The sequence below is a fragment of the Gigantopelta aegis genome, chromosome 14 (assembly GCF_016097555.1).
Source record: "Gigantopelta aegis isolate Gae_Host chromosome 14, Gae_host_genome, whole genome shotgun sequence".
Classification (NCBI taxonomy): domain Eukaryota; kingdom Metazoa; phylum Mollusca; class Gastropoda; order Neomphalida; family Peltospiridae; genus Gigantopelta; species Gigantopelta aegis.
In genome coordinates this window covers 36,144,874-36,216,962 of record NC_054712.1, presented here as the reverse complement: position 1 = coordinate 36,216,962, position 72,089 = coordinate 36,144,874, and the positions used below count along the sequence as shown (strand labels likewise).

Sequence of the window (72,089 nt, the reverse complement as noted above, 5' to 3'; positions counted from 1 at the left end):
TTACAGAACGGTATATGAGGAACATGATGCATAAGGTGTAGTGTAGGTGCTATAACTATAGTGAAACTCCTCTAAACCGGACACCCTTAGGACCAAGTAAAAAGTCCGGTTGTAAGAGGTATCCACTTTAGAGAGGTTCTCTTCTGCACTGATATTTAAAAAGGGACCATGAAAAACGTCCGGTATTAATGGAATTCCGGTTATTAGAGGGTCCGGTTTTGAGATCTATGTAGATCTATGTTCATATGTACGTAAAGAAAACCGACAATGACTAGGTATTCAAGGTAAAATGACTGATGTATAGGGTTTATCTCGGTTAACATGACAATAGATAGATATGCCATATTCCCACAGACTGTATAATTAAATAATATAAATCGAAAGTTGATCGGTCAGTGCATAACGGATTATATTCGATGATCGATGTTGAAATTCCAACCGATTTCCAACACTAGCCATGGGTGATACATGTTTACAACTTATGCTTATCCATACTCAAATAATAAAACGAGTATCACACTCAGGGCCGTAGCTAGTGTGTGTGTGTGGGGGGGGGGGGGGGTGGAATCCGGCGGAAATTTTTGAAACTTAAAGAAAATTCTCTTCTTAACGGCATATTGTCACAGACCACTGACCTATTTAATGGTCTAACAAAGTATTACCTGAACAAAAATAATCTGATTTGTCCCTAAATGTACTTTATTCAACCATCTTCATAACCACCATACTCCATTTATTAATGACATTTTGTAAACATAATTGAATTATGGCAATGGTCCATAATTCAAAAACTAAAATTGCCGAGAGGGATGACATGGATTTCACTCCATCATGGTTTAATTAAGGTCATGCGATAGCTAGATTTGGTTTCCAACAATTAATGTAATTTTTATTTATTATCCAATTTTAGAGAAATAAGGTCCTTAAATCCGTGACAATATGCCTTTAACCGCTTAAAGAGTTTTAGACTATTAGCTACTCGGTTGCCCCCCCCCCCCCCCCCCCCAAAAAAAAAAATCCTAGCTACGGCCCTGACACTGGTGTGTTTGCAGTACGAGCTTTGATGTTATACTTATTCACATTTTCGCCAGCCAAGGTAATAGTCCGTATGTAATAATGTATTTCGTAATGCAGTATACTATACGGAATTGTACATTGACATGCGAAGATGACTTGTGCACAGAATGGCATTATTCTTTGTGTTTTCGCTGGGGAGAATAACAGAAAATAATTTGTATCATAGCAATCATTAAAATAGACGGTATATCTTTGACAGATGTCTAATCAATTTCAACAGAGCTTCGACTTGTATTCGTAATCGTGTATCATTTCTTTCTCGGCACTTTTTGCTGTTCTGTATTTTAAGAATACCTCAGTTTATAATTTTTAATCTTTAATATATACTGAACTTGTTACGCATCTACAATTTCTTTTGATATGCTCAATTTACATTCTTTCCACATTTTCAGGTTCTTGCCTATTAGAAGGGCGGGGTAATGAGGGCAGTTGACTCACAAAAAGCCCCCCAAAAACCCTGCCCTTTTTGTCTAGCTGTAGAATACATAACTACTAACCACTAACCCACTGTCCTGGACAGACAGCCCAGATAGCTGAGATGTGTGTGCCCAGGACAGCGTGCTTGAACCTTTAATTGGATATAAGTACGAACATATGTTGAAATGAAATGTAGAATACTAGTATACTATTCTTTGTCCGCCATAGGCGTCGAACGGGGATGGGGCGGGGTCACTCCCCCCTAAACTCTTTAGATAATGTATTGTCCCCAGTTGGACGGGGCGGTACGTACCCCAGTGTTAAATCGCTCGCTTGATGCACGATCGGTCTAGGATCGATCCTCGTTGGTATGTCCATTGGGCTGTTTCTCGTTCCAGCCAATACACCACGACTGGTATATCAAAGGCTGTGGTATGTGTCATCCTGTCTGTGGGATGATAAAAGACCCCAAATGTACCAATGCAAAAATGTAACGGGTTTCTTCTCTCTAAGACTATAAGCCAAAATTACCAAATGTTTGACATCCAATAGCCGATGATTAATAAATCAATGTGCTCTAGTTGGTGTCATTAAACAAAACAATAAACGAAATTGTTCGCCATAGGCGTCGGAAGGGTTGTGGCTGGGTCACCTCCCCAGTCGCTGTCATCTTCCGATGTCAACGCCTATATGTGAATGCTAATTTATTTCTACTTCCCCTTCCCACCCCCGTTATATTATACTAGGTACGGCCCTGATTTTCATATTCTGCTCAAATCTGCAGCCTGTAAGCAATTATATGTTTCATTTGTCCAGTATTGGCCATCATATAGGGGACGTATCACGGCCAGTACTGAACTAACAACTCTTATGCATGCACAGTAACGGTGTCAACGTTTTACTGTTAACGTCTTACTTTTACAATGAATGGCTATTATGTTCCAGGGGCCCTATTTTCGAAGCCATCTTAGCGCTACGAAATCGTAAAACCGTCGTAGGTTGTGACGTCACTACAGCGCACGCCATAGTGACGTCATAGCTTACGATGAGTTCACGATTTCGTAGGCTAAGATAGCTTCGAAAATATGGGCCCAGGGGTTAAAAGGGAATTAGCAGCCATTACAATATTATATGTTGTTTATTTATGTGTTGTTCTCAGAATACGGCTAGAGGACACTGTGACTATAGATAGTACTAAACCAAATAACTTCCGGCTGGGTCAAAGTTGGAGGTGCACCGGCGTTTTGATAGAGAAGTTAACACCACAAGTCCTGTGATTGGTGATAAATGTGAGTGTGTTGGGTGTAAAAAAAAAAAGGTTTCATCTTGGCAAAAAAATGTATGCAATTTTATTTCATCTAGTACAATTGTGTCAATTAGCCTTGTGCTTGAAACGTGTGAGGGGTACCTGTAAAAAAAAAAGTACCCAAATTTTGTGCGGAACTAGGGTAGTCATAGACGCTACACGTTATCTATGAAATGAGCAGCTTCTATCCCAATTGTTTCTGATACATTTTAAGAGTGAGGGGTGGTAGTATTTATATCTGTTGTGTTTATGTCAATTAATATGCTTTGGGTAGGAGTTTTAGCCACATATGTTACTATTGTTGTCAGGGGGATTAGATTTAGTAGTATACACCCTAAAGACAGGGACATAGAGTTTGAAGCTGAGGGGACAGAATATGCATTTACCCTCCCTAAACCACCCTGTTAAAGGTCTAGTTAGAATTTTAGTAGAGTAAACGAGCAAGACCCAGTGGTATTTTGTTGGTAAAATGTAGTTTGCAGCCAAAACGAGGGGCCGGTGCCGTATCACCTTCTCCTAAAGCTGCATCATGGTGCAAGCAAAGCATATGCGGAACAGGTGACATACACCCCTGCCAAGCGCTTGAATCGTTGATAACTTCGCTATTATTTCACTGCTGACTATTAAAGGTGTGGGAACCTCGCATCCATACACCTGCTTTGAAGGTCCTGCACTTTGTACATTTTTCTCTCTTATTGTCTTTTTTATTGGTGATTATGGGGACACAAGAAAAGAAACCTGGCATCTTGAATCATGAGAAGTCCAAGTACTTAAGCACAGGCTCATGGACATGTATATTTTATTTTGCATGCTTAATCATATTGCAAACTGTCAAATATGTTTTTAGCGTGTACATTTATGATTATGATACTATTTAAACTTAGTTTGCTTAATATGAGTTTAAATAATACTATGTATAAAAATTAATAAAGAATCAACGCATAGCCCCTGTTGTTGCTGTTGTTGTTGTTGTTGTTGTTGTTGTTGTTGGAGTAACTGCACTGACGGATCCAAATGAGGCTATTGCCTATTTGCATTTACCTAAAACAAATCAGTACATTTAAATAATTTTTAAATATTGTTTAATATATTTTCATGTGATTAAAATACGCAATATAATGTTACATTTTTATGAAAAGTGGCCTTAACGTTTGCCTTAAACTTGAGCAAAGACGATAATAGATGTCCTATATACCAACACCGGCAACACCGGACCATAATTCCCACCTTCACCCATACCATTTTCAAGACGATACTAAAGTTAAAATAATTCGAGGCGGGGTGTAGTTCATTGGGTTCCTATTTTTGTAGGGGAGGGTGGTGGGGGCATGCTGGCTTATTTATATACATGTAGTTAGCATTATTACAAAACAGCTGTATAGCGTTGCAAACGAATCACTAAGCATTTTTACATTGATTACAATTAATTTTGAGGGTAAAATGGTGGAAACACATGTACATGGTAAAAAGGTCTCAGGTTAGCACATTTTGTCCGAATATCTCATCGTTTTTGTCCGAATTTGATTATTTACCACACACACACACACCACCCCGCTCTCTCTCTCTCTCTCTCTCTCTCTCTCTCTCTCTCTCTCTCTCTCTCTCTCTCTCTCTCTCTCTCTCTCTCTCTGTCTCTCTCTCTCTCTCTCTCTGAGGTGTCCTTAAACAAATTTTCCTTTTTTTAAACAACTGCAAAAGCAAATTTTCTCCTATCTCAATATATTTTCCAGGGGATGTATGACTCTCCCTCATATAACTTTTTTTCAGTCTAGATCCCCCCTTTCCCCACCCCCCGCTAACATTCCGGAATACGCGCCTGAGAACCGGTGAAATTGTTATTTACTCCCGTGTTAAAATGTAGGGGCCTATACACACTGACTACATGAATAAAATCGAATTAATATCAAGCCGTAAAAAAAACGATGATAACCTTGCTATGGTACAGGTTGTGATAAATATAGCTTATTCGATTGCTAATTATAATCTAAAAACAGGTGTGAAACATAGATTGAATATTGTAATCGTTGTATAATCTTATATATACATGTACGTGTATAACTGCGTGAAACGTTGACCTCCCAGCTAAAAGGGGAATTTATAGGTGTTTTCGGGAATTGTGGGAAAAGTACTTGCTCTTCAGACTAAATGCTTCTGTTAATTTGTAGCTTTTATTTTCTGCCTTATACTTGGTGGAAATTGTCTAGAAGCATGGACAAGAAAGAAAAGGAGATACCAGAAGCTGTTAAACAATCAAATATGTACGGAACTGCAGGCGAGTACTAGTTATTGTCGCTGTTTGTAATTAACATGTCCTGGTGCAATAGTGGCCAGTGTGTAACCAACAGGGCCTATTCTCAATATTTCTGTTGATGATAATTTGACAACTTAGTTCAAGATCGGCACCAGGAATATTTGAAAGGGGTTAGTTTGTTTTTTTGTATAATAAACGTAGCACGTGTACGTACATTGTAGCTGGGATAATAATTCTGCACCCTCTGACCCTCCTTTCCACAAGATGACGCGCCTGGAGTTTATATAATACTAAGCTACCCTCATGTGATGTTTTAGGGGCACTTGTAGACTTTTTCTTTTAGGGACGAAGTCCGGTTAAAAACGGTGGAGCGTAAGCGTATGAAAAAGGGGATCACGGAATCAACGGTCCGACCCCCTCCCCCCACCCTCCTTCTGTTGGATCAAATCTTCGCGTTTGAGCAAAAACGAGGGAGACGTTCTTCGCTGAAAATTATCTTGTCTAAGACCTTTTCACCATGTATCACTGTACTCACAATATTAGTTGTAATCCAAGTAAAAATGCATAGTGATTCGTTTTGTAGTAATGCAAATGTGAATAGAGGTTGTTAGTCAGATTCGGGTGGGGGTTTTTTATTATTGAATTCAGGAAAAAAAGTAGCCACCCCCACCCATAGACCTATGGAGAGGGGGGTCTACAATATTCCAAACTACACAAGCATGTATCGCATGTGGGCTCACTTCCTCAGAAACACTCAACCAAGTTATCTTATTTCCACCATTATATGCATGGGTCGAAATACTGCCGTCCCGGTCGGTCTTTTGCCAGTCAACATCATCACGGGCCGGGAGATAAGTTTACATGCAATTATTTTGCGTATATATATAAAGTTATTAATGAACAATCGCCTTTTCACATTATTGGGGAAAAAATTCCCATACTGAATAGCCCATTGAGACGTAAAGAGGAAATCTAAAAATTGTTGGGGGGGGGGGGGGGGGGGGGGGGGGGGGGGGAGGGGGAATTCCGAAGAAGTAAAAAAGTGTATTTCATACCGTATTTCATACCACTTTAAAAGTAACATCAACGTGAAATTTTGATCATCGTTCAACAGTGTAACAAACTGCATGGTTGTATGCAAATTGTCAATGTTCTTGGTTACACACCACCATTAATTATTACTCCATGCAGTTCAGTACAATCTGTCAGTATATAGTCTGTGAAAAATACAACACTATTGAGAGGGTCATGAGACTACTAATTTTAGGGAGTGCTCTCAACTTACAAGTACCGTGTAAAACAAGTAAGTTCAAACCAATTAGTTATTGCAATACTACAGAGGTCAACCTACGTGAAATCATCAAAGAAAGATTTCAAAAAGCATATAAGAATGTTTTAGGGTTTTGTTGGGGGGTTTTGTTGGGGTTTTATTTATTTTTATTTTTTTATATGAGAACTATTTCCTAAACCGGACACGACAAATGATGGTGTGTTGCCTTCTATATTGCATACTTTTTTTGCTTTTCAACTTCAAAAAGTGGGATTTTTTCTTTCTTTCTTTCTTTCTTTTTTTGTTTTTGTTTTTGTTTTCTTCTTTTTTTTCTTTTTTCTTTTTGTTTTTGTTTTGGTTTGGGTGTTGTTGTTTTTTAGGGGGACGGGATTGGGGGGGGGGGCACGAACCACGTGATATAAGGTGGAGAGAGAAAAATATCTGAATGGGGACTCATTCCCCTCCCCCCCCCCCCCCCTTGATTACGCCAATTGTATTTTTCAGAATGCGTAGCAAATAAAGAAAAGATATGTTTAATTACCCTAGTATGGACAACTGGTTCAAAATCGCCGATGTGTATTTTTGTGCTGGGGTGTTGTTAAGCATTCATTCATTCTGGTTCAAAGAGGTGCGTCAGGAAGGAAACGGTTGGAGGGGAGGGGGTGTCGCAAATATATTTCGCAATGAGGTGTGCAATATAAAATAGATAAACAAAAATAAATATCAGAACATTTTACCAAAGATTATTATTGTTGTTTTTATTGGTAAACTTTTTCTTTCTTTTTTTAAAATGCTCTCGGTACAACTAGAGCGTATGCATAAAATGGAATTTCTGAGACTCCACAATAAATCTATGATATATCATTAGAACTACTAGTATACAAACAACATATTCAGCCATTCCTGGATTTACATTTTTAGCACCCCTTGTCAAAATAATTCTGAATCTGTTATGTTCTACATTAATTATTTATAAATATATATGTCACTTGCTATATAGGTTTAAATAATAGTTAATAACGTATATAACTTATGGCTTATATGTAGGATACTTACCTTTTATGTAACCGCACACGGTATATCCAGAAACAAGACTGTTAATAGCATTCAAGTAATTCCTAATAAACCAATTACGTTATATCACGTGCAAGTGTTTATGACGTCATAATGGTGGAGAAGTCCAACTTCATAATATTTATGGGGCGGGAGGTCGCCCAGTGGTAAGGCGCTCGCTTGATGAGCGGTCGGTTTAGGATCGATCCTCGTCGGTGAGCTCATTGGGCTATTTCTCTTTCCAGCCAGTGGTACCACGACTAGCATATCAAAGGCCGTGGTATGTACTACCCTGTCTGTGGGATAGTGCATATAAAAGATCCCTTGCTGCAAATCGAAAAGAGTAGTCCATGAAGTGGCGACAGCGGGTTTCCTTTCTCAATATCTGTGTGATCCATAACCATATGTCTATCGCCATATAAACGTAAATAAAATGTTTTGAGTGCGTCGTTAAATAAATTTGTCGGTATGGCGCTATGGAATTCAATGCAACTACAGTCAACAGTGGATATGGGAGAGGGGGGCCTTCCCTAGAAAGAAAATGGGTTACGGTTTGGGTTACGAAAATCATTACAGTAATGATAAGAATAATTAATTTTTCCAAACGCTTAACCCGGGATAAAAATGGGAGTCTGCACGCCAGTGAGAACGATTATATCTGTACGTCCGAGTGTCCGTGTAGTTCACCAACGGCAGGGTACTCGGACTAGCTGTGGATCAACCCACACGGGAAGAACATAGCCTAATACACTGTCGGGGGAAGCTGGGGATAAGGGGGCATTTGCTCCTCCCACCACCACACGCACACTTTTCTTTATCCAGTAGTACTAGTAGCAGCGATTGTTTATAATACACATGTGTGTATATATATATATGTATATGTGTGTGTGTGTGTGTGTGTGTGTGTGTGGGAGTGTGTGTGTGTGTGTGTCCCCAACCCCCACCCCAACTTTTTGGCACCTTCCTACGCCACTGTAATATAGGCCTATAAAACGTGTGGTACTTGTACACTAAGTAAAACTGTGCTTATTATTACAAGGTATTGGGAAGAGATAATTAACAGTATTTGTTAAAGTAAGCAATAAGCAATATGCCACATCATATATTGTTGACAAATATAGCTCCTGCTTTTGTTTTCGTATTTAAATATTTTGACATTCGCCTTTAACTTTTGACACTAACGTGAGGCGTGAATACAGGGGTTTGTGAAGGGGATGGGGAAGGGGCATGGTAAGACTAATAAAAGCTAGGCGTTTTAACAGGTTTTTGATGTCGACGAAAAAAAAGAGGACGCGCGCCATTCGGTGCCTTTCCTTGGATTCGCGCCTGGATGTCTTTGGTTACCAGTCATATCATTCCCGGGTTGTAACATCCCCGCTTTACAAGGCCTAGAAGCCTTCGGGTAATAATGTGTTAGGCCTACATGAATAACTGGTTTTAATAGTGTTGTTAAACACGCTGTTTGCTAATCTTTTGGGTTGTTAAGCGTGCAACCACGCGTTGCTTTTTCATACTTATGAATGTGTTAATTAATGTTATTAAACACAAAATAGTTATTTTCCTAGTGTTATCTTGGCGAGGACGTTTTAACCCAATATCGTTATAACCCGGGGACGTTTTGACTGGATGCGCTTTCTTTTGGTACAAAGTCACCTGCAAATCCCATGTTCAGGGGAGACGAACGATCGACATCGTCGGAAATAGTCGATGGTACTTATTGGTAGCACTAAACCAATTAATTTCCGGCTGTGTCGAAGTTGGAGGTGCACCGGCGTTTTGATAGAGAAGTTAACACCACAAGTCCTGCGATTCGTAATAAATGTGTTGGGTGTAAAAAAAAAAAAGTTTCATCTGGGCAAAAAATGTATGCAATTTTATTTCATCTAGTATCACTGTGTCAATTAGTCTTTTGCTTGAAACATGTTACAGGTACCTGTAAAAAAAAGTACTCAAATTTTGTGCGGAACTAGGGTAGTCATAGACGCTACCGTTACCTCTGAAATGAGCAGCTTCTCTCCCAATTTTTTCTGATACATTTTAAGAGTGAGGGGTGGTAGTATATCTGTTGTGTTTATGTCGATTGGTATGCTTTGGGTAGGAGTTTTAGCCACATATTTTACTATTGTCGTCAGGGGGATTAGATTTAGTAGTATACACCCTAAAGACAGGGACATTTAGAGTTTGAAGCTCAGGGGATAGAATATGCATTTACCCAATCCGCACCCACCTCCCTAAACCACCCTGTTAAAGGTCTAGTTAGAATTTTAGTAGAGTAAACGAGCGAGACCCAGTGGTATTTTGTTGGTAAAATGTAGTTTGCAGCCAAAACGAGGGGCCGGTGCCGTATCACCTTTTCCTAAAGCTGCATCATGGTGCAAGCAAAGCATATGCGAAACAGGTGACATACACCCCTGTTAAGCGCTTGAATCGTTGATAATTTCGTTATTATTTCACTGCTGACTATTAAAGGTGTGGGAACCCCGCATCCATCACCCGCTTTGAAGGTCCTGCACTTTGTACATTTTTCTCTCTTATTGTCTTTTTTATTGGTGATTATGGGGACACTAGAAAAGAAACCTGGCATCTTGAATCATGAGAAGTCCAAGTACTTAAGCACAGGCTCATGGACATGTATATTTTATTTTGCATGCTTAATCATATTTCAAACTGTCAAATATGTTTTTAGCGTGTACATTTATGATAATGATACTATTTAAACTTAGTTTGCTTAATATGAGTTTAAATAATATTATGTATAAAAATTAATAAAGAATCAACGCATAGCCCCTGTTGTTGTTGTTGTTGTTGTTGTTGTTGGAGTAACTGCACTGACGGATCCAAATGAGGCTATTGCCTATTTGCATTTACCTAAAACAAATCAATACATTTAAATAATTTTTAAATATTGTTTAATATATTTTCATGTGATTAAAATACGCAATATAATGTTACATTTTTATGAAAAGTGGTCTTAACGTCTGCCTTAAACTTGAGCAAAGACGATAATAGATGTCCTATATACCAACACCGGCAACACCGGACCATAATTCCCACCTTCACCCATACCATTTTCAAGACGATACTAAAGTTAAAATAATTCGAGGCGGGGTGTAGTTCATTGGGCTCCTATTTTTGTAGGGGGAATGGGGTGGGGGCATGCTGGCTTATTTATATGCATGTAGTTAGCATTATTACAAAACAGCTATATAGCGTTGCAAACGAATCACTAAGCATTTCTACATTGATTACAACTAATTTTGAGGGTAAAATGGTGGAAACACATGTACATGGTAAAAAGGTTTCAGGTTAGCACATTTTGCCCGAATATCTCATCGTTTTTGCCCGAATTTGATTATTTACCCCCCCCCCCCCTCTCTCTCTCTCTCTCTCTCTCTCTCTCTCTCTCTCTCTCTCTCTCTCTCTCTCTCTCTCTCTCTCTCTCTCTCTCTCTCCAACCTTCAAGTATTGAAATAGATACCAAATATCTATAGTTTAAAATAGATGAGGTGTCCTTAAACAAATTTTCCTTTCCAATCCTTGGAGAAAAAGAAAACTGCAAAAGCAAATTTTCTCTTTTCTCAATATATTTTCCAGGGGATATATGACTCTCCCTCATATAACTTTCGCCAGTCTAGATCCCCTTCCTCCTCCCCCCCCCCCCCCCCCCTCCCCCGCTAACATTCCGGAATACGCGCCTGAGAACCGGTGAAACTGTTATTTACTCCCGTGTTAAAATGTATACACACTGACTACAAGAATAAAATCGAATTAATATCAAGCTGTAAAAAACGATGATAACCTTGCTATGGTATAGGTTGTGATAAATATAGCTTATTCGATTGCTAATTATAAATCTAAAAACAGGCGTGAAACAGATTAAATATTGTAATCGTTGTATAATCTTATATATACATGTACGTGTATAACTGCGTGAAACGTTCACCTCCCAGCTAAAAGGGGAATTTATAGGTGTTTTCGGGAATTGTGGGAAAAGTACTTGCTCTTCAGACTAAATGCTTCTGTTAATTTGGAGAATTTATTTTCTGCTTTATACTTGGTGGAAATTGTCTAGAAGCATGGACAAGAAAGAAATGGAAATACCAGAAGCTGTTAAACAATCAAATATGTACGGAACTGCAGGCGAGTACTAGTTATTGTGGCTGTTTGTAATTAACATGTCCTGGTGCAATGGTGGCCAGTGTGTAACCAACAGGACCTATTCTCAATATTTCTGTTGATGATCATTTGACAACTTAGTTCAAGATCGGCACCAGGAATATTTGAAAGGGGTTAGTTTTTTTTGTATAATAAACGTAGCACGTGTACGTACATTGTAACCGGGATAATAATTCCGCACCCTCTGACCCTCCTTTATACAAGCTGACGCGCCTGGAGTTTATTCAATATACTACTAGACTACCCTTGTATGATGTTTTAGGGGCACATGTAGACTGGTTTTTTAGGGACGAAGTCCAGTTAAAAACGGTGGAGCGTAAGCGTATGAAACAGGGGGTCACGGAATCAACGGTCCGACCCCCCTCCCCCACCCTCCTCCTGGTGCTGGATCAAATCTTTGCTTTTGAGCAAACACGAGGGAGACGTTCTTCGGTGAAAATGATCTTGTCTAAGACCTTTTCACCATGTATTACTGTACTCACAATATTAGTTGTAATTCAAGTAAAAATGCATAGTGATTCGTTTGGTAGTAATGCAAATGTGAATAGATGGTTGTTAGTCAGATTCGGGTTTTTTTATTTATTGAATTCAGGAAAAAAATGTCGCCACTCCCACCCATAGACCTATGGGGAGGGGGGTCTACAATATTCCAAACTACACAAGCATGTATCGTATGTGGGCTCACTTCCTCAGAAACACTCGCTCAACCAAAGTTATCTTATTTCCCCCATTATATGCATGGGTCGAAATACTGCCGTCCCGGTCGGTCTTTTGCCAGTCAACATCATCACGGGCCGGGAGATATGTTTACATGCAATTATTTTGCGTATATATATAAAGTTATTAATGAACAATCGCCTGTTCACATTATTGAGGTAAAAATTCCCATACTGAATAGCCCATTGGGACCTAAAGAGGAAATCTAAACATTGTTTGGGGGGGGGGGGGGGGGGGGGGGGCGGAGGCGGAATTCCGAAGAAGTAAAAAAGTGTATTTCATACCGTATTTCATACCACTTTAAAAGTAACATCGACGTGAAATTTTTATCATCGTTCAACAGCGTAACAAACTGCATGGTTGTATGCAAATTTGTCAATGTTCATGGTTACACACCACCATTAATTATTACTCCATGCAGTTCAGTACAATCTGTCAGTATATAGTCTGTGAAAAATACAACACTATTGAGAGGGTCATGAGACTACTAATTTTAGGGAGTGCACTCAACTTACAAGTACCGTGTAAAACAAGTTACTTCAAACCAATGAGTTATTTCAATACTACAGAGGTCAACCTACGTTAAATCATCAAAGAAAGATTTCAAAAAGCATATACGAATTTTGTAGGGTTTTGTTGGGGGGTTTTGTTGGGTTTTGTTGGGTTTTTCGTTTTTTCGTGGGTTTTTTATATGAGAACCATTTCCTAAACCGGACATGACAAATGATGGAATGAATGAATGAATGTTTAACGACACCCCAGCACGAAAAATACATCGGCTATTGGATGTCAAACTATGGTAATGGAAACAAACAAGGTGATGATCAACATCAACAGAAAAATTCAAGATATAAATAAAAACAGTGTAAAGAACTGTGCAAAAATACAAATAAAATATCACAGATAAGATACTGACTTTTACTCTAAACTTCAATTTGTGCTGTATTGGCCATTCTCATAGAGAATGTTACACCCCTGCACCACGGTGAGGTTACAGCACGCGCAGGGGCGACAAATGATGGTGTCTTGCCTTCTATATTGCATACTTTTTTCGATTTTCAACTTCAAAATGTGGGATTCTTTCTTTCTTTCTTTCTTTTTGTTTTTTTCTTCTTTTTTTGTTTTATTGTTGTTGTTTTGGTTTGGGGGTGGGGTTTTTGTTTGGGGGGGGACGGGGTTGGGGGGTCACGAACCACGTGATATAAGGTGGAGAGAGAAAAATATCTGAATGGGGACTCATTCCCCTCCCCCCTTTGATTACGCCAATTGTATTTTTCAGAAGGCGTAGCAAATAAAGAAAAGATATTTTTAATTACCCTAGTATGGACAACTGGTTCAAAATCGCCGATGTGTATTTTTGTGCTAGGGTGTTGTTAAGCATTCATTCATTCTGGTTCAAAGAGGTGCGTCAGGAAGGAAACGGTTGGAGGGGAGGGGGTGTCGCAAATATATTTCGCAATGAGGTGTGCAATACAAAATAGATATTTAGATTTTTATTGGTAAACCTTTTTTTCTTTTTTTTTTAAATGCTCTCGGTACAATTAAAGCGTAGGCCTATGCATAAAATGGAATTTCTGAGTCTCCACAATAAATCTATGATATATCATTCGAACTACTAGTATACAAACAACATATTCAGCCATTTCTCGATTTACATTTTTAGCACCCCTTGTCAAATAATTCTGAATCTGTTATGTTCTACATTAATTATTTATAAATATATATGTCACTTGCTATATAGGTTTAAATAATAGTTAATAACGTATATAACTTATGGCTTATATGTAGGATACTTACCTTTTATGTAACCGCATACGGTATATCCAGAAACAAGACTGTTAATAGCATTCAAGTAATTCCTAATAAACCAATTACGTTATATCACGTGCAAGTGTTTATGACGTCATAATGGTGGAGAAGTCCAACTTCATAATATTTATGGGGCGGGAGGTCGCCCAGTGGTAAGGCGCTCGCTTGATGAGCGGTCGGTCTAGGATCGATCCTCGTCGGTGAGCTCATTGGGCTATTTCTCTTTCCAGCCAGTGGTACCACGACTGGTATATCAAAGGCCGTGGTATGTACTACCCTGTCTGTGGGATAGTGCATATAAAAGGTCCCTTGCTGCGAATCGAAAAGAGTAGTCCATGAAGTGGCGACAGCGGGTTTCCTTTCTCAATATCTGTGTGATCCATAACCATATGTCTGACACCATATAATCGTAAATAAAATGTTTTTAGTCCGTCGTTAAATACATTTTTCGGTATTGCGCTATGGAATTGAATACAACTACAGTCAACAGTGGATATGGGAGAGGGGGTCCTTCCCTAGAAAGAAAATGGGTTAAGGTCTCACTACACACATGTCATCTGCCATTGAAATCCATGTTAAACTGCCCAACTTCAAGCGAAGATTGCCCATAGCACGGGTTCTCGTTGGCACTAACAACATACACCATTGCGAACATACATTATATAAGCATTTATATTCATTCCAAAATTGTGAATATTTCCGTCTCAGTTTTTTGCTATATGACCGCATCTGGCTGTAGTACCGGTCCGAACAGGTGGTTCATTAACCGATTCACTCCGGCTGTCACTTGCACTATATACCCATGTCCCAAAAGGTCGATGCACAATATTACAAAATAATATGGGCAAAATACAGCCAGAAGGCTTACCATTAAACATACATATTGTTTTAATTCTTCACCATTTCCTAGAAGTGAATATGTGAACCATAACATGTGCCACAATTAGGAACTATAGTGGTGATGAATGATGAATGAACTCTCACCCGGAAGTGATCTGTGTAGTGAGACCTAAGGTTTGGGTTACGAAAATCATTACAGTAATGATAAGAATAATTAATTTTTCCAAACGCTTAACCCGGGATAAAAATGGGAGTCCGCACGCCAGTAAGAACGATTATATCTGTACGTCCGAGTGTCCGTGTAGTTCACCAACGGCAGGGTACTCGGACTAGCTGTGGACCAACCCACACGGGAAGAACATAGCCCAATACACTGGCGGGGGAAGCGGGGGATAAGGTGGCAATTGCCTCCCACCACCACCACACGCACACTTTTCTTTATCCAGTAGTACTAGCAGCAGCGATTGTTTATAATACACATGTATATATATGTGTGTGTGTGTGTGTGTGTGTGTGTCCGAACCTCCACCCCAACTTTTTGGCACCTTCCTACGCCACTGTAATATAGGCCTATAAAACGTGTGGTACTTGTACACTAAGTAAAACTGTGCTTATTATTACAAGGTATTGGGAAGAGATAATTAACAGTATTTGTTAAAGTAAGCAATAAGCAATATGCCACATCATATATTGTTGACAAATATAGCTCCTGCTTTTTTTTTTCGTATTTAAATATTTTGACATTCGCCTCTAACTTTTGACACTAACGTGAGGCGCGAATCCAGTGGTTTGTGAAGGGGATAGGGAAGGGGCATGGTAAGACTAATAAAAGCTAGGCGTTTTAACAGGTTTTTGATGTCGACGAAAAAAACAGAGGACGCGCGCCATTCGGTGCCTTTCCTTGGATTCGCGCCTGGATGACTTTGGTTACCAGTCATATCATCCCCGGTTTATAACATCCCCGCTTTACAAGGCCCAGAAGCCTTCGGGTAATAATGTGTTAGGCCTACATGAATAAATGGTTTTAATGGTGTTGTTAAACACGCTGTTTGCTAATCTTTGGGGTTTTTAGGCGTGCAACCACGCGTTGTTTTTCACACTTATGAATGTGTTAATTAATGTTATTAAACACAAAATAGTTATTTTCCTAGTGTTATCTTGGCGAGGACGTTTCAACCCAATATCGTTATAACCCGGGGACATTTTGACTGGATGCGCTTTCTTTTGGTACAAAGTCACCTGCAAATCCCATGTTCAGGGGAGACGAACGATCGACATCGTCGGAAATAGTCCATCATCCATGGTACTTATTTTCGGCTCGGATGTAGAGTTGTTTCCCTTGGACAATTTGGGGAAATGTGCGAGGAAGTAGATGTGGGGGTTTTTGGTTATAAATATTGATTATTCCCCCCTTTTGTAATGACAGGCTAGTTACTTAAAGCAATAGTTAAGAGCAAGTGATACCATCCTGTAAGAGTAAGTGCTTCATGTTTTAAATATCTGTAAAAGTGCTACATATTAACGGGTTTAAAACAAAAGGCTCGGTGCTGTTGAGTGTTCAAACATTTTACTAGTTTCGGTTTCAGTTGCTTTTGAAAAAAAAAAGTTTGTTTATTCGACCTAATAAAGTAATGAATCAGGTTGAAAAACCATAAACAATCCATTGGTGATGTGGGTGATTATAGCTGTATATCCCCCCCCCCCCCCCTCTCTCTCTCTCTCTCTCTCTCTCTCTCTCTCTCTCTCTCTCTCTCTCTCTCTCTCTCTCTCTCTCTCTCTCTCTCTCTCTCTCTCTCTCTCTCTCTCTCTCTCTCTATCTCTCACACACACACACAAACACACACACACACACACACACACACACATTCAGACACAAACACAGGCATCCATATCTGTTACTCTATTTGGTTGCAGGTCATTTTGTACCCATTTGGATAAATTTGAGTATAATATCCGCCCGGTCCCCTCCATTATTATTTTTAGTTAGGGTTGAGGGTTAGGGTTAGGGTTATGGCTGGGGTTAGGACTAGGGTTGGGGTTAGGGTTGGGGTTAGGGTTAGGGGAAGGGGGGACCGGGTGGATATTTTTCCTAAATTTGTACGATCAGGTGAACTGCTTTTGTTCCATGGCATTGTGAGATGTCATTTTGTATTTTTATTTATATACTTCATTATAAGATAAATGACAAAAATAAAATAAAAAAAGGAATGTAGATAGAAGTTGCTTGTGAAATCAATCAATCGTGGATCTCAGTCCCAAGGTCCCAGATCCCTAACATACTGATCATGGATGCAGGGGTGCAGAAAGTACCCGCCTGCTCACCAAATGTGGGTAACAATTCTGACGGACGAGTTAAAAAATCCAACTACCAACAGGCGATCCATCTTTTTTATTTTGTTTACCACGTGATGTTGATCACTTACCAGGTGTTTTGTCAATATATCTATATTATATCATTTGAAGTGAAGACACTGTATATTATAATATATTATATTATTCTAGACTGGCAGACTAGTAGAAATTATTGTGGGTTAGTAAATTTCATTTGGTTCTGGTCCAGTGGGCTTGTGAAATATGTTCCATTTCTGCACCTTTGTGGATGGGACATACCATACAATGTTCGAAATAAGCATGTATTCATTTGTTCTGACAAGTGATAATCTGCTGGAACATAAGCAAAATGTACCTCAGTGATTTGGTGGTTATCCAGTGGACAAGTGTAAAAATGTATAATACTGTTTCATTTTGAGCAATCAAAAACATTGTCCTTGCTCTTGAATAAAACTAACAACTTAGTTGGACAAGTAAAAATATTGATGGACAAGTAGATTTGTAGATGTACTTGTCCAATGGACTAGTGAAAAATTCTGCTTATTTCTATCACTGGCCATATATTCCATTCACATACATCCGTGTTTTCAACAAAACAAATTTATAATTTTAAAACAAAATTACTTCTTAATTGACTGTACCCAGTATATTGAATCGGCAGCATTCCTACCTTTCAAGTTTCATGCCAGGGCTAATTGGCATTGCTAAACCATTAACAAAAAGAATATATCAAAATATTAATTAGTCAAATAAATGCAATGTTACCGTTTGTATTTCAGGAAATGAAATCCCCTTACTAACACATTTACACATAATTTGATGTTTCTACAGGTGGTGTTAGTCATTTGTTATGCGAGACAAATGGAGATCATTGTTTTACTGAAGCCAGTGAGAAATTCTTTTATAGTTGATTGACATAATCACTATTAAAGTCTGCTTTGTGATTCCTTTCCACTGGTATTATCAAAGGTACAAACTAAACACAGTAACATATACCAGTGGCTAATACTACATAGACTAGTAGACATACATGTATGTACATGTGTATTCTGAATTTGCTGTCAGTTAACTGGTTTTCTACTTTATGCTGACAACTTGTGTCAGCAATGCATGAATGAAACCAAGAAATGTTTTATTTAACAACGCACTCAACACATTTTATTTACAGTTATATGGCGTCAGACATATGGTTAGGACCACACAGATTTTGAGAGGAAACCCGCTGTCACCACTACTGTGACTACATGGGCTACTCTTTCCGATTAGCAGCAAGGGATCTTTTATTTTCACTTCCCACAGGCAGGATTGCACAAACCATGGCCTTTGTTGAACCAGTTATGGATCACTGGTCGGTGCAAGTGGTTTACACCTACCCATTGAGCCTTGCGGATCACTCACTCAACTGGGATCCGAACACAGTACCTACCAGCCTGTAGACCGATGGCCTAACCACTACACCACCGATGCCGGTACATGAATGAAACAATCGTTTTCACAATTTTCAGAGGTTTGGTATATGTACAAGTGTATGTGGAATCTGAAATTTAATAAAACATTACTCTAAATTAGTCCACTACCAGTCCATTCAGAGGGGACTATTAAGTTTCATCTCTGTCCGTCTGTCTGTCAGTCTTCAGGTCTGTCCGTCGAAAACTCAGAACATACAGTCTATTTAAATCAGAATTTAAATTAGAAAACCACCTGCTCTGCACACCAAACTTCGAACAACATAGATAATTTACCAAAATGAGAATCAGTGCGCATAATCTTCATATTGAACTTGGAAGATTCTGTAAACCTAAAAAACTAAAAGAACAGAGGACTTGTTTTGTTTGTAATTCTCAAGCTGTGGAAGATGAAAAACATTTTATTTTAGACTGCCCTATTTATTATGTTGAAAGGCAACAAGTATTTGATAAGTTAAACTCCTTTTCCGACTTCTCTACTCTAAATAGCAATTTACAATTTACATTTATCATGTCATACAATAATGGTAACATTGAAATTGTTAACCATATATTAACATTTATTGACGGCTGTATTTCTAAACGTAAAGTTCTTGTTCCAGCTATCAGTGGGGCAGTAATTTAATTTAATTAATTCCAAGTACTTTAACCATTTATTTTTATAATATAGTTTATTCCTACAAATATAATACAAACTTTGTTTCTCCATCTGGCATACATGTCCATTAATATTGTTATTATTATTAATCGTTGTTGTTGGTATAGATGATGTATGTATGTTTGTTTGGTTTTTTATCTGTTTGCTGACACCAGCTTGATTGAATTGAAATCGAATTGTCCATTCATCTCCACATATAGTTTTTCGAATGGGTTTTTTTCCAGAATGCCTTGAGATATTGAACTGAACTTTTGTATTTAGCTTTACAATGTGCTGTTACCAATCAGGTTCAACTTTCATGGTGATTTATTTACTTTTGGCAGAGTTATGGCCCTTGACCTTAGGAGATATGAAATATTTCCAGATTTTGGGGGGTTTTTGCAGTGCTTTTAAGATACTGAGCTGAACTTTGTGTATAACTTTATCATGTTCTGTTACAGATCACGTTGGACCTTTGTGGAAATTTACCCATTTTTGACAGAGTTATGGCCCTTGAATTTAGAAGATCTACAAAAAATTGCTGGGTCCTGTAGGGGACATGTATTGCTTTAGTAGTACTTTTAGAATACTTGTTTATCACTGTTATTGCAAAACATTGTCCAAAATTTTTCTTCCTTCTTCTTCAGCGTTTGATTGGTTGTATTATATCCTTTGTCCTGTGATCGAGAGTCGTAAAAAGGGCTGTCAAGTGTAGATCTTGGTCTATGATACATTGTCAAATTAAAAATGCCACATTTTAGCTGAAAACTGTCACGTTAATCTGGTGATGACATTGTTGTTTTTTTTTGTTTGTTTTTTTTGTAGGTGTACAGTTTATACTACATAAAACATCATGGCAACACGTATTGATCTTGATGTAAGTACATTGTATAATACATGCATATGTATTTATTTTATGAAATATATATAATTTGCCAAATTTACAAAGGTTGTTTTTGTCTTGCATGCTTGCGACTGCCAGACCTGTCAACCTTTAGTCAAGTGAAACCAGGAATCGTGTGTTGAAAAAGCGGGAGATTTTTTAAATGCACAAACACAAAATCACAAGTTTAAAAAAAAATATTACATTAAGTTATATAAACACTACATAATGTCATGTATAATAATAATAATAGGCCTAATAATAATTTATTCATTTTTGTTTAAAGTTTAAATATTATCCGTTGTTATGATTCAATACATACATTTATTTTTAAAAATATCTCTTCTATCAAAACATTTTAAGAACATGAACAAGAAGTTTAAACAATAATTAGTACATTTACGGTATTACACATTGGCCTACAGGTCATTTTAAATCAACATTATTTCAAAATTTACTGTATATATACATGTAAATCTTATAAATTAATATCTAGTTTTTACTATAATGATAGGCAGTGTTGTGGTACATATTCAAAATCTTCATAATGATGCAATAAACATTGTATTTCCACTAATCATTATAGTAAAAACTAATTGCTGACATTGTGTGGAATATACTACGTACCAGATATATTCCCATTTACATGAGTAACTTAATGTCAAACACATAATTTATTACTAGCACAAAAATAATCCCTTGACAGTGTTTCTGCCAGAAAGAAATGCTTGAGTATGGCGCTTTGGAATTGAATATTTACAATGTGTGTGCTGAATGCAACCACAGTCGACAGAAAGAAAATGAGTTAATTTTAGAGTTAGGGTTAACTTAAAAAATAAATAAAATCTGCAAACAAATTTGGGTATGGCACCATACCCGTTTTACCCTCTGGCAGAAACCCTGAACTTGAAAAGTGTTCTTGTTACCAACATTTTACTGCATAAACACGAAACTATCTGGTGCAATTATTCTTTATATATTAGTTAATTGGTCTTTTCATTGACTTTCCTTGATATGTGATCACCGTTTTGACGTGTGTCTACCGCTGTCCGAGACACGGTCTTCAGTCACTGAAGATCTAAAGAATACAATGCCACATGATACTTGCATTACACTGGTGTATGAAGCAGGGGGCAGGGGGGCATGTGCCCCCCCCCCCCCCACTTTGTAACAGCAGCGATGGTTTTTTTAAATTTATATATATATATATATATATATATATGTGCCCCCACCCCTTTTTGGCACCTTCCTACGCCTGTGCATTATGTAGTCTAGAGTGGAGACGTTTTACAAGTCAGGTTTTATTCCTAAACTGAATGTAAAAGGCCATGGTAGCTTAAAAAAAAATATTTTAAAAAATATTTTAAAAACCCTGAAGAAACATCCTCCTGGGCAGGGGATCGGGAGACTTGAACAAATGCCGGGAGTCTCCCGTGGAATCCGGGAAGATTGACAGGTCTGGTTACAACTGTAAAATATTTTATTTTCGTGTGAAATTTATTTTCGCGGGTGAACAAAATTCATGAAAATAAATTCCACCCAAAAATAAAGGCTGTAGAAAATTGGAGGAAAAAGAAGATGTAGTCTCGTTCAACCAGACAATGTTGGGTTACTGGTGCATGAGGCTAGTAGCCTACTAACAATGCGACAATTAAACATTTAAATCAAGAAAGCAATAACTAAAAAGTTATGCATGGTTTTCTTTCATAAGTCCCAGTGATAAGTTCATCAAATAAAAGCAACATAAGTGTCAAACGATGTAAGTAAGCATGCATTAAGACAGTATGTTAAAAAGTGGAAGTTAAAAAAATACAGCCACGACTGATTAATGTTAATAGACTCGTAGACTCGTACTCAGTACATCTTCACACGAAATATTTTGCCTGTTGGCCATTCACAAACTGTATTGATCAAGTATTTTGGCAGCAATAATTATTGTTTAAAATCAAACTTGAGCTACCTAATGATGTTGTATCTTCAAATTTTATTTTGTTTTCAGGTTCTGTATTTATACCAATTTAGAACATTACCAAAAAAAAGTATGCATTTAGCACATTGTGTAAAGCAAGCTTACGGTATTAAATTGTAAACAGTAATCATCTTCAAGCAAAGCCTTATCCCTGGACGAAATTTCCACCACCTTGGGTGTATTTTTTGTATCTTACATGACCATCTATTATAATATTTCATGGGAGCGGGATGTAGCTCAAGTGGTAGCGTGTCAGCCTGTGAAGCGGTCGGTCATCGGATCGATCCTTCTTAATTTGGGCTATTTTCCGTTTCAACCAGTGGTCTACAACTGGTGCATCAAAGGTCGTGGTATGTGCTGTCCTGTCTGTGGGAAAGTGCATATAAAAGACCCCTTGCTGCTTATCAGAAAGAGTAGCCTATGTGGCGGCAGCTGGTATCCTCTGAAAAAATATGTCAGAATGACCATGTTTAACGTCCAATAAACGATGATAAGATAAAAATTAATGTGCTCTAGAGGCGTCGTTAAATAAAACAATCTTTTTACTTTTATAATCTTTCATATGCCCCCCTATTTTTGGTGAAACAATATATATTACAGAATACACACAAATTCAAAGTTATCCTGTCCTCCTGTCAAGGATATTTAAATTCTATTTTCAAAAACAACGACAGGTTTTGGGCCCACTCTATTAAATAAGTCCTGGATCCGCTTCTGTGCTATGACATCATTTGCATTTGAGGCGGGGTGTAGCCCATTGGTAAAGTGCTCACTTGATGCACGGTCGGTTTGGGATCGATCCCCATCTATGGGCCCATTTGGCTATTTCTCATTCAAGCCAGTGCACCACGACTGGTATATCAAAGGCTGTGGTATGTGCTATCCTATATGTGGGATGGTGCATATGGAAAAATGGGTTTCCTCTCTGTGACTATGTCAGAATTACCAAATGTCTGACATCCAATAGCCGATGATTAATAACTCAATGTGCTCTAGTGGTGTTGTTAAACAAAATAAACCTTTTTCATTTGCATGAGGGTTTAAAACTTTTCTCTTTTTTTTTTGCCAAGTTCAATTGATTCATATTAGGAATACTGGAGAATGACCAATTACCAGGTAACCATATTATCCAAGTGATTGCATGGTAGAGAGTTTTCATTTATTCAAGATATAATATTCTTTTAGTGTTCATGTTACATTCCTTTCTTGTGTAGCTTTTTGAAAGTATGTTTTTCAACACTGATACCTACAATAATCCAATTTTTCAGGATCTAGTAGAGGATGCCATCCCAGAAGAAGGAAACAAACTTGTTATCAACTATGGTCAATCTGGTAAGCCTACGGGTATGTGTTATCTGGTTTCATTATGAGTGTGGCGCGGTCTGTGTGGGATCAGTCCCCGTCGGTCGGTGGGCCCATTGGTCTATTTCTCATTCCAGCCAGTGCACCACGACTGGTATATCAAAGGCCTTGGTATGTGCTACCCTGTCTGTTGGATGGTGCATATAAAAGATCCCTTGCTGTGTATCGAAAAGAGTAGCCCATGAAGTGGTGGCAGAGGGTTTCCTCTCTCAATATCTGTGTGGTCCTTAACCATACGTCTGACGCCATAGAACCGTACATAAAATGTGTTGAGTGCGTTGTTAAATAAAACATTTCCTTCCTTCCTTCATTATGAGTCACCTTGACACTGAATTGATTGAGGTTATAGTCCTTCCTAGGGCTGCAACAATAAACCGGTATACCGGTATATCACGATGTTTCATCAGCTCAATATGAACCGCGGTACAATTTTGCGTATCGCGATATTCACACGTTATTGGTTCCTTGTATCTTATTTGACGGGAAATCGTCAAACAAAAAACTCAGCATTTTATTAATCATGGCACTAAATGGCAGAAACGAGGTTTTTTGTGCTAGAAGATCTTATCGAAAATCTTATTTGATGGGAAATCGTCAAACAAAAAACTCAGCATTTTATTAATTATGGCACTAAATGGCAGAAACGATGCTTTTTGTGCTAAAAGATCTTATTGAAGTCGATATAGGTGGCCATCTAGTATGGGGAATCTTTGTCATTGTAATTGTGTTTTCATGATTTCTTTCTGGACAAAACGGGGGTGGGGGGGGGGGGGGGGGGGGGGGGGATTTTTCGGTAATTAAAGGTAGGAGAGTAATTGTTAACAATGTGGTTCAGGGTTTAGAGCCAGGAGAGGTCAAATTCATCCAACCAGTGACTAATATTGTGTATATATTATGTAAAGTGTCTGTCTGTTTGAGAACGTTATTAATCGTTTAGTCTAAACACGTACTAGCTTAATCTGTCGAGCTGCTCCCCCCCCCCCCCCCCCATCCTTGGTACCATCTAACAGGTATGGCAGAAATGAATTTTACTTCGGAACATCTAGTTTTAAAAATGTTATGGGGGAACCCCCATGCAAACTTTGCTTTGTGCCCTCGATCTCAGTCAGTCCCCACCCCCCACCCCCCACGTCTCCCATGTCTGCATGTTTCCGCCGTGCCTGTCTAACTGTATATTCAGTACAGCTGGTGACATTGTAACAGCACTGATGGCGGCACTGGATCCTGAAGTAGTAGATATTCTGATGAAAAACTAAAACTAATGAAGTTCATTAAAAAGTTTATCCCTTCTGTTGTCATTGAAAGAAACCCCATAAATACTAAATTTAAATAATATCAGCTATATTGCAGTACGGTTTGTTGTATCGCAGTATATCACAATACGGTTTTCATCGTATCGATGCACCCCTAGTCCTTCCTATCCTCAATGAAGGTTGGATTTTAAAAATAATTTCAGTTTGGTTTAATACGAGAAAAAATTTGGAAGTAACAAAAACAGATTAATATTGTATGCAATTGAAAACAAATTGGTTCAGAACTAACTAAAACTGTTATATAGAGATTGTTATATGAGCTTGTGTGTCGTACTGATTTTACGAAACGAGTGTCAGGATTTTTATATTGCCCTAGCGAGAGTGAGAGTAGTACATTCATCCTGACATGAGTTTCATAAAATCAGTATGACACACACGCAAGTAATAATTTCTTTATTATCCATATTATTATTGTTGTTGTTTTCTTTATGAATAACAAGACCCAAGTCGAAGTCGAAGATGCACGAGCGACAGTTGAAATGTCCACAAGTGACCAGTGTTGGGGATCCAATAAAATTGTACTTGTTAATAGTCTCGATTTTCATTTTCATGTTGCCTTGAATTTAAAATCATCAGTTCCCCGTCCTTTTGCAGCTCGCTTATGGATTTCTTATGGATTTTTGTCCACAGTCTTACAGGTGTTGATCAGTAAAGGTTGGCATCTATGAGAACGATTCATAAACACTTCACCTTCAAACTGTTTTAATCATACGCGGAAAAATATACTCCACAGCATAAAAACGTAACAACTTAACAGTAATAAACAACAACTTAACGGTAATAAACGTAACAACTTAACGGTAATAAACATAAATACAGCCCTTAACGCCGATAATAAACGTAACAGCCACTTCAACGGTAACTAAAACATTTCATACTATCTATACAGTGAGGGATTCAACTAAGCACCCAGCATAATGGTACTAAACATAACGCCACCTTAACTGAGGTTAATTCTCTTTAACAGACTTTAACGTACTTAAAATTCCTCCAAGACACTTGGGACAGTAATACACGTAACAACTGTCACTGGGGTAGGAACCCAGGACAGTAATGGTCTGCCAGTACAGTCCCTCTGAATTGCCGACCGGTGAAAGACAGTTCACTGAGAGACTGAGAGAGCCACTTTTTCATTCTGGCAAGAGAGAAAGACGTTTAAAACATTTCATATACATTGTCTATATGTTATCTCATATAAAAATACAAGTACTTGTGGTTTTTGTCTGGCTCCTACATGCACTGCCAAATATTTAAATACAAGTAAGGGATCTGGGGCTGAAAATATACACAAGTTGAAAATGTTAATTTTTTAAAATATTTAAAAACTTAAAATGGCAACTTGTGGAATAAGTAATCCAACAGAATTCTGGAAAACATAACTGATGACATCAGTCATTGTAAAACATGAATTATGACGTTTGTCATCGTAAAAAGAATTAGTTATAACATCGGTCATCGTAAAGCATGAGTTATGACGTCAGAAATCATCTAGCCCTAGGGTCACATAGATTTATCTAACACAATAGGCTACAACGGCCAGTGTGTGAAAAACATGTATCTAGGTTGCCTGTCGATGGTACATTGGCATAGCCAGGATTTTATATTGGGCATCAGCAATGTCTTTTACAGTGTTGTGGTGCAACAGGTAAATGTAAAAGGTGGTGGGGTAAAAAAAAAAAAGGTTAAATTTTACTTTAAAAGTGTAGTCATGCCTTGAACTTAACTTTTTTTTTTATTGGGAGCCCACTGGGCTAGCAGGTTATAAAATCTGATAGCCCTCAGTAAAAATTGGTACCCTCTTAATTTTTTAAAAAAAAAGCAAAATTGTTTATTTTTATTTATAACACTACACAAACAATAGGGGGCCTACAATATGCTTTATTTCCATATACATATAATTACACGTATAAACACAGTCCAGGAATAATAAAGCTGAACGTAATGTACAAAATTGACATGCTGCAAGGGTTAAATTTTATAATGACCACTGTCCTGGACACAAAGCTCAGATAGCTGAGGTGTGTGCCCAGGATAGCATGCTTGAACCCTAATTGGATATAAGCATGATAATAAGTTGAAATGAAATGGTAATGATTAAGGCCATTTTAATTGGCCTTGGGAATTTTATTTTTTGTATAAACTGTTGAGTAATATTCTTTCTGGCCACTCAATTACTTCAAATTATTTGTGTTAGTCCACTGTGTTAAAAATCCTACCACTGACAAATTTACTCTTTTATTTCACTAAATTATATTGTGCAGTTGCCACCTGTGTGTCAGACTGGAGGAAAAATTAACACTATTACAGCGACTCCAGAAACATGAAACATAGAATTTCAAACACAGATGAATTAAGTGTCTTGTGGATTGTGGAGAAACTGGTGGTGCAAAAAAAACAAAAAAGCTGTTAGTCCGGCAGACTACCGGGTTTAGACATCTGGTAGCCAAATAAAAAATTGGCTAAAACAACCTGCGCTACCGCTAAGGTCAAGCCCTGGTAGTTGTGTTTGTATTTTAAAGTGGTAAATGGTGTATATATGGTCAAGTATTGTAAAATCGAGAGTATTGTATGTTTGAGACTGGGAATTTTCGAGAAATTCACGAGCACGCTCGCATTTCAACTATTGTTTTTGCTAATAAAAACATCAGAAGAGACACAAAGAGGTTACGAACAAGTTTCACAGAACTATGCGATACAAACAGGCACAACCAGAACAAAATGTTTGTTTATATTGTTTTTAACGAAACTCAGCATTATGGAAATGTGGAAGTAGACCAAAATGGTTTAGGTTGGATGTAAAAAATGACAGCTTTCAGTCACGTGACACATTGCAAGGGACTCTGTAAGGCCACGATACAAAGTAATTAATGGATACTAACAGAGTTGATGTTCTTGTCAAATAAATAACAAATAAAACACTTGACAGATTACTTGAGAGTGTGTTATAATGCCAGAAATTCTGCTTTTAATGTACTGCACCATAGAAAGAGTGATCAGGAGAGGTGATCAATTCATTTGCCCTGACTGTAGGTCCAACAGTCAAAACAATGAACAGTAAATTGCATGTTCCATACTGATTTTCAGCTTTTCCACAGTTGTCAACATTTAAAATTTTATGATGTTTCATTATTCATTGTTATATGAATTTTTCTGTCCTTTTCATCAAGTTGGTTAAAAAAAAAGGAGGTTTGTTTTTTAATATAAAAGAAATTTAATAAAATGTTCCACAAACAAAATATTTCTTTTATGTGACCCTAATTGAATGTGACGTCATAGAAAGTAATACTGTGTTTACTCTCGACTTTACAATACTTTACCGTAACTGGACACTATTTGTGTTAGGGAGAGTGTGTTTGGAATGGTGTTTATTATATCAGCGATGTTCCATTGGATTTTAGTTTCATTTGACATTACTATAAACATATTTATGTACAGGTAAGTGACATTTGTATTGTGGTCAGTTTCAAAGTATTGTCCTTCCGATCAAGTCAAATCTTATGGTCTCAAAATTGCAATACTTAACTATACACATGTATATAATAACATGGTGAGGTGACATTTTTTTCTCTTTTTTTTAGCTGTGTTTGTATTTTCAAGTAGTAGGCCTAAATGATGTTATACTATGGTGAAATGAGATTTTTATTTTAAATTTATAGCTGTGTTTGTACTTTGAACTGGTAAATGATGTTATAATATGGTGAGGGGAGATTTTTTCATTAAAATTGTAGTAATGTTTGTATTTTAATATTTTGTAAATAGTGTATATAATAATTGGTGAGGAGAGATTTTTATTTTAAATTTGTAGCTGGAGCAATAAATAGAATAACAAACTCCGTACCAGTTATTATCAAATTTATGTCCCTTATAAAATAATTTTCACTTGTCACTTGCTAAAGCACTTCAGGGGTGCAGAAATAGAAAATATTTCACTAGTCCGCCGGATCAGAACCAACAAAACTTTACTAGCCCGCGAGAATTTCTACTAATCCGCCAGCCTATAGAACAATATTACCTTTGACTGGCTCCGTTTCCGTCGTCTGTTAGTCAGAAAAAGAGAGATCACCTGTCGGACCGCTGCAAGCGGGCGAGTACTTTCTGCACCTCTGCACTTGACAAGTGAAAATTATTTCACTCTAAGACATACATTTTTATAATAACTGGTAACTCGTTTATTATCCTCTATTCAATTTTTTTTTTTTTTTTTTCAGGAAGCCAGGTCAGTCTACCAACTGTTAATATCAATAGCAGAAGTACTCCTAACATTCAGATTGGAAAAAGAAACCACATGCAAATAAGCATTGTTCATCCGTCAACTAAAACCAAACCAAATATCAAGTGCAAGATACCTTTAACAAGTTAGTACGGTACATTAAAGGGATATTCCTGAGTTTGCTGCATTGTAAGATGTTTCCGACTTATAACATATTTCTACGATTAAACTTACATATTAAATATATTTTCTTGTTTAGAATACAAGTGTCTGTATATTCAATGTGTTTTTGGTTGTCTTAATATTTGTAAGAAGCCCAAACTGGATTTTGTCTTCAAATAATTTCGTACGTACAAAAACCAAACATTTTAGGAAATAAAATGAAATTTAACCTAGTACAATATTAGAACGATCGGAAACACGTTTAATATACAGCTACTAATATTTTATGCAGAAAAATATATTTGATATGTAATTACAATCGTTAAAAAGTCTCTGTTAGTTGATAGTATCTTAAACATTGCAGCAAACTCAAGAATGTCCCTTTAAGAATATAGAGTTTTTACAGCATTGATCACATGGGTTGGAGTGGAGGTCAGGGCACAATTTTTGTTTTAACACCATGACCCCATAAAATAAAATTTAATAAAACCAAATAGGGTGTCACGATACATCAATGTATAGCAGTACTACTGCTGACGTTATATGTGATACCATTGTTAGTGTATCGATTCCTATTTTGACCCCAGCCTGTGCTCCATAACTGGTGTAAGAAAGGCCATGGTATGTACTATCCTGTCTGTGGAATGGTGCATATAAAAGATCCCTTGCTGCTAATTGAAAAAGTAGCCCATGAAGTGGTGACAGCGGGTTTTCTCTCTCAATATCTGTGTGGTCCATAACCATATGTCTGATGCCATATAACCATAAATAAAATGTGTTGAGTGCATTGTTAAATAAAACATTTCCTTCCTTCCTTCCTAGTTTGATGTCACATGTGATTGAATAACTAAAAGAAACAACACTAATCCAAATAAATTATATTACATTTATTTACAGCACACAAATAACAATCACATTCATTCTCCACTCCTACTTACTAACCCTAATTATATCCCTCTCACACACCACTAATCACCAGCACTCCCTCAACACTCACACTTCTCATATATAATAAACATACATTATCACCACTTTACACATAATTTCATATAAAAATATCATGTATCACAACACACAAAATAATATACTAAAACCACACAGTTCAATATACAATGTTTCAGTTCATAACACAATCCTTATGATTCACTTCCTCGTGATCAACTTTTATATACATATATTGTTCTAACTAAATTATGTACTAACATTAGTTAGCACCCTCCATTTCAGATCAGCTCTAAATACTACAGCCATATTTACACAATATGTTTCTGCTGCACAATAACAATACACTTGTTATTCACCAAGATGCTGCACGATAACAATACACTTGTTATTCACCACCACAACATCATGGCTAATAAGTAGCCCACATGTGGAACTTCAATTTCCACTTCAGCTGTACCCAACTTCCATGAATTAACATCAACGTCAGTTTCCTCGTCCCTTCTTCACATACTTCCGCAGCCCAATCACCTGGTCAAACTCTAACATTGCCCCTCGCTGCTCATCCCGTTGTTGGTCTCAACAGATACCACACAAGCTGCTGTAAACAATATACACTCCATTACTATCATGCAAAACCTCAATATTAAATACCCTTCATACATCAATCATTTTCATCATTTCACACATGTCCACATTATACAGGTTTCACAACGTATACGTTAATAACACGTACAACTTACTTCATGTGCATAATTCAATTCACATTATACATTTAATAAACACATAAATACATATAGCAAACAATTTCATTACTTTACACAATGTCCGCATTTCACAAGTTACACTGAGCATTTGCTAAATATACTCTTCAAAAGAAGAAACGCAAAACCACATTGTCGTAACATTTGGAGAATTGATTTAATTATTGAATGGTGAGTCCGATAATTACCAAATGTTGCAGGATTGTTCACAATTCACTCTAGTCCATTGTGAGTAAGTGATAGGACACACCACCAAGGTCAAGGTCATCTGGAGTCAATACCGGGTGTGGCCTCCGCGTGTGTTGACAACTGCCTGGCACCGCCTGCCCATTGAAGCAACCAGAGTACGGATGGCGTCCCGGGGGATGGTGGCCCACTCGGCCTGCAAGGCTGCTGCCAGCTCGGGCAGGGTCTGGGGCTGTGGTTGTCGCTGTCGGAGGCGTCGGTCCAACTCGTCCCATAGATGCTCAATTGGGTTCAAATCCGGTGATATCGATGGCCAAGGAAGGACATTAATGTCGTTGTTCTGTAGGAAAGCCATTGTGAGACGTGCTGTGTGAGGCCTGGCGTTGTCATGTTGGAACACTGCGTTGGCGTTGGCCATAACTGGAACGATGTGTGGCCGGAGGATCTGGTCAATGTAGCCCTGTGCATTCAGGTTGCCCTGCACGTGGACCAGGTCAGTTCTGCCAGTGTGTGAGATGGCTGCCCACACCATGACACTACCCCCGCCGAATCTGTCCACTTCCTGCACGCAGTTTGCCGCATAACGTTCACCACGACGCCTATACACGCGACATCTTCCATCATGACGTCGGAGCAGAAATCGGGACTCGTCACTGAACCACACCTGTCTCCATCGCAGTTGAGGCCATTGTCGATGAATCTGGCACCACTGCAGTCGGAGTCGACGGTGTTGTGGTGTTAAGATGACACCTCGAACTGGACGTCTGGCACGAATTCCTACCTCACGTAGGCGGTTCCGTATGGTCTGGTCGGATATCCTGCGCAAACCTGGTATTGCTGCGTCTGTGGAGGTGGCAGTAGTCAATCGTTCCCGAAGGTGGCGTACCCGGATGTAGCGGTCCTGCCCGGGGGTAGTGACCCGTGGTCGACCGGATCTAGGGAGGTCACGTGTTGATCCATGTTGCTGGTAACGGTCCCACAGTCTGGAGATGGTGCTTGGGGACACATGGAATGCCCTGGCAACGGCCGTTCTGGATTCGCCTGCGTCTAGTCGGCCGATGGCATTGTTTCTCTGCGGTTCACTGAGACGTGGCATGTCCTGGATTGTCAACTGTCGGCCAGATACAGAGGCCAGGCAAGCGAACACCCTGCACTTTTATACTGTCGGTGTTCATGTTGCACGTGCAGACAACGCACGTGCAGTGGTGACATGGTTTGCACGTGGCTGCGTTTTTGCGAATATTCACATTTTGGAACTTTATTGTACAGTAGCTGTGTTTTATCGAATGTAACCGTGGGAATGTGTTTGGGACATGCAATGACCTTATATTCACAAAGCATGAACCGGTAGGAAACATAAAATCGGAGTTATAACCCATTTGTACCCTTTTGCGTTTCTTTTTTTGAAGAGTATATATACATTTAATATATCAAACTAAATACAGACCAAAATAACATTCAAATGTCACACCTCTGTAACACAATACATGTGTAAAATATTTAATTTACTTACGGTTAAACAATAACCCGAACTTCCACAAAGTCTCTTACACTTCTACCAAGTCTTTCCCAAACTGAATGTTCAATGATTCTCTCTCAGCGATTAATGACAAATCATCCACTCAATGCCCAGTTCCACACTATATTCACCCAGTCAGCTTATCACTCATCTATCACTCACCCATACCACAAGCTACAATAATACAAATTGCTACCTTGCTAATTAAAGACAGCTTCACGTGTGAGATACAAGCTATGACTCATACTTCATGCTTCTCTCATTCGTATAAATTAAAATACCGTATAAATGATAAAAAATGTTATAAAATATATAACCACATATTCTCTTTCATACAATTAAAATCAGATTACCCTTGACTTGTGACATTTGACCATGCATGTATCGATTCCTATTTTAATTCTGTATCAATTTATCCCACATCAGTTTGTACTGAGGTGTACTTGTTGAAAAGTTATTATCGTTCGAAACACAGTGAAGTGGACAGAGAACATTTATGTATATGAAGGGTCCACAGGAATAACCTACGATGTCCACTTTTGACATATTTTTTATTTATCTGCTCTAACTCATATTTAGAGTACTATAGTACATATTTCGCGACACTCTGGGACCCAGCCTCTAATCAAGGCAGGCTTCTATTCAATGCAGGCTTCTATTCAATGCAGGCCTGTACATATTTCACAACACTCTGAGACCCAGCTTCTATTCAATGCAGGCCTGTACATATTTCACAACACTCTGAGACCCAGCTTCTATTCAGTGCAGGCCTGTACATATTTCACAACACTCTGGGACCCAGCTTCTATTCAATGCAGGCCTGTACATATTTCACAACACTCTGAGACCCAGCTTCTATTCAGTGCAGGCCTGTACATATTTCACAACACTGGGACCCAGCTTCTATTCAATGCAGGCCTGTACATATTTCACAACACTCTGGGACCCAGCTTCTATTCAGTGCAGGCCTGTACATATTTCACAACACTGGGACCCAGCTTCTATTCAGTGCAGGCCTGTACATATTTCACAACACTGGGACCCAGCATATCTATTCATGCAGGCCTGTACATATTTCACAACACTGGGACCCATTTCTATTCAGTGCAGGCCTGTACATATTTCACAACACTGGGACCCAGCTTCTATTCAATGCAGGCCTGTACATATTTCACAACACTCTGAGACCCAGCTTCTATTCAGTGCAGGCCTGTACATATTTCACAACACTGGGACCCAGCTTCTATTCAATGCAGGCCTGTACATATTTCACAACACTCTGGGACCCAGCTTCTATTCAATGCAGGCCTGTACATATTTCACAACACTCTGGGACCCAGCTTCTATTCAAGGCAGGCTTCTATTCAATGCAGGCCTGTACATATTTCGCAACACTCTGGGACCCAGCTTCTATTCAAGGCAGGCTTCTATTCAATGCAGGCCTGTACATATTTCGCAACACTCTGGGACCCAGCTTCTATTCAAGGCAGGCTTCTATTCAATGCAGGCCTGTACATATTTCGCAACACTCTGGGACCCAGCTTCTAATCAAGGCAGGCTTCTATTCAATGCAGGCTTCTATTCAAGGCAGGCCTGTACATATTTCACAATACTCTGGGACCCAGCTTCTAATCAAGGCAGGCTTCTATTCAATGCAGGCCTGTACATATTTCACAACACTCTGGGACCCAGCTTCTAATCAAGGCAGGCTTCTATTCAATGCAGGCTTCTATTCAAGGCAGGCCTGTACATATTTCACAATACTCTGAGACCCAGCCCCTAATCAAGGCAGGCTTCTATTCAATGCAGGCCTGTACATATTTCACAACACTCTGGGACCCAACTTCTAATCAAGGCAGGCTTCTATTCAATGCAGGCTTCTATTCAAGGCAGGCCTGTACATATTTCACAATACTCTGAGACCCAGCCCCTAATCAAGACAGGCTTCTATTCAATGCAGGCCTGTACATATTTCACAACACTCTGGGACCCAACTTCTAATCAAGGCAGGCTTCTATTCAATGAAGGCCTGTACATATTTCACAACACTCTGGGACCCAACCTCTAATTAAGGCAGACTCCTATTCAAGGGAGGCCTATACATATTTCACAATACTCTGGGACCCAACCTCTAATCAAGGCAGGCTTCTATTCAAGGGAGGATTTACGGTATTTTCCTGTTTAGCATATCATTATCGGTATAAACAAGATGTCTGTTACTTGTAGTAGCCCAAACCAGATTTTACTTTCTACATACATGTACGTATGTACAGAAAAAGATTATATATAGTGAAACCTCTCAAGACCGGACCCTCTGTAAACTGGAATTCCCTTAAAACCAGACGTTTTACAGAGTCCCTTTTTAAAAACCAGATCCCTGTTCCACGAAGCGATCTTAGCCCTAAGATTACCTTAAGATCGCTTTGTGGAACGGCGCCCAGGAAAGACCTTAACCTCACTAAACTGGATGCCTCTTAAAACCAGACATTTGTCTTTGTCCCTAGGGTGTCTGGTTTAGAGGGGTAATTTCACTGTATAATATATTATGAAGAAAATCAACATGTTGGTAACAGAATTAAAGGTGCATTCTCAAAAATGCAAGTGCCATATTTTTCTATTTTTATATGCATTTGTGATAAATAACAATACAAATTAATTGATCTCACATAATATCTTTGTATAATTAACTCAAGAATGTGTAAAGTACATAGAAAATATGTACAAATTAGGGCCACCACGGGTCCAAAATATTAGACTCGAGTACTCGAGGGTCAAACTCAAACTGGACCCAAGTACCCGACACACTATAGTCCGTCCCACGGGGAACGCCTTTTTTCATACTATGGAATTTATTACAAGTTATTTATTTCTGAGTCAATTGATTTGTAATTTGCACAAAAACACTTTTACTTTTCTTCTTACGTCAAACCAAACTGAAATCATTTACAAAAAAAAACATTTTTTATAGAATGATGGGATGGATTATAGTTGATAATGTGACTAAGGAATACAGCAAAATAGCATTATGCTTCTTAATTCCAGTGTTAAATTTCGATTTTTACCAAATGTTTGACATCCAATAGCCGATGATTAATAAATCAATGTGCTCTAGTGGTGTCGTTAAACAAAACACTTTTTGTTTCTTCCTTGCATGAGTACTGTAAACTCTCATTTACTAACCCTAATTTCCAATCTTCAATTGCATACAATAACACGTGTCTCCTCGTTGTCACTCCAGTCTTGAACTGCCGATGAATTTTCCGCCTTCCACTTACTTGCCTTGCACGTGCTACTACTTTCCAAAACCACATCACATATTGCATTATTACAGTACTTTAGTCCTGTGAACGGACTCGAGTCTTGCTAGACTCGGCCCATGCCCAAGTACTCGAGTACTCATGGAGACCCTAGTACAAATACAGCATTATTATTGTTTAATGTTTTTTAAAGATGTCAAACTTAATAAATATTTCTTTCTTTTTGGGTGAGAAGTAGCCCAATGGTAAATCGGTCATCTGATATGCGGTCGGTCTAGGATCAATCCCCGTCTGTGGACTCATTGGGCTATTTCTCATTCCACCACTACTGGTATATCAAAGACCATGGTATATGCTATCCTATCTGTATGATGGTGCATATAAAAAAAAAAAAACCTTGCTACTAATGAAAAAATGTAGTGGGTTCTTTCTCTAAGACTATGTCATAATCAATAAATGTTTGACATCCAATAGCCGATGATTAATAAATCAATGTGCTCTAGTTGTGTCTTTAAACATGACAAACTTTATTATATCTTTCTTTTTCTTTTGTCCATTCTCAGTGTTTTCAGTCACTGTCTCTGACAGATAATTAATTTGAATGACCATTCACATCTTACATCAAGACCTTAATGGAAATTACAAAATGGGTAATGGTATTCTTTATGCACAATAGCCTCTATTAGAAACATACTTATCTGCCCTTGGTTTTCATCGTGCTAAGCGGTCCCAATTAGCCACTAAGTTATTTCCGGCGTGTTACGCTCCAGTCGCTTGCAACAAAGGCATTTTGTTACTACTGAATTGTGGAGTAGTTGTCGACTTGTTCTTTTATTTTTTGATGTTAATAAAGTTTTCTATTACTATTATTGTTCGTCAGATTGTGTGCAATCTCCTTTTTTTACAGAAAAGAAAATGTACAATATGTTTTGTGCTCAACAAAAATACTTACAAACACGTTGAAACGGCACCTTAATAAAGTTTTGATATTAAATTTGCAAGTAATATGCATGTGTTTGTGTATATATCACTGTTTACGAATGGAAGTACATTAATTTGACAAAATGACTAGCTGCGATTTTCTGTACCGCTAGCTGCATTATTAACAACGACCTATGCAGTAGTTAATAATGAAACTAACGATACAGAAATTCACTTCCTCGCCTAACGATAAGGTTTTTACTGTCTGACTCGCAAACATATCGGAACAGCGATTACCAGTGTCATTGTCAGACGGACATAGTGTAACGGACACAATTTCATGTGTAATTTAATAGTTACGATCGACTATCTACCTGCAAATATTAATATTATGCACAACCATTAAGCATTTCATGGTGTGTGTGTGTATATGTGTGTGTGTATATATATATATATATATATATATATATATATATTCACTAGCATAGGAAGCAGGGGGGCAAGTGCCCCCCACTTTTCAGATAGTTTGCTTTATATATAAATATAAAAGTGTGGCCCCCTCCCTACACTTTTTGGCTGTGTGTGTGTGCATACATCCCCTCAGCCTTGCCACCTTCATACGCCACTGGTATATGTACATAGATAACAAAAAAAAATTCAAATGTGCGTGTTAGTTTGGGTTATGTTTATGGTGTGTGAGCTTGTTTTGTAGGCTATTGTTTATTTGGGGGCAGATTTATCATGCAAGACTAACATAAATATGTTCACACAGATATTTTGATGTAAACAAAACAAGTATTGTTACTATAGGTTGATGTTTTTAGGTTAAACTATATATTTAGCTGTTATTACAGCAAAATTTACACTATATAATGCAATGTATATAGGCCTAATGAATTTACAGCAAACAAAATATTTAGTCAAACAGGCGCATGTGCAGGAAATTGTGTAACTGTCTAGTGGTGTTTTTAGGGGAGGGGTCGGGTCATGTGTCCCCAGAAATACACTGAAAAAAACAAAACAAACATAATATAGCACGTGGTGAAGGGGACTGTTCTGATAGAATATTACATATAGTCCATCCCATCCTACAAAAATGTTTTTGTAAATAATTTAAGTTTGGTTTGATGTGAAAATAAAAATAAAAGTTTTTTGGAAATAAAAATATACTATTTTTGTGTGTAATTTAGAAAACAAGCGGCTCAGAAATAAATAACTTGTAAATTCCATAGTATGAAAAAATGTGTTCCCTGTGGAAGGCAGGCCCGTACGCAGGGGGGGGGGGGGGGGGGGGTGCATACACACCATCTATAGTCTGTCGAGGTCCGTCCGTGGATGTGTAAAAAAAAAAAAAAATAGTCCGACGATGTGACAAATTTACTTCCCAGAATGCAGGAAAATGCATCTCCTGGTTTCTATATTTAAACATATTTTGGGGGCATGCCCCCGGACCCCTCTAATAACTCCGGCCCTTTGGGCCATCGATTACGCACCCCCATATAAATTTCTGCATACGGGCCTGCCGCACTATAAACATAATGTTTCTATTAGCTGTTACAATGGTATTACTGTCACACACAATTCATTAAAACTGCAGGTGTGTTTGTATGTTTAAATGAAATTATGATAATTAATGTGAGGCGAGATTGCAGCTTTGACACAAAAACAAACAAAAAATTTCACGCAAGAAAATCAAAACAATCAGGGTGTGTGACAGCAAGCTAGATTCATCTCCTATATTTAACACATGATCAGTTATAACAAAACGCAATTTCATCAACTTAATTTTTACCTGTTATCATTCTTTATTTTTAAAGCATAGGTGGGGACATTTATGATGCCAGGGATTGGCATGTATAAATCTCAGCTGAAGATTCACAAACAACTGTGACCATAATTTTTCCAGCTGTGGTTTTGTTCCCGTTGTTGGAAGCTCCCTTTTTCATAAATATTCCTGCAACCTAACCTTTGTAATCTTTTTTGGAGGCACATTTTCATCGCTGATCCAGGAATTTATATCATGATCGTCCATGTTTGTTCAAACCGGAACGTGCCAGAAATAGAGAGTGGTTAGGAGATGTAACTCTGCCTATTTTTTTTTTTTTCGAATTTCTAATAGAGGCTATAGGACCATTGTAGAGTACATGTATTTCAATTCTTATCATCTTTTGTCTTCATTATCTTTACTTAATTATTTATTATTTTTCTCTTTTAGCGTCAACAGCTGAACCAACAAAAAATCATTTTGATGCTCTTGCATGTCACATTGGCGCTGACTGGAGAAAGCTGGGCCGCACACTAAAGCTATCCAAAGGCGAACTGGAAACTCTCAAGATAGATTATGAAAAAGAGGGACAGTACGAAGTTGTATATCACATGTTACTTAAATGGATGTCTACATTCTGTCCGGTGACCGTACAGCAACTTGCTCAAGCTTGCGTTTCTATTGGCCGAGGTGACTTGGCCGATTCTCTGCGTTAGTTTTAATTATTGGTAAACCAGTTAAAGACAAGGTCTAGGTCTAGCTCTGCTACTTGCCAAATTCACTAGAGTTGTGAAATTTAAGAACAAAATTGGTTAATTTGAGTTTTATTTGAAGAAAACAAATTTGTGTAATAATTGATATTTGGCTGAAAAATGGCTGTAGATTTTTTCATTTTTTTAGCTAATTTGGCAAAAGTTTCTGATCACCCAGACCTATAGTCCAAAGGTTACACAGCAGTTGATGTACTAAAGGCAGAGGAATACGGATTACATAAACTTGAAATATACATTGCAGAGCTCTCAAGTTGGACCTTTTGCAAGGAGTGATATTTTGTCTGGTCGGAGTCCGACATCGTGAATCCAAATAAACCGGCACAGGAAATAAGCGTGCTGACAATTGGTCAAGGTTCAATATTCTGACCAATAAACAACATGGACACCTAATATATGATTTTAATGCCTTACGATGCTTAACCGGGCCGGCTAGCAGTCGCAGGCTTGTTTGTCGGTCGTCGAGATGAATGAACAACAAAACATATATGTATATTTTTATTTTTTTGCTATAATGTTTAAAATGCATGAGAAAATCATGTACCGGCATGAGAGCGTGACACAGCGTTCAAATGCGTGAGTCTCACACCCAATGCGTGAAACTTGACATCACTGACATTGTGTGTACATTCCTTTTCAGATAACACAAACTGTCATTACCGTAGTTGTTCTGCAAACATCTTAAACTGCTGGCATTACCTAAAAGTGAACGAAGTTATTATTTTTATTTATGACTACAAAGTCAAAATTCAATTTTATATAATAATTATATATAATATAATTATATCCCAAAAATAATTAATAATAGGGGATAAGACAGCTATATGTTGTTGGCTAAACAAAGTACTTGTTGGGACAAATCTATTGTGTATATATTGATATTTATTTCAAGGAAATATCTTGTTGGGTCATTAGTAAATCAACTGCCATGCTATCCTGCCTTTGACTGCTTAATGACACCCGAGAATATTGTTTAAACAAGGGACATGACGTAGTCTAGTGGTAAGGTGCACACCTGATGCGCAGTCAGTCTAGGATCAATCCCGGTCGGTGGACCCATTGTGCTATTTCTCCTTACAGCAAGTGCACCACAACTGGTATATCAAAGGCTGTGGTATGTGCTATCCTGGTTGTGGGATGGTGGATATAAAAGAGCCCTTGCTGCTAATGAAAAAATGTAGCGGGTTTCCTTTCTAAGATTATATGTCTAAATTACCAAATGTTTGACATCCAATAGCTGATGATTAATAAATCAATGTGCTCCAGTGGTGTCATTAAACAAAACTAACTTTAACTTTATTTTTGTAAAAACCATAGCTATTGGGGGTATCGAATGTGTGTTCTAATATCTCCAACTCCAGCCCTATAGCAGATGTTTGTCTGAACTGAGGCGTCTTCCAGGTAATTTGTCATAGACAGGGCAGCTGATACTCATTTATATATATACCGGTACTCTTCCAAAAAAGTAGGGGAACTCTAATAAGAATTTACCGGCCTCGGTGGCGTCGTGGCAGGCCATCGGTCTACAGGCTGGTAGGTACTGGGTTCGGATCCCAGTCGAGGCATGGGATTTTTAATCCAGATACCGACTCCAAACCCTGAGTGAGTGCTCCGCAAGGCTCAATGGGTAGGTGTAAACCACTTGCACCGACCAGTGATCCATAACTGGTTCAACAAAGGCCATGGTTTGTGCTATCCTGCCTCGGGGAAGCGCAAATAAAAGATCCCTTGCTGCCTGTCGTAAAGAAGAGTAGCCTATGTGGCGACAGCGGGTTTCCTCTAAAAACAGTGTCAGAATGACCATATGTTTGACGTCCAATAGCCGATGATAAGATTAAAAATCAATGTGCTCTAGTGGCGTCGTTAAATAAAACAAACTTTACTAATAAGAATTTACAACAGCCAAAATTGTAAGATATATTAGCTGTGGAGAATGGTTATATGACAATAGTGAATTAATTGGGCAAAACATTACAACCGGTAGTTCAGTATTACAGTAGGTTTTATGACCACCAACGATCTTGAAGGACGATTGGGTTCAGAAGTGAAATTTGAAAGTTGACATTTTTGATATCAGTAAATTTCAAATTCAGACAATAAAAATGACTAAAAACAAAACAACAACAACTGTATGATCAACAGAATGAAAAAGATTGACAGAAATAATGTTCCACAGTGATTAATGGACCTTCTTGGAAACTGTCAAAATCAAGAATGACACCCCATGCACGTGTATGGGGCAACTGCGTGATGCATGTGCAAGCTATAGAATGTGTTTCTGTGTGTTGATAAACAGACTTGAACGTTCTTTACTGGGATGTCTGTGTTCAAAACGTATGTTTTAATATTTCAGGTTCCCCTACCGGTTTTTTTTTGAAGAGTATATATAGAATAACTAGTTAATGATGTAGCATATCGGCTTTATCCTGTGAAGCCAAGAATGGGAAATTTTCCATTCAGCCTGAACAGAATAAGGAAATGTTTTATTTAACGACGCACTCAACACATTTTATTTACGGTTATATGACGTCGGGAACAGTAAAGTCGATGTCCTACATCATTAACTAGTTATTATCTTTATCCTGCAGTCCATAACAATTAAACAGAAAATATGTTATTTCTATTACTTCAGCTACATTGTATGATGACCTAGAGGTCAAATGAACAGTTTTATAATGTATCTATGCATGTGCTAGTATACGTTTATGACTTTGCTTTAATCAGTTATCACAATCAGCCAGTAGAAAGAATGGTTGCAGGATAAATATAGCCACACACACGGCCGGATTTAGACCTTTGGGGGGGGGGGTGCTCTTCAGGTTCGGGGGCCCCTCAACATAGAAATTAAATTACATGACAGATGAAAAAAAATGAACTAATTTTATAATTATTACATTTTTTTTATAAAGGAAGTCCTTAGTCTGGGGGTCTCCTGTGGCAGAGGGGCCCGGGGCAATTGCTCCCTTTGCCCCCGTATAAATCCGACACTGGCCACACATGCAATGTCGGGTACAGTGCTAGCCAGAGATGTTTGGGTCTTAGGATCAAACCACCTCAGTTGACACATCAGGGCTTTTCCCCCCATCCCAATCCAAGCTGTACAACTGATATATCAAACACTGTGGCATGTGCTGTCCTGTTTGTGGAAAAATGCATGTAAACGATCCATTGATACTAATTGAAAATTATAGCAGGTTTCTTCTAAAGATTTTACGACTGTTAGAATTGCCAACAGCTAATGATTAATTAATCAGTGTGCTCCAGTAGTGTCGTTAAACACAACCACAGTTAAATTCTGAACCTAACAGGAATCACATAATATTAATCTGTTCACTCAGATGTTGCAACTGGTTGGGCAGAATATGTATAAACTTTTCTTGAGCACTAAGACTGTATCATTGTTGCAGAGCTGTCAACCTGTGGCAATTCTTAGGCGTGAGAAAATCAGGGGCCAGGGACTGCAGGCTCTTGATCAGGTTCAGGTCCCAAGCCCTGATCAAGGGATCCATGGGGCTAATCACCCTGGGTAAAACAGGGTTTTTGTTTGTTTGTTGAAGCCCAAAATGAAGATATCTAAAAATTGAGCGAGTGCAGGTTTTAGTAATTATTACACTTAAAGGAGAGGACAATTAAGGCATTTGGCCTGGTATGCATATTTAACGATATATAATGCACATTATTGCTTAATATCAACACGTATAATCGTATAGTTAATTAATAAAACGGTTAAATGTGACGGCTATTATATATAACGGGCGCAGCCATTTTGTAACATCTCAGTGAGTACGCCCTCTGGCGAGCTGGTGGTTACGTAATGCTTAACGCGTCACGTCAGGAATTAGTCTTCGAACTGAAGAAACAAAACATACCTGATTTTTGCGGATGCATCGCAATGTTCTCAGCAACTTCTGTAATAATAGCCATCCCAGTAAGCCAGTAACAATTATATATTATTTTTCAGTACAAAATAAACCACCATTGTCAAAGTGTTGAAATAACTATTATGTTTTGTACATAAATTAACCCATGTACTGAAATAATAATCAGAGTGTTTTCTTAGTTAATTGGTCTTTCCTTTTTGCCGTTTGCGTTGGCTATGCTACTTTCACTTTATCGATGGTACGTCTATACTACAGTGACGTTCCAAATGTTTTGTTTTTTTTAAAGCTCATTTTGCGATGTTAGAGTATTTTTCAATTTTTGTGACACTTTTGGATTCCTGTTTCTGTAAAAACTGTTTTTCATATATGCAAAATTATAGCCAATTATAAACACAATCTACCTGGTTTTTGCGGGATGATAAATAGTCATACATTGCAATGTTCTGTAATAATACACATCCCAGTAAGCCAGTAATAAGTATATCCAGTACTATATATATTATTATTCAATACAAAATAAAATACCATTGTCAAAGCGGCTACACAACAAGTCGAAACAATTAACAATGTTTTGCCCATGCATTAACCTACGTATTGAAATGATACACGGAGTGCTTTCTTAGTTAATTGGTCTATGCTGTTAGTTGCTTCTACCTGTAATTCCTGATTGGTAGGTGTGTATTTGATTGGTAACCAGACGAGCCAGTTAATTGGCGCTGTCTAGACACAAAAATACATACCGGTATTGTGGAATATTACCTGTCGCCCCTAAAATTGTAATGGACATGGTTTATTACTGTATTGATTAAGTAGACTTTTCCATATAAAACCACAGAACTGACCAATTACGTAGTCCCAAAGAAAAAAACTATTATCACTTGGGTATCGTGGGTTGTCGTTTTTGCTCCAACGTAGCATATCAATAGGCCTAATAGTGTACATTTTTCCTTTGGATTATTAAACAGAGAAAAATACTATAACCCCATTTTGTTCCGTTAATGCAACTTGAAATATATTTAGTTAAATAGTTTATTATATTATTGTGTCATTTATGCTGTTTTACAAGTCAGGTTGATCAAACAGAAGCACCTTGTCGAAAATTACTGCTTTTGTTTACACTGTACATATAGGAGATGGTCAGGAGCTGACGTCACTTCGCCCCAAGCTATCCCACCGGACGTCACAAAAACGAAACAAAATGGCTCCCCCCAGTTAGCAGGAATAATCATGGTTTTTTATTAACTCTAAAATTACGCGTTTTTAATTTGCTAAAGTGTCAGTATGTGTTGGTGGTCCGGGTATGCATCTTTCCAACACATAAGGCTCTTGTTGGAGTTGACCCTACCTTTAATGTTAAACCATATAAGTCTGTCATCGGTAATGATTGTTGGTACAGAACAGGGCAGCCTTCATATGCTGTATTACTACTAAGGTCAACGACAGTCACTTTTCGCACCCTTCTTTTGGCTTCGCACACAGTAAATAAAACATATCCAATGGTAATTTTTTGATATGATATATTTGAAGAAAGGTACTTTTTATTTCTTTCATCTTTTGAAACTTAAAATTAATATTTTGTCCAGAATTATGAAAAATAACAAAATACCAACCTGTAAACAATGTCTGCTTGTTATAGAAATTTGACAGGGGTCAAGGTTAGTAGACCAGTTTTTATTTTAATGTGGCGAAGCATTGTAATAATATAGCTAATTTTGAATTTGAATTACGTCAATATTCCAATGACGTCACTTTGAATCGCCTTACAATAACCATACACTGGGTACATGACGTTTCCATTTTAAGAATGATGGAAAAATTCCAGTGCAAACTTGCTATTGAAATTTTTTTGTTTGAACATTATTAATGCATCTGAATGTGTTTGAAGAAAATCTTGTGATTAAAAAATTGTACCTTTTACGAAATATGGATTTCAAGTGAAATTACAGTAAGATATGCTATATTTATTGTGTACAAAGCCAAAACAAGGGTGTGAAAAGTGACTGTCATCAAACTTAGTAGGTAACTAATACAGAGACCCAATCTAATTAAAATTAGCTCCACTATTACATTATTTCTTATTTAGCACAGTAAGAAAGACATTTGTTTTTGTTGATATCATGAACATATATGGATGACGATTATATGAATTGTGAAGGCAGAGAATTTGCCTTTTAGTATGGAATTACTGGACAGGTTTGTGCTCCACGTTTGCTGTCAGTTGAGGTATATTGGTATCACCCAAGCCTGGATAACACAGATCCTGTAATGTTTGCCAAGTAATCATCCCCAACGATGGGCCATATACACTTAGGAGATGCGCCCATAATCACACTTGACAAGTGGGTCTCCACGAGTACTCAAGTACTTGGGCACGCTCCGAGTCTAGCAAGACTCTAGTACCCGTACAAGTGAGACAGTATAGAGCATTAATTTCGGCAGTAACTAATCAGCAAAAAAAGTTACACAATAATTATATGATCATGAACTAGTTTCTGTTTTTAATCTGACTGCCCATCGTTCACAATACTGAATGTATCAATCGGTTTCTAAATGCAATACAATGGCATGATTTGGTATTCATGTCCAGCACTGGAATGAATATTCATAATGTTATTTTACTTTATTCCTTAGTCTCATTATTATCTAATCTAAGTGTCGGGTACTCGGGTCTGGGTCGAGTTTGACCCTCGAGTACTAGAGTCCTATATTTTGGACTCGTGGAGATCCTAATCTCAGTATATGTGACCCTATACACCTACCCATTGAGTCTAGTGATTCAGTCACTCTGGGTTGGAGTATGGGAATGAAAGATCCTTCTCCATTGCCTCAGGTGGGATAGGAACTCGTTACCTAGCAGCATTAAGTCAGATGGACCGGCGTCGTGGCAGGTCATCGGTCTACAGGCTGGTAGGTACTGGGTTCGGATCCCAGTCGAGGCATGGGATTTTTAATCCAGATACCGACTCCAAACCCTGAGTGAGTGCTCCGCAAGGCTCAATGGGTAGGTGTAAACCACTTGCACTGACCAGTGATCCATAACTGGTTCAACAAAGGCCATGGTTTGTGCTATCCTGCCTGTGGGAAGCGCAAATAAAAGATCCCTTGCTGCCTGTCGTAAAGAAGAGTAGCCTATGTGGCGACAGCGGGTTTCCTCTAAAAACAGTGTCAGAATGACCATATGTTTGACGTCCAATAGCCGATGATAAGATTAAAAATCAATGTGCTCTAGTGGCGTCGTTAAATAAAAACAAACTTTACTTTACTTTACTTAAGTCAGATGGCTTAGAGCAATAGTTAGTTAATCTGTCCTGTACATACATGTAATTACATAACTACTATAGTCATTGCCACAGGGAACGGCTTTTTTCATACTGTGGAATTTACTACAAGCTATTTATTGCTGAGCTGATTGTTTTCTAAATTGCACCCAAAAATAGTATTTTCATTTTATTTCCAAAACACTTACTTTTCTTCTTACGTCAAACCAAACTGAAATTATTTACAAAAATCAATTTTGTTGGAGGATGGGATGGACTATAGTATCATACATTTTGAAATGTTTTGGAAATTGATCAGCATATTTTCCTGGGCCCATATTTATTTTCCTGGGAAATCGTAAAACCCACTGTAAGCTATTACATCACTATGGTGTGTGCTGTTGTGACGTCACAGCCTATGATGGTTTTGCGATTTCCTAGCTCTAAGATAGCTTCAATAATATAGGCCCAGGATCTTAAAACCTTTAGAAAATCATGGGGTTTTTTTAACTTCACTATGGAAAAGTTACGGAAATTTATGACTTTGATGTAAATAAAATGAATTAGAATACCGGTAATTATGTTAGTCACTGATTTCAGTAATTGCAACATTTCATTATTTTCATATTTCTTTGAAGTCCACATACATGTATTGCGGGTTATAGTTCATAAATAATGTTATCGTTTGGTTTTGTTTGCTGTTTGTCAGTGCATGTGCACATTTTTGTTCTTGGAACAAAATAGTCACAGTCTGTTTTGTAAATGGTGTTGATTTGAATGACAATAGAACCATCTGATGGTGTGTGTTGAGAGACCTGTGGTTTACAAACCATGAGTACAAAGACTGACTCACTAGAGCCAGTTTAAGGATCCACGAGCAGGGCTAGCTCTGGGTAAGTAGGCAATTTCGCTAAATTATCTATTAAACTTAAAAACTTGCAGAAAACCAGATATTTTCTAACAAAATATCAATTATTTCATAAAATTACTTCGCCAAATCAAAATAAAGTTCGCCAATTGTTTTTGAAATTCGCAATTGGCGAGTGCCAGTGCTTACCCTGCACGAGCCCTGTAGCACAAATAACAGCAGGGCTCCCTTGCCAGGATATAATTATATTTTTCAACCCCCTTGGGGAGAGAGGAAAAATGACCTGGTGAAAATAAATGTACACATCACTGCACTCCTCAGACTGATATACTGATAAAAAAAAATAAGGGTAAATAATGACTGCTACCTAAGAGCCCTCATCCATAGAATCAGGAAGTTAACGGGGTTACTGACATTCAGTGATGCAGTATCGACATTCAATGCCACATTACATCTCAGTATTTTATGCAGGCATAGTTACTCTAATAGTAATAGTGAATTGAATGTGGTCCCTTATTTAATTTCATCAGTATATTAAAGGCTGTGGTATGTATCAGTGTTCGAAATACATGTAAGTACTTGTCCATTTGTCCTGACAAGTGGAAATCTATTTCGACAAGCACAATGTACCTTGATGGTTGTCCAGTGGACAAGTAAAATTTTTCTGTACAGTTTCATTTTGAGCAATCAAAAACATCATCACTGGTACTTTAATAAAATAATCCATCTATTTGGACAAGTGAAAATGTTCTTTACAGTTTCATTTTGAGCAATCAAAAACAGCATCACTGGTACTTTAATAAAATAATCTGTCTATTTGGACAAGTAAAAATATTGGCGGATAAGTAGATTTCTAGATGTATTTGTCTGGTAGACTAGTAAAACATTCTGCTTATTTCTACCACTGTAAGCTGTGGTATGTGCTATCCTGTCTTTGGGAAAGTGCATATAAAAGATCCCTTGCTGCTAAATGTTTCTGATTTTTTTTTCTAAGACTGAATTATGTCACAATTATTAAATGTTTGACATCCAGTAGCCGATAATTAATAAATAAATGTGTCATTAAACAACTCGTTCTCATACTGCATGCATTGTTAGCAGCACAGGGGCATGGACGTGCTCACTCCTCTCAAATACGAAAGTTTGATTTACCCCATGTTACTAAGTTACATGTATATGTTATTAATTGTCATGCACACAAAGTTTAAGGATATCAAATACATGTAGGCATTTTCCAAAGATTATTTCAGATGTTTGGAGTGTAACAGTTCAAAATTTGTGTGATCTTATTTGTGGTGAGCGATAGGCTACATATATTTAACTTTATGTGTTTTGATAGCTATGAAGAATTGCTACTGGAGGGGTAGGGGGGGATTTTTTAGCTTCACGGGCAAATTTCTTTTGTATTTAGTCTAAACTATGAGCAGGTCTTAAACCTTTTGCCATGTTTATGTTGTAATATTTTGTCCTAGTGCGATGCTCAGTATTATGTGTACTTGTGTTGAATAAGAATATAGAGGATGATAGTTATTATGAAATTTATTTACCCCAAGTAAAATAATTTTCACTTGTCACAAACTTTAGTGAGTTTGTTATTCTATTTAACTTCTATTTTTTTGCTTCTTTTTTTTCTCGTGTGTTCCTATAGTATTTTATTAATATTTGCAGATAAAAAAAAATTAAAGTTATCCCAAACAAAAATGCATGCTTGCGGCTAGGTTGTTGCAAGGTAGTTACAAGGTTGTTACAAGGTAGTACAAGCAATGCAAGCTATTTGCAAGCTAACATTTAGCTCGCGTAAGGTAGTCAGTATTTCTGCAAGCTTGCCGCATGCATGTTTTCATTTGTGAAAGCATGTGCAAGCTTGCTGCATGCATATCTTCAAATGTGCAAGCTTCCCGCAAGCATGTTTTCATTTTTGCTAGCTTGCTGCAAGCATATCTTCAACTGTGCAAGCTTCCCGCAAGCATGTTTTCATTTTGCAAGCTTGCTGCATGCATATCTTCAACTGTGCAAGCTTCCCGCAAGCATGTTTTCATTTTTGTAAGCTTGCTGCATGTATAAGTCCAAATCATTTTCATGGTTATTTTTTTTTTAATTCATAACTTCTCATATGATTTATCAAATTCAGTGGGAACAGTGGCTAAACAACCAAACATACATGTTACATATTTAGATAGTATTTACAATAATAATTAAAACAAAATTAATATATTAATACATACGAATGATAATACAATATGGTTAAAACAGAATCATCTTGTAATAATTGGATTTTCAATTGGCCCCATAAATAATAACATATGCATGGCCATGAGAGGATGACATGGGCCATGTTTTGGTTGAAATTAGCCTGGTGGAATTTGAGAAGATGTTGAAAATGTCTGAGCCAATCAGAGGCCAGGGTGGCCATCTTGGATTTTGAATCAGCCACAAAAATAACAACACTTAGTAAGTCATGAGAGAATCATTTGGACTAAGTTTGATTGAAACCTGCCTGGTGGATCTTGAAAAGAAGCAAAAAAATGTCTCTTTCAATCAGAGGCCAGGGAAGCGATCTTGATTTTAAATCTGCCCGAAAAAATAACAAACTTGGTCAGGGCCATGAGAGGATCATTAGGAATACATATGGTTTAAATTTGCATGGTTGAACTTGAGTAAAAGTTAAAAATGTCTCAGTTATTCAGAGGCCAGGGCGGCCATCTTGGAATTTTTATTGGCCTGAAAAATAACAACACTTGGTCAGGTCTATAAGAGGATCATTTGGACCAAGTTTGGTTGAATCCTGCTTGGTGGAACAGTAGAAAAAAGAAAACAAGAAAAAACAAACAAATCACTACACCACAGTGTGGATCTCCAGATAGTGGAGGAATATAACCTAAAAGAAGAAGAAGAAGAAGAAATATAGGACCAGGAGCTTTTTAGCATATTAGTTTAGTCAAGACTATCCCACATAAATGGAACATGTCTGTCAGACAGGTAAGCTAATTTTGTAGCCTAAGTATCTGACAACATGTAGCACCTATTTTTTTGTTTCAACTGTTCATGTTTTTCACTTTAAAACCATTGTTGTGTTTTTTAAAGAATTATACAAGATGCAAGATGGCTGCCACTGATGCAAGCTTGTAGGTAGATCGTCGCAAGCTTGCAGGAAGCTTGTTGCAAGGTTGCGGGAAGCTCGTCGCAAGCGTGCGGGTAGCTTGTCGCAAGCTTGCGGGAAGCTCGTCGCAAGCTTGCAGCAAGGTTGTAAAAAGGTTCCAAATACTAGCTTAAACTGAATACGCTTGCGGGAAGCTCGTCACAAGGTTGCAACAAGCTTCCCGCAAGCTTGCGGCAAGGTTGCAACAAGCTTGCGGCAAGCTCGTCGCAAGGTTGCAAAAAGGTTCCAAATACTAGCTTAAACTGAATAAGCTTGCAGGAAGCTCGTCGCAAGGTTGCAAGAAGCTCGTCGCAAGCTTGCGGCAAGGTTGTAAAAAGGTTCCAAATACTAGCTCGAAACGCGGTAGTTACTACCTTGCCACAAGGTTGTTACCAGCTATTTATTAAGCTTGCAATTTTTGTTTGGGATATTTATTCTCTTCACAAAATGTGTAAATGAATTGTATTGAAATAATGATTAATTACAAATTTAACAATAAAAACTGAGGCATAAATGCAAACTCAGTATGTGACCTCATTGTGTATGTTTACCAAATCGTGATGTCATATTTAGAACCAACAAAAAGATAAACACTTTTTTTTTTTAAAGGCATTGGCCAGTTTGTAAGTTTCAAATTGTCCATTAATATTGGGGGCTATTCAAATATTACGTAACGCTTAGGGGTTGGGGGGGGGGAGGTGTAAGTCTAAGTGTTATGTGGCATTACAAGGGGTGGGGTGTGTATTTAAGAGCATTACGTAACACAATTTTGTTTTCTCTTAAACGTGCCATGCCATGACAATATATAATGTAGGTTTTTAGAGGTAAATGTAAACCCAAAACAATTATAAATCAAGCTGAAATGCTTTAATACACCAGACATTTTAATATTGTATTTATATGTTGGTGATCAATTAAAATGGCACAAGTGAAAACCTGCAGGTTTTTTTCCATCGTACAGCAATATGTCACTTTAATGACATCATCGGTATAAATAAACATTGCCACATTGCTTTGTCTGTGTTGGGGGGGGGGGGGGGGGGGGGGGGGGGGGATCTCCAAGCATTACGTAATATTTTGGGGTGTGTATGGTCTAGCGTTACAAGGGGGTGGGTGGGTGTTTAATTTTGACAAAAATAGCATTACGTAATATTTGAACGGCCCCTTGTACATTACCAGTGGTATGATCATTTCTCAGTGAAATATGATTTTTCTTTCTCTGGTTGTGTGCCTGCTAGGGTAATAAATTATTTTATCCTGCAACCAACATTTCTAATGGCCAATTATGATTACCGTACCAAATAAAGTAAAGTTTCACATGCATAGATGGGCTACATTACAAAAGCATTTATTTGACTTGTAGGTCATTGTACAATGTAGATGAAATAACAGAAGTAATAGTTTTTTATGGATTGCAGGATAAATTTTTTTTATTAAAAATGATTATGGTAGTTGATGACGTAGGATATCGGCTTCATCCTGTTCAGGCACAAAGGGAAATTTCCTATTCATACCATCACAGGATAAAGCCGATATCCCATGTTATTAACAATAGTCGTCCCATCATTCTATTAAAATGTTTTTTGTAAATAATTTCAGTTTGGTTTGACGTAAGAAGAAAAGTAAAAGTGTTTTGTAAATGACAAAAAAATACAATGTGTGTATGCAATTTACAAATCAGTCGGCTCGGAAATAAATAACTTGTAGTAAATTATATAGTATGAAAAAAAATGCAATCCCTGTGGGACTGACTATAGTTATTCTCTATGTAAATAATGATGATCTGTTGACAATGCAAAGTAGACAGATTGTGCAGCATGTTCGTGGGCCACTAAAGAATTCATATTAAACCGTCATTCAAAACAGTATATAGATATAACATACATGTATGTTAAGAAGTTTAATGAATCACATACATTCCCTTGAGCAAGACAGCTACTGTTGAAATGTTGAAAATAAACTAAAAAGAGAATAAGTGACCTTGTTTATATACTGGATATACATGTGTGTGTGTGTGCGCATGTAAATATTGCTCAATACAGGAGGTACCAGAGGCTTCATAAAATCTTGCTATTGTGATTTTTTATATATATACTATATTTATGTAGTATCATTCAGGCATATGTCCAGAAATTTTAGCGGGAGGTCTAGACGGTGAAGAGCAAATTTTATAGGGAGGAATCGAGATATTCTCTCCCGGAAATGGTATTAAAAAAAAGAAAACTTGCACGAGTGGGTGATTCAACCCCCAAAAACCACCACTGTACAGGCACCTGTTTTTTTAACACATTAACAATTAATTTTTACGAAAATATTTATTGTTTTAGTGTGTGAAATAAATATTAGCATTTTTATTTGTCCTTTAACTAATCTTTAAAAAAAAATAGTTGACAGTAATTTGTTATTTTAATTTCTTTTTCTTTTCTTTTTTCTCATTTCTTTTTGCATACATGTGATAGTAAACAAAATAACAGTATACAAAATTTAAATCCACAGTTAAATATAGTTTTGGGTGGCAACAAATCCTTTCTCTTTTTTTTCTTTTTTTTTCGTTAATAGATGACCTAAAATGTACCGGTGATAAACAGAAAATGTGTGAATACCATTATATACTGATGGAAAGAAATAAGGGAATAAATGGTATTTGAGACCAAAGAGTTAATTAACTACTAGAGTAGTTATTTCTCTATGAAATACATGTCAGTACTGTGTGGTTGACGTCCAGTAACACGGTTAATTTCCTGATACTTGTGGATGAGGATTTTGGTTGTAGTCAACATTTGATGTTCCTTATCGCATGTCCCTTTATTTCTTTCCATCAGTATACATTTGGTGATGCCTTGGTTTTGGGGCCTTGACAAAAAGTGCTATAAAATTAAATTTATTTCATGGATATTATTTAGCTTTTTTTTACCTGATGTACATTTGTACATTACTGTATTACTTTGTTCATAATAATTAAAATGTTAAGTACAATATTTTTGTATTCACTATTTGTATATATTCACTGCTAGAATTGTTTTTTGTTTGTGTTGTTATGTTTTGTTTCTTGGGGTTTTTTTGGGGGGTGGGGGGTTCTTTTTGGAGGGTGGAAGGGTCCCCATAAAACATGGAAATATTACAATAAACAAATTGACACGAGTCGGACATCATGCCCAGGGTAGACTTCACTGAATATGTCTTTCTAATGTTAAATGGCTTTCCATAAATATGCAATATAGCTGTACTGAGACAGAACTATTCAGTCTAAGAGAGGAAATGTCTGAATCTTAATTCGATATGAGAGTGTTGAAAAGAGTACCGTATCCAGATGCTGCAACAATATATGTCCAGAATGGCTCGGAATAACTGCAGATCATAACAGTAATTTTCATATGAGCCAGACGGCATACAGTCATTACAACCAACCAGTCAGATTGAATGATACGAGTCCAATAACGATTACCATTTCAAAACCAGGGTTTTACTTGTAACATTTGACTTGATGCCCATGGTTTTGACTGAGAATATTAGCATAACTTTTACAAAAAAAATTTGAATTTTAAGTTTTATTTCAGGGTTTTAGTTCTCAAATATCCGACGTCATATAACCATAAATAAAATGTGTTGAGTGTGTTGTTAAATAAAACATTTCCTTCCTTTCTTTATTTCTCAAATTTCACTTGACGCCCATGCGTCTGACTTTGGGAATTTTATCATCTTTCTCATTTGATTAGTCGCACAGACTTGTCTGCCCTATAAAAATTAGAATGTATAACACTAAAATCATTCTCGATTTAGGTGTGACGAGTCAGTGCGACTAATCGTAGAATAAGAATGCCCCCTTTATAAGCACAGAGCCAGATGTGACTTTCTATAGCTGTCTATGCCGTTTTGTTGATAATTTTAGTTTTCTGGTATTGATGTTGATCATCCATTGATCAAGGGGGCGAGACGTAGCCCAGTGGTAAAGCGCTCGCTTTATGCAGTCGGTTTGGGATCGATCCCGGTCAGTGAGCCCTTTGGGCTATTTCTCGTTCCAGCCAGTTCACCACAACTGGTACATCAAAGGCTGTGGTATGTGTTATCCTGTCTATGGGATGGTGCAAATAAAAGATCCCTTGCTGCTAATCAAAAAGAGTAGTTCATGAAGTGGCGACAGCGAGTTTCCTCTCTCACTATCTGTGTGGTCCTTAACCATATGTTTGATGCCATATAACCGTAAATAAAATGTGTCGAGTGTGTCATTAAATAAATCATTTGCTTCCTTCCTACAGCGGATATAATTTTTGTGCTGGGGTGTCATTAACATTAACTGATTATTATTATGACATGCTATTATTTTGTCTCGAAAATGGTCATAATACGTTCAGAATTCCATTTATGATGAATTAAAAATTGTGTATTTTGAATACGGTAGTTGCTCAGTTTAATTATTATGTTTATAACTTAAAAGGACATTCCTGAGTTTGCTGCATTGTAAGATGTTTCAGACTAATACAATATTTCTACAATTAAATGTACATATTAAATAGATTTTCTTGTTGAGAATATCAGTGTTTGTATATTCAATGTGTTTCTGGTCGTCGTAATATTTGTAAGAAGCCCAAATTGGATTTTGTCTTCAAATAATTCTGTGCGTACGAAAATACAATATTTTAGGAAATAAGATGAAATTTAACCTTTTACAAATATTAGAACGATCAAAAATACGTTTAATATACAGCCACTAATATCTTATGCAGAAAAATATATTTGATATGTAATTACAATCGTTAAAAAATCTCTGTTAGTCGATAACATCTTGAAAAGTGCAGCAAACTCAGGAATGTCCCTTTAAAAAGTTAACCGATATAGATGAGGAATATCATGTAGCAACAGTTTTATTATTCAGCAATTTTGTAACTGCTTTGTTTTTGTTGTGCGTCTGTGTGTGCATGCGTGTGTGCATGTGTGTGTTTTAAATATTTGATCATGATAGTGCTAACAGTTTACACAATATTGTCATCCATAATATAATGCATGTGCTTTTCAAAATATGTATATAAAGATGTACTCTGTTTTCCACTGTTCTTTTAATATTATTTAGTAATGAACTTTGAATGATGTGTATCATCATGTATCTGAAATCAACATATGACTTTGGTCCAGAGCATATACAATCAAACCTGTCCTAGCGGCCACCTGTACTCATCGGTCACTTTTTTCCCTCCCAAACGATTTATAATGTAAATGCACCTGTAATAAGCGGTCACCTGTCCATCACGGCCAGCGGCCACCTAAATCGTATCCCAAATCACTAAAATACCTGTATAAAGCGGCCACACTAAATGTTTACTATTATATCAAAGGGATGTTTTAACAATAGTGGCAAGGAGCAGCAAATAACCAATCTTCACACCTTCAGGAATACTGGTACCCATTCAGTCACGACATCTCTACTGTGTATCAATTAAGAAAGTATGACTCTGGAATGCATCCAATTGCCTCTGGGCAGGCTACACTTGACAGTTGTAGATTCACTTACTATGACAATACACCACATGAAGTAGGAATTAAGTAATTAAATGGAAAAAGAAAACAAACGGTTAATTTAATACATTCCATTTGCATTATTTCTGAAGGAGACATGTCAAATGTTGATTTATAGTCAACTGTGAAGCACACCGTTTATTAGTAGTACATACAGTAAACCAGAAAGAACAACAAATGTTTTAAAGACTATATATATGGCAACCTGTACTCAGCGGCCACCTGTCTTATGTGGTCATTTTTATCTACTCCATTGTGTGACCACTTAAAACAGGTTCGACTGTATAAACTTTTTTTAAAAAACCCATTAAGAACCAGTATATCACCGAGGAAGACGAGATATGATGGGTGATTTGAGTGGGGGACATACCTGACTTGGTGGGGTTGAGGGCAAGGGACATTTTGTTATCTTTGGATGGTTTTAAGTACTACATGTATTTCCTAGCATCTGGAAAAAAAATAACATGGTTTTGGGTGACATTTTTCAACTGTTTGAATGTATATACCAAGACGATTTTGCTTTAGCAATTTGGTAAATATGTTTAAATAAAACGAAACATACAACTTTCAAAGTGAAATTTGACACTGGATTTAATTGATGTATCGTTTGTCAGTATAAGTAACAGATTTTTATTTAATGTAGCTTGGTGGTTAAAACTTTGAAGTACAATATGTAGTGGCACTAAATTGCTAAACTTTGTTTTGTCTTAGTATATATTTGGACACACATGAACATAAATGGGGTTTTTTAAATTATTTATAATAAATAAATAAATTGTAGTCAGTTTTTCTGTGGGGCTGTATTAAATTAAATTATCCAAGGTAACTTCCAAGTTTGGTGTCAATGACACTAAATTTTGCTTGCAGGTTAAAATTTACACACAAACACACCACTAAAAATATATAGTATATCGAATGATAGAAGTATTTGTTCTAACACACTACAACCACCATCCCTGGTTCATACAGACCAGTTTTAAAAATAGGTTGTTTTTATGTTTGTTCATTTTATATGCATTAGTAGTGATAATCATGATTTCAACATACTGGACCATGTTTGCAGCCAAAAGTGCCATTTTAAGTAATAAATATGTATTATTTACATTTTCTTGTTTGGGATCATATTAATAGTGTTTCTGACCATCCTAACATTTGAAGTAAACACAGTAGTTTCCTCAAGAATGCTTGACAAAAAATATGAAGTACATGTACATTGAAAGTTTGTTGCATATACTATCCACCAAAATAGCAATTCATTCTTTATCTGAAGATACAGATCGAATTCAAATCTGTGAACTTACAAGTTAACATTTTCAGGGGTATAAATTTTATATATAATAGTTAATAGAATTTGTTGATCTATTCACACTTACAAAGACAAACATACACTTTCCCACCAAAAACAAACGTGAACACATTGAATATATACATGTACATGCATGTGTATTTATGCAGAATTCGGTCCATTTTGACCTTTAGGTCAAAGTGAAGCTCCTGCTGTTTCATATAAATCATTTAAACATAATTTTTATTTACAACTGCAATTAGTTTTTCAATCCATCGCCCAACCATGAAGTCTATGTCTCCTGTTTGCATACATGCACAGACCGTGGCCTGGTCTAGATCTCAGATTCTTGACCTTTAGCAAATTTATCACTTTACTGTTAGGTCAAATTGAAGCTCCTGCTGGTTCATATAAATCATTTGAACATAATTGTTATTTTTATTTAAAACTGCAATTAGTTTTTCAATCCATCACCCAACAGACCTTGGCCTGGTCTAGATCTCAGATTCTTGTAATTCTTAGCCATCAACGTCCAGTTGCAAATCACAAAACCACCAAAGGCAGATCGAACTATCGGTGTACACTAGTCTGTATAGCATTTAATTTACTGTTGATACTCCTCACGCAAGATTCAAGTATACTTTCTATAAAAATCCAGATGCAAATCACAGAAAGCACCAAAGGCATATCGAACAATCAGCGTACACTAGTTTGTATAGCATTAGTTTATTGTCGATATTCATGCAAGATTCAAGTGTACTTTCTCTGAAGTCTAGTTGCAAATCACAGAAACCACCAAAGGCCTATCGAACAATCAGCGTACACTAGTCTGTATAGCATTTAATTTACTGTTGATACTCCTCACGCGAGACTCAAGTGTTCTTTCACTGAACTCAGAGTCTTCGACTTTGAACTGGAGTTTCATCAACATGTCACTGACATTCATCGCCGTGGCAGCCACATCAACTATGTCAATGCTGTTCTCGATAATGTTTGAAAGGTTTGCATTAATCGTCCTCATTTGTTTAACAACCCGACTCAGTTTTATGTGGAACAAGAGGTCCTGGTGAGGAGTGAGCCTGTCATGACACTTCAACAACCAGACTCCCATAGACAGTTTGATGATGTTCGCAGCGACAGTCCTCCGCCTCTTCTGAAGTTCCATCTGTGCCATGAAAGTATGCAGGGAGCGTTCAGATCTGGACTGCTGGAATTTGGATGTGATAACCGTCACCAGCAACGCTGTGATGGCAACTCCCATTAATCCCGTCACGGTAGCAATAAATCGGCCGCAGTGACTGTTCGGCGACAGATCGCCGTAGCCGACGGTGAGGAAAGTGATGGCCACAAGCCACATGGAGCCGAAAAATCCACTCTGTTCATTGTCCGGTACGTAATAGGATTCACAGGTTCTCATGGCCCAAGAATTGACGATGAAGATTCCCAACATGATGGTTAAAACCAGCAGTACTGGATGGTCCACCATGAGACACTTCATGATGAATCCCGCGTCGATGTCAACTTTGGTCAAGTTGCCGATGCTCTGCATGGATGTGCTCAGCATCCACTGGCTGTTAATGATGATGAACTTGAGCACTATGTACAGGCGCAACAGCATCAGAATGGACAGGACAGCTTCGACTGTAACTTGACCGTGGTAGCCGTGGATTGTTACAAAGGGCAGTGTGAGGTTTCCAGGCAGCGGGTGCATGGAACACACTAAGAGCTCGAAGCACACTTTGATGACAAATGAATAAGACAGAACCATCCGATAATCAAATACATTTTTATCGGTCATCATCAGTTTAACTGTAGTTATATGATACATAAAGACTGCACATAGGAGAAGTCCCGTGGACACGGATATTAACACCTGCATAGTTAAAATCGTATCGGCACTGAAGAAAGAAATCTCTTGAATGTGAACCTCTATTAAAATAAGCATTAGCACAAAGCCAGTCATCCCCAGAAAAAATTCCATATTGACGATTATTTTGCGACGGTACAGCAGTTTTTTTCTTCGCTTTAATCTGGCGCTGAATGATCTCCCGCTCACAGGGATGTGTACTGGGCCGAAAGTCCTGCCAGTGTATGCTTTTGTAGGGGAATTTCGGGAGCGGTCGACAAGAGGTATGCCAGGGTCTTCATCAGCCTCATTCAGTCTTTTGTGTCCACTCTGAAATTAGAATGTAAAATCACTTTAAAATTTGTATTTTAACAAAATAATAATAATAACTTCTCCAAAGAAAGAAAGAACAAGAAACACCCATAAACCCAAAGGACCTACTAAATAAGGAATGTTTATTTAACAACAACATATTAAAACAATGTCAATTTGGTGTTTAACATGGTTAATTTTGACACTGAAAGGGATAAAAGAAAAGAGTGGAACAGGATGTAAAAGTGACATCTTTGTTACAATTTTATAATTCATTCATAAGGGATGCATTATGAAACAATATGGAAAAATGTAGTGGTTTCCTCTCTTAGTAGAGTATGCACATGTACTTTAGCATGGGCTGAGTCCAGCAAGACTCTAGTCCATTCACAAGACTAGATTACCCATGCAAGGTAGAGCACTCTCATTTAATTATATTTTTTAAACATCAGTTTGTCATATGCTTGCTGTCGGTTACATTTATAGGGCTATGAAACATGGAGGGAAAACAATATTTGAATGTGTGGAATACAATACAATGGCATTATTTGGCATCCATTTTCAGTGCTGGAAGTAAGATGCATAATACTGTTTTACTTCATTCCTTCGTCTTATTATCATCTAGTGTAATTGTCGGGTACTCTGGTCCGGGTCGAGTTTGACCCTCAAGTACTCAAGTCCAATATTTTGGACTCGTCTAGGCCCTATCTCTAAGACTACATGTCAAAATTAGCAAATGTTAGACATCAATAGCCAATGATGCTGTAGTGATGTCATTAAACAAAACTAAACTTTTAACTTTAAAGATGGCAGCATTCTCAAAAGTGTTATTTATTTTTAAAATTTTCAATTAAATAATAATTTAGCCACAAAATTTACTACCTGTAGTAGGCCTTTCAGTCATAAAGAGTGGGAATCAAAAGTGCTGATATATTACCGACTAGGCCACAGACCACAATTAATTTTGCTATATGTTTCTATATAGCCTTAGTGGCTATAACATTTTTATTAGTATCAGCAGGCCCGTGGATTTTTGTATGTACCTTTGCCTACCTGGGGGACACATACCCTGAAAAGGACAACCCCTATTGTCCAGCTCTTTCTTCCAGCATATTGGTTTAAACAAACACACCCTCTAAACCTGGCCGGAGTACACCCATTGTACATAAAAAGCACTACTTTTGCATGGGCCGGAATTACCATAAACAAGTCTTCAATGTCAAAAAGTGACACATGTTTACAAACTACATGATCTCCCCTGTCACTTCAGTCAACTAGTTGCCACTTCATAGTCAAACAGCAGACTACTTGTGCGGACAAATTTCCAGATTTTGGACAACCAAATGGGAAGATAACTGTAATCTGAGGCCACTACACTTGGTGATGACCTATGACTGACTGACTGTAACAGTAGTGGTTAGTTCACCAAGGTAAACATCTATGGTCCATTTTTTAAACATTTTGACATAACCAACACAATAATAAATATTGTGCTGGAGACATTCATGTTGATGAACTAGAGTAACGGTGTGATGCAAAAACTCTTATTACAGTAGTTCATCAAGATAAACGTCTCCGGCACGATATTTATTGTTGTGCCAGAGGTACAATAAATGTCAAAATGTTAAAAAGCAGACCATAGATGTTTACCTTGGTGACTTATTATTACAGATGGTCACTTCAAACAGACAAAAAGAAAATCTTAGTTGGACCATTGAAATTCTGTATGGACCATAGGTATCGAACTAAGAAACGTCACAGATAGGCCTATTCCTTTTCAGTTTTAACTTTAAGAGACTGTTTTAAAACCTCTCTCTAGCTCTCTGTCTCTGTCTGTCTGTCTCTCTGTGTGTGTGTGTGTGTGTGTGTGTGTCACCCACCCCCACTAGATAGTGTGGCCCCTTCAGTAAAGACCGGCGTCGTGGCAGGGCATCGGTCTACAGGCTGGTAGGTACTGGGTTCGGATCACAGTCGAGGCATGGGATTTTTAATCAAGATACCGACTCCAAACCCTGAGTGAGTGCTCCGCAAGGCTCAATGGGTAGGTGTAAACCACTTGCACCGACCAGTGATCCATAACTGGTTCAACAAAGGTCATGGTTTGTGCTATCCTGCCTGTGGGAAGCGCAAATAAAAGATCCCTTGCTGCTAATCGGAAGAGTAGCCCATGTAGTGGTGACAGCCGGTTTCCTCTCAAAATCTGTGTGGTCCTTAACCATATGTCTGACGCCATATAACCGTAAATAAAATGTGTTGAGTGCATCGTTAAATAAAACACTTCTTTCTTTCTTTCCTTCCTTCAGTAAAGGTTGATACTAAAGCACCTTCACTAGTGATTGTTCCTACGAGGACCCAGTCATCTCTGAATCAGCCATTAAATACCCTGTGATTGATGTGTTACCGATGGCAGTGCATATTCGGTAGAGCGGTTTTCCTTCGTTATGCAAAAGGTGACGACTTTCAACAAAAGTCTGGTCTGCATGCAAAAATATTCTAAAATAATTGGACGGTTGTTTAATGCTTACCATATTTAAAAGAAAATCTTTATCTTTCAGTTTACTAATATTAGTAATAGGCCTGACTTCTGCAAATGTCTGCCATGAGTCAATAGTGTTCAAATGACGTCATATCCGCTATACTGGCGGGAAAGAAGGGTGATACGCACGAGGGCCCGTTCAATAATTAATAGCTTTTGTGACACCGAGTGAAAAGAGAACACTGGCGTAACCAGCTTTTTACATTGAAGGCCACACATACTGTCTATGAGATCCCACTTTTACGGGGGTTCTGGAATATGGGGGGGGGAAATGATGAGCCTATAGGCCTACACGCTCTGGGTGGGGTTTTTTTTTGTTGTTGTTGTTGTTTCTTTTTCTTTCTTTTTCTTTTCTTTTTTTTTTGGGGTGGGGGTTAAAGGGAGGTTAAAGGCTTTTTAAAACGGGGTAGGCCTGCATACTGGCCCCCGCCCCACCGATGGTATGGCCGTCTGGCTACGCCATTGAAGCGGATATCTATGTCGTTATATCAAAACTGCCGTTCTAAGAGTTTGCTTTGTTTAACAACACCACTATAGCACGCTGGTTCATTCATCATCGGCTATTGGATGTCAAACATTTTATAACATTTTATAATTTTGATATATAAACATATGGACATGGTTAAGGACTATGTGCACCGATATTGAGAGAGGAAACCGGCTGTCGCCACTTCATGGGCTACACTTTTCGATTAGCAACAAGGGATCTTTTATATGCACCATCCCACAGACAGGATAGTACATACCACGGCCTTTGTTACACCAGTTGTGGAGCACTGGTTGGAACGAGAAATAGCCCAACAGGTCCACCGACGGGGATCGATTCTAGACCGACCGCGCACCAAGTGAACGCTTTACCACTGGGCTACGTCTCGCCCCAGAGAAAACCCGCTACATTTTACATACAGAAAATCCAATAATATACCCGCTACATTTTACATACAGAAAATCCAATAATATACCCGCTACATTTTACACACAGAAAATCCAGTAATATACCCGCTACATTTTACATACAGAAAATCCAATAATATTGCACAAATTAGGCCTACATTAATAAATCAATGTGCCCCTGCGTGTGCTGTAACCTCACCGTGGTGCAGGGGTGTAACATTCTCTTTGAGAATGGCCAATACAGCACAAAATTGAAGTTTTGAGTAAAATTCAGTATCCGTAAAATTCTGTGATATTTGTGTTTTTGCACAGTTCTTTACACTTTTTTTGTATTAAGGTCTTGAATTTTTATATTGACTGTTGAAATACCCAATTTATTTGCATTCCCAGACTGATCCCAAGTGACCCCAATAAGCCGATATATTGTTCGTGCTGGGGTGTCGTTAAACATTCATTCATTCAAATCAATGTGCTCTAGTGGAGGGGGCTATTGACGAGGGTTGTTATTTTTGAGGGGAGTAGTCTTAGTGTTAAAATTGCCAAATTTTGCATTATCTAGTCTTTGAACGACCCCAAACAAGTTAGTTTGTTTTGTTTTAACAACACCACTAGAGCACATTCATTTATTAATCATCGGTTATTTGATGTCAAACATTTGATAATTCTGACAGTCTTAGAGAGGAAACCCGCTACATTGTTTTTCATTAGTAGCAAGGGATTAATTATTATTTTATATGGGCACCATATCTCACAGACAGGATAACACATTGATACCCACGGCTTTTGATATACCAGTCGTGGTGTACATAATGGCTGAAATGAGAAATAGCCCAATGGGACTACCGGCATTGGGACTCGATAACCCAGACACATATCCCAAGCTTGCGCCCCCCCCACCCCCCCCCCCCCCCAAATAATTACCGCAAAAAAAAAACAAATTGGTAGTAATTCGTACGGCACTTGACAATTTTTGGGGGGGACGCGTCCCCCTGGTACTTGGATATGGTGACTGCAGATTGAATAGTATTTAAATAATTAAAGGACACACCCTAGTTCTTTATTTGTTAAATTTTACGGGTTGAACCATAAACCCCCGAACCCTCAAATAAAATTGCACTTTACTTACATTTTATTATTTAGAATACACCCCCATTCCCCCCAAGTGCTTTTTGGTAATCCGATGTTTGCTGCATTTTTTGCTATTTCACAAAACGTGTTGCCCCAGAAAAAAAATTGCGAGGTAATCTATTTTTAGAGCGAATTTCCATTTCAATGTCAGACGTTGGTATATCACGTGACCGTTATCATTTTGGTTCGGTTTGTTTTCTCGTGCCCGTTCGCGCAATCAACATCCGATTTGTTGTTGTTCATTTGTGAGATTTTTCTTAACGTTCGTGAACATTTTCAGTAACAATAAAGTTCAGACAATGAGGTCTCAATACACTACAAACCCTTCAATAATTTTGCTAAGTCTTCGCTGGAGAGGGGACAACTACCAGGACCAGTTGGAACAGTCCTGGAAACGAACGCAGCCCAGTCTGTGAAATAGACGTAGGTGTGTGCTTCGAGCGACATCTAGCGGTGCTCAGAATACTAACCTTCATTGGATATGGTAAGCACGATATAAAAGCTTTTTCACTCCATTTGATAAAAATGATCTATGGTGATTGTAGATCGAATAGTATTTAAATAATTAATGCATTGCAGTTATTAATAAAAACAGCAAAAACGTATATATAAATATGTTTTGGTTTTTTTTAAAACATGAAATATATTAGTAAACAAGGCACATTCACGATCAATCTAATCATTCCTTGTTTAAAAGACGTCTACGATTGTAGACCGAGTACTCTGACTGTAAGAGAGTTAGACGGACATTTGGACGGTTATGACGCTCTCATAGGCTCCCATTTTTGTAAGGAGGGGGGGGGGTGGGGGGCAGACCGCTTTTGCCCGAATTAAACAAAAATGCCCGAATTTGGATAATAATATTTATTCATTTTCATTAGCATTACTACCAAACAGCTATATACGGTTCCAATCGAATCACTACGCATTTTAACATGGATTACAACTAATTTTGAGAGCAGAATGATGGAAATACATGGTAAAAAGTTCTTAGGTTAGCACAGTTTGCCCGAATATCTATAATTTTTGCCCGAATTTGGGGTTTTCCTCCAGCACTAAAGTACTAATCAAAATTATACCCAGGTGATTTTCCAGTCTTATATATTATTTATGAAAATCTCTGGAATAAAAACCATAAAAATGTGTCAGTATTATCATGACCTGTTAGGGTATTCAAACAACCGGAACAAAAAATGACAATAAATGACCTGTTATAGATAGAAATATGAGATGTATTTACGATTTACTGCAAAACGTATGTAATTTGGAACAGCCTATAACACCGAGGTTGATACTGATTACACCTGGCAGCTGAAATCACAAGTACTAAGTGTAAGAATACATAGCAGTCCAGCATATTAAATCAAATAACTAAAATAATTATATACATTTTCTAACAACAAAATTACTTCTGTTGTATCCGTAATGAATAATTTAAAAAAATCTTAATCTGACAAAGTAGTTTATTGAACTTCACTGTATTGGAAAAGACAGGTGTATTATTTCTGGTATCAATGTGGTATGAGGACCTGCAGTCTCAGTTACAGTTAGTAAACTTGTAATCAATATCAACCTCGGTGTTATAGTCTGTTTCAAATTACAGGTGTTTTGCAGTAAAATTGTAAATACATCTCATATTTCTATCTATAAATGGTCATTTATTGTCCTTTTTTTGTACTGGTTGTTTGAACACCCTAACAGGTCATGATAATACTGACACATTTTTATGGTTTTTATTCCAGAGATTTTCATAACTAATATATAAGACTGGAAAATCACCTTGGTATAATTTTGATTAGTACTTTAGGGGCGCTGTGTTTCCCCCCTCATCGACCCCTGTCTCGTACACTTATGGACGCTCTCATCACAGTCAGAGACCAAGCTATGTAATTTTTCGCAGTCGCTGCCCAACAAAGATGCCCGTCTGACTATCTTACAGTCAGAGTATTCGGGCCAAGTAATGAGTGTGAAATATTAAAATTACAGTTCCCATACTTTTTAGACAATTCCATATTCAGTAGGTTTATTTGGATTTATGTTCAGCTTTCATTGTCATTAAAAGAAATTCGACATCTTAACTACTGATCAAGAAAAACAGTTTTCATTCATTATCTCGGCTTTTTAAAAATGAATTTTGATGCACTTACGTCCTTCTGGCTCTCACGCGACGATATATATATATATATATATATATATATATATATATATATATATATTATTTATTTATTTATCGGGTGCCCTCCCCCATTTAAAAAAAACGATGTCTTTGTATATTTGCGGTATTTATAGCATATTAGGTGTTTTAGTTATTTGCTTAAATAGTTGTAGTTACGACAATTATTCATGACTGAATTAAATGCGTCACTTAGACCAACAGTATATCAAGTAAATTTGAATATTTATTCTGAAAGAACTTTTCACTTCTAAAACATTTCAGTTTTGCAAATCACATATTTATTTTTAAAAATGAGAAAGCTTGTAAATAGAAGATATTTAGAAGCAAACATTCAAAAAGGAATACAAGCAGAAGTACGTATTAATAAAATCACCGCTTAAACAAAATATTACGTAAAAAAAGTTATTTTACTTTTGTTAAAAATAATACGATAAATAAAATCAAACTACTCTGACTCGTGAAATCCTTGTTTTCTTTGACCCACCCCTGATTTTGTGTGACTAAGTTTGGTGCAGGGTTTCTGACAGAGGGTAAAAAGGTATGGTGCCATATCCAAATATTTTTGCAGAATTTGTTTTTAAGTTAACTTTTTGACAAAATTAATTACTCATCATTACTGTATGATTTTCTTAATCCTAACCCTAAACGTAATCCATTTTCTGCCTCAGGGTGTACTTCACTAGTTTCAAGAATACCTGGTTTATCAGCTAGTGCAACAGACAAACCAGAATAGTTAAGCAAACTGAAGCCAGCTTAATGAAGAAACTATGTTTAACAGCTTATTGGTTTGGGATACACCGGGTTCAAGTGAAGCTTATTCAAAGGATATAGGGTTTACATTTCCAATGAGGGTGTGTACTGAATATCAAATCCAGAAGTAGTGAACACTATACGATGTCCACCTGTTGAGTATGCAGGATTCTTTCCAGGTTATATTGAGTGAACAGTAACCCCTACACCTTCTGCTGTGTGTTGGGTGTACTCTCCGGGTTCTGTTGTGTGTTCAGTGTACACTCCTGGGTTTGTTGTGTATTTGGTGATCTATCCGGGTTCTGTTGTGTGTCCATTGATCCCTCCAGGTTATATTGCGTGTTCAGTGATCTATCCAGGTTCTGTTGTGTGTCCAGTGATCTCTCAAGGGTTCTATTGTGTGTTCAGTGATCTCTCAGGTTCTGTTGTGTGTCCAGTGATCTCTCCGAGTTGCATTGTGTGTCCAGTGATCTTTCCAGGTTATGTTGTGTGTTGGGTGTACTCTGATGATTAATTAATTAATGTGCTCTAGTGGTGTCGTTAAACAAAACAAACAAATAAACTGTCGCAAGTGTTATGTCACGTTCATTTTCTATGGTGATTATTTTTTTATGTTCAGCTTTTTGCTATGTTATGTTCAGGTCTTGTCATTGATGTGCCACGTTCTGTTGTGTATGCTATATATCATGTTCAGGTCCTGTTGTGTGAGCTATGTCATGTTCAGGTCCTGTTGTGTGAGCTATGTCATGTTCATGTCCTGTGTCATGTTCATGTCCTGTTGTGTGAGCTATGTCATGTTCATGTCCTGTTGTGTCTGCTATGTCATGTTCAGCTAATGTTGTGTGTGCTATGTCATGTTCAGCTTCTGTTGTGCGTGCTATGTTGTGTTAATGTTTTGGCGTGTGTGTGTTGTGTCATGTTCACGTTCAACATTCTGTTGTAAATATTCGTTAACTGTAAAGTCAATCAAAATTCATAGATCTTGCTATTGTTTATGTTGAGGCCACATTCACTTTATTCGCCTTTTAACCTTACGTCTGATTACACTGTCTTCTATTACTGGACTTTGTCCTGGATAACTTACAATTGCGTTTGTATGTGCAATGTTGTTAATCCATAATGCCTACATGTAGGGCAATCCTATAGATATTCAAAGGTAGCTGAAAGATGGAACTTGATCACCGTAACATACAATTAAATACTAGTACATCCAAAATCTGTAATTATGCTTGCACTTTGGTCGTATATGCCACATACAACATTATTATGAATTAAAATTGTATTTAAAGATACAAATTACATGTTAGAAACTTTGCTTCGATTAAAAAAAACTTCAAAATAGATATTTGTTTTTCAAGAAAATTCACCAAAACATGTTTATTATTATAATTATGGTGCACATAAAATAGCAAATCATACAAACATTAATGTTACTGCAATTCCTATTTATATATGCATACACGATTCTTGTCGGTTGCTAAATGGTTCGTTGCATGCAGTATCAAATTAGTTTTTTCCATATTAGACCGGGCTCTCACAACGACAAAAGTCATATTATTTTTAGGATTCAGGCACATAAAAATATTGACATAATGTATGCTCTGTTGTACTTCGCATTTGTAATTTCTAACACAAACCGATAACAAAGAATGCATATGGGTCGTATTTGGCACATACGACCTATGTCAGACATAATTATATAACGAACTGTATTTTAAAAGGGTGTATCTACCACATACGACCAGTCGTGTTCACATAATGAATAGCAAGCAAATCGGAGGAAAGTTGTACGTGTCGGTTACGTCTATTTTCGTGCAAATTGGTATCTGTGATTCACTTACGACCATTTAAAGCTGCAGTGTCTGGAATATTTTTTTATTATTTAAGCATTTAGAATAGATGATCCAGTTCTGTTTGGTACATAAAAGGCCCACCACATCACTATAGTTTCGCAATGCTGGCTTATCTACATTATCTAGGTCAACTGCAACCCCAATGGCCAGCTTGTTTTTCTTCAATTAGCGGGACGCCAGTAGAACTGGTGATTTACGCGATTTGCGCAGGCGCTGAGCTTCTCACGTGATTTTGAACAAATTTAACTGTCTTGATTGAAGGGTCGTCTCATACCTCCAAAATATATTTATATCCATAGAGGTATGGTACAATACCTTTCCAGGGGTCGGTGGGGGATTTGCCTTGAAATTTTGAAACCCTTCTGTGTAAGCGATGCTATTAGGGACACATCTACGATGTTTTGTGACAATATGTAATCGGGGATGGCGATTCCAAATATGCAAAAAAGACGTTTTAGGTCGTATCTGCCACTTACGACCTTTTAGCTCTCACGCAACGATATATATATATATATATATATATATATATATATATATTGATAATTGAAAGTAATCGATTACGATTGCGAATACATTGTCTAGCAATCATGATTACAAACATGGTTACATCAGTGTCTGCGCTTAACTTTTTTTTTTAGTTGCCATCCGGGCAAGTGGTGACAGCACTTTCACTTGCCCGAATCTATTTTCACTTGCCCGGATAATATTTTCAAAAAACAACAACAATATTGCAACAGATTATAAGAGAAAACATTTATTTTGAGTATTTTCCTGCACTCAACCAACCCACTCTTTAAATAAATAACAGACATGCCACTGACTCCCCACTGTCACTGTTGACACCTACTTAGTATTCATGAGACGCGATGAGCCACGAGTGGTAAACACGAACTTTGCACGTGATGGATCACGAACTATGCACGTGTTTGAAGTTAGAACACGAGTTACGTACGTGTTAGGACACGAGCTACGCATGTGTTAGGTTTGCGAAATCGCTTAGGGTTTCATATTAAATTAGATAATAGGATTATATAATTCCCGATTATATAATTTCCAACAAACAAAGATGCTTGCGTTCACCAAACGTTGAGCACTGGTATAACCGACACAACGCCTTCCTTCCCCCACCCCATCTCAATGAAATAATAATAATAAAAATCTAAAATATAATGTTCAGTGGATACGATCTATGACATGTACACATAACCAGAGCTGAATCTTGTCGACATGAATTTGGGACCCAATTTTACATGCCACTTAACTTACCTTACACCTATTCTTATATTGGGCATATGTTTATATGTAAAAGCAAACCTACACTTTTTCATGGTGCAAAGTAGGCTACATAGCTGTACTTTTATTTATTTATTAATTATTGAATTTTTTTTTTTTTTTTTTTTTTAAATCGGTTTCTGTGGGTTTTCAGTCGCCCATCGTCGTTTTCAGTCGCGAGGTGCGATCGGGCGACGGTTAAGTTCGAACCCTGGTTACATATATATATATATATATATATATATATAGTGTGTGTGTGTGGTACCCATATGGTATACAATAAACGGTTTCATAAATATCGTATTATCCCACTATGTTTATGGCATGGCCTATAATAATACATGTACATTGAAAATTGTTATAGCATACTTCTGAAGTAACGTTTATTATAAAGCACACGGTCTCTCTCTCTCTCTCTCTCTCTCTCTCTCTCTCTCTCTCTCTCTCTCTCTCTCTCTCTCTCTTCACGAGCGCGTGTGTGTGTGATTGCGTACGAGCGCGTGTGTGTGTGTGTGTGTGATTGCGTACGAGCGTGTGTGTGTGTGATTATTATCGTGAATTAAACACATATAGGCAGTTTCATAGAGACCAAGTCGCACCTCTTCTCCCCCCCCCCCCCACCTTTTACACATGCCTGTTGCCCTATGTAACTCGTTTAAAAACAGGAATTAGCACGCCAGAACTTGCGCCCACGACAGGCGTGCGCTACAACAGCTTATAAACTCACAGAGAGTGTACATTTGTATAGGTGTGGTTCACAATAACATGGTCTAGTAGTAGCTTATAATACACTTTCAAAACGTTTGCGTTCTTAGAATCGGACTGTGCTCAAAGATAAGCCCATACCTATAGCCTATTTTCCCACAGCCCAGTTATCAGCAAAAAACGTAAATAGATTTGTCAAAGATAGATCAGCACATTGGTATACCGTCAACTAGCTATTAAATTATGACATTTTTTTCTATCGCATTCCTTCTGCTTACCCTGCTAGTCATATTTTCAGATGGCGCTTTCCAAAGAACTGTTGTTTTTATCAGAGTCGACACAGACTTGGGAGAAACGGTATTTCTTCGTGGTGGTAAGTACACCATGTCTAGGTAAAGCGCTCGCTCGGTCTAGGATCGATCCCCGTCGGTATGCCCATTGGGCTATTTCTCCTTCCAGCCAATGAACGATGGCCACGATTGGTATATCAAAGGCCGTGATATGTGCTATTTTGTCTGTGGGGTGGTGTATATAAAATATCCCTTGCTATTAATGGAAAAATATAGCGGTTTCCTCTCTAAGACTCTCAAAATTACCAAATAATTTGACATCCAATAGTCGATGATTAATAAATCAATGTGCTCTAGTGGTGTCGTTAACCAAACCGAACTTCAACTCTATTTCACATGAAACGGGGTGCGACGGTTTGTAAGATCAGTCGTTTTCAATGGATTCTGGTTGTTCTTGTTTGTTTTTTTCCTCGTCCCAAATAGTTTTCCACGACTTGTACATCAAAGGTCGTGGTATATATTGTCCTGCCTGGGGGTGGGGGGTGGGGGATGTATATGAAAGATTCCATGCTGCTTTATAGGTAGGAAAAACCCATGTGGCGGAATCGAATCTCCTCCCAGTGGTAAAGCGCTCGCTCGATGCGCGGTCAGTCTGGGATCGATCCCCGCCGTGGGCCTATTGGGCTATTTCTCGTTCCAGCCAGTGCACCACGACTGGTATATCAAAGGCTGTGGTATGTGCTATCCTGTCTATGGGATGGTGCACATAAAAGATCCCTTGCTGCTGATCGAAAAGAGTAGCCCATGAAGTGGCGACAGCGGGTTTATTCCCTCAATATCTGTGTGGTCCTTAACCATATGTCCGACGCCATATAACCGTAAATAAAATGTGTTGAGTGCGTCGTTAAATAAACCATTTCCTTTCATTCAATGATTGAACATTTTATGTCTTGGAATGTTTTTTTGTGTTTTTTTAAATGTTTTGGAAAAGTCCTTTGAATGTCCTGGATTTT

The 72,089-nt window shown here is 37.6% G+C and overlaps 3 protein-coding genes and 1 long non-coding RNA gene across 5 annotated transcripts in view; 2 read left to right on the top strand and 2 right to left on the bottom strand.

Moving 5' to 3' along the window:
- The first annotated feature begins 16,261 nt into the window (after nt 1–16,261).
- On the top strand, nt 16,262–40,414 carry LOC121388701 (receptor-interacting serine/threonine-protein kinase 1-like). 2 transcript variants are annotated; one of them, XM_041520166.1, is made up of 5 exons: nt 16,262–16,392; nt 20,176–20,227; nt 23,471–23,534; nt 29,086–29,232; nt 39,054–40,414. In XM_041520166.1, exons 2-5 carry the CDS (start codon nt 20,204–20,206, stop codon nt 39,317–39,319), a joined length of 501 nt encoding a protein of 166 aa, XP_041376100.1. In that variant the 5' UTR covers nt 16,262–16,392; nt 20,176–20,203; the 3' UTR covers nt 39,320–40,414. The 2 variants fall into 2 exon arrangements, with proteins under 2 accessions (XP_041376100.1, XP_041376099.1); XM_041520165.1 differs by having other exon boundaries at nt 23,471–23,546.
- LOC121388702 lies at nt 30,122–32,774 on the bottom strand. The gene is made up of 2 exons (XR_005959997.1): nt 32,655–32,774; nt 30,122–30,792 (listed from the first exon to the last, which is right to left on the bottom strand). It is a non-coding gene; the product is annotated as an uncharacterized LOC121388702 (long non-coding RNA).
- Nucleotides 40,415–57,455: 17,041 nt separating the features above from the next.
- On the bottom strand, nt 57,456–62,075 carry LOC121389496 (small conductance calcium-activated potassium channel protein 2-like). Its single transcript, XM_041521148.1, has 2 exons — nt 61,998–62,075; nt 57,456–59,490 (listed from the first exon to the last, which is right to left on the bottom strand). The coding sequence occupies exons 1-2, from the start codon at nt 61,998–62,000 to the stop codon at nt 58,129–58,131; spliced, it is 1,365 nt and encodes a 454-aa protein (XP_041377082.1). The 5' UTR covers nt 62,001–62,075; the 3' UTR covers nt 57,456–58,128.
- Nucleotides 62,076–71,029: 8,954 nt separating this feature from the next.
- Nucleotides 71,030–72,089, top strand: part of LOC121389217 (alpha-amylase-like) — a 2,911-nt gene continuing 1,851 nt past the window's right edge. Inside the window, exon 1 of the mRNA XM_041520819.1 lies at nt 71,030–71,159. Coding sequence (XP_041376753.1) covers nt 71,030–71,159 — 130 coding nt within the window. The remainder of the gene's footprint in view (nt 71,160–72,089) is intronic.

Coding starts and splice junctions, on each gene's coding strand:
- LOC121388701 (XM_041520165.1), top strand. CDS start 20,204: ATGGCAACACGTATTGATCTTGAT. Junction 23,547..29,085: donor TCAATCTGGTAAGCCTACGG/GTATGTGTTATC, acceptor TTTTTTTTTCAG/GAAGCCAGGTCAGTCTACCA. Junction 29,233..39,053: donor GTGCAAGATACCTTTAACAA/GTTAGTACGGTA, acceptor TTTCTCTTTTAG/CGTCAACAGCTGAACCAACA.